The following is a 72,089-nucleotide window of genomic DNA, read 5'->3' on the forward strand; positions in this document are numbered from 1 at the left end:
GCACTAATCAAAAACATAAATTCACATAAAAATATCAAGGAGCAGCATCCACACGGACGTTGATGTAAGGACACCTGCATAATGTCCTTGGCGATGCTAAAGTTGAAGGTTTATGAGCTGCACACAAAAATGGAAATTGTCTGCCGTTGTTGGCACTGTTCATGCTCCCAGTTGTATTTTCATTTACACAGAGAAAGAAAATTATACACACTCTAACCATTAATACAAATTCTGATCTTCAAAAATGTAGTTTTTTTTTTTTAATTAGCCTCCTAAATTAATCTTGAAAATAAGTGGACTTTTCTTATATTTAAACGTCGATTGAAATTAATTCTTTAATTATAACAATAATGTCATAAAATTTTCTAGAAATAAAGATTGGTCGTTGAAATGTTAGTTAAAATGCAATGAAGTTTAGCTTTTTAGCTCAAATGTACCAGTTTTTACTTAAGGTTTTGTCCCGGTGCTTAAACACTATTAAAATGGTTATTTTTTAGACGTTTTTTTCTCAGTGTGATAGGTGTTGGGCGCAGACAGCTCGGCACTTAAGCAGACTGCTCAGAAATGGGCCTAACTGCCGGAGACACCAGACGACAGTTGACTCTTCGTCTGGCTGGTGAATCCTCGTGAGTATGTGCACATGTAATAAGCATAACAACACTAAATGGCTACTTATGCATGCAAAGGCAAAACACTCGGCCCAGTGACAAAAATTGAGTGCATACGAGCACTACTACTACTGCTTCAACTGCAAGGGCCCAAGTGCAGTTGTTTGAGCCAATTTCCCTGTTTTCCCAAGAAGACAGTCTCCCGTCGGATGGCGGTTTCATCACAGTACCGCTTTATGGCTCATTTCCTAAATGGTCTGCAGCAGCAGTTAGCTGCGGTTTCGGTTGCTCTTGGGGGACATGAACCAGGCCCATCTAGCACCGCATTAAACTAGTCTCTTAGCAAGTGCAAATAGCACAGCGGTAGTCAGACTTTAAAACCCAGGTTTTTTGTATAACTTTAATGCACTTTAATTCAAACGCTAAATGTGTATATTTTATAGTGGTGTTGGTTTTGACAACGATTCGATCAATTTATCAGTATATTTTAATAATAATAACAAGATTTACTTAGTAATATATATAATTATTTATATATAATGCTTTACCAATTTAGTTAAATAAAGTTACAATTAGCATAACATTTTATTCCACGCTCAAAAAGAGCAAAGTTGACCCGCAATCATCCGAATTGCCCCCGTCTGCTTATCTTGCAGCTGTAACTGTCTGACAGAGCAATTATAACCACATCTCGCCTTCTGTCCGGTCCCTTTGGCCGCGGTAATCGCTAAAGGAGATCTGCAACAGTTTTTGGCAGGACTCAGATTCCGACTGCAATGGCCATGAAATGGAGCTGGGTTACGGGTCGTTTAGTTCGGTCAATGCGTGTGTAATTCCAACCCATTTGCTCTGTGGTCTGACATCTATGCGATTATACGGCGGGGATTCGCAATTCAGGGAGTAGAAACTCCGAGACTTGGCTGTATGTGTCATCTGAGGCCATTCCATTGTGCAATTGACAGTCGGTCAGATGAGGGGCAATGCAGCCCGGGAGGCACTGAGCTCTGAAACGCGGCAAGTGCCGCTTTCCCATTTGCTCTGAATTGGTGTTCTTGTTTTCGATCGCGAACACACATGGCGCATTTCAATTCAATGCTGCTGACTGATGGCCCAAAGGAGGCGTGGCGTTCTTTGTGGCCAAATGATGCACGTGCCACATGACCCACTCTTGCAATTTCTCCAGCTTTGACTGAATGCTCCACATTGTTTGGGTGCCAAAGTGGCAACTGATACAAGCTGGAGCTGTCACGTTAGAGCTCTTCTCAAATACTCTGACCCATGAAAGTATAGTAAACATGTTCTAATATTTAAATGAAGATTTCTAGAAACTTAAAAAATGATTGAACATATTTTAAGGGAATGAATCTAAATAATTTTGTTTTAAATTGTATTGCTATACAAAAATAACAAACAAATGTTATTTATAAAAAAAAATTATAAATTATTGCAAAAAAAATCATACAGCTATAAAATAATAATTATAAAACTCTAAGAATTAACATGTCTCTTAAAGTAAAAAAAAAAACTTCTAAAAATGGGTTTTTGTACAAAAAGCTTGGGAAGTAATCGTAAAAAGATGGAACGTTATACATCGTTGAATTCGTCCTTAAATTTCCAATCGAATGACACTCTCAGCTGAATATATTTAATTTTTACAAATTTTGTAATTTACGGGCATGTAGCAAAATTTTTCAGAAAAAATTTCAAGCAGCTTAACTTTATTTAAATTCTAAGTCACTTAGAGTCAAAGACTTTAAACCTTTTATCCTATATTAACACCCCAAAATGTTGTGCAATGTCTTTGCATGCAAAGAATTGAGTAAAAAATGTGATTTGTTCTTCCTAGTAGAAATGAATGTTTTTCCTGTGAGTATTTGGTGGAATATCCTTCACTGTGCTGCGTAGCATACCGCTTTCTTTGAGCACTTTTCAGTCTCACCCCTGTGCAGTTATCTCATTTGAGCCCTTAACTTTCTGAATGCATCCTTTTGCCAGGCTGCTGCCCTTTTAGCATATTGCCAAGCACTTGGCTGCCTGCCCAAGTTACAAGTATCACTTGACACTGGCTGACCTCCCGCGACGCCCCCTTCCGACCCCAAACAACACCTTATCTTGCACAAAAACACACACATGACAGGTGCACGTCTTCTGGATTCGAGGAATGCTAAAATGAATTGCCGCTTTTGTTAAGATTTCTTGCATGCTCCTTGGAACTGCAGCTGCCGAGTGTTCGTCTTTGCCTTTGGCAGGAGTTCTTGTGTAACAAGTTTCACGTGCATGTCTCTCAACAATGTCGCCATTGCAGTTGCCACTGCCATCGCCATCGCCATCGTCGTTTTCGTTTCCGTTTCCGCTTGCGTCCTTGGCACCAGCGAACGCTCGGACGCGCTTCCATTGAGAATGCCATGCAAAAACATTAATGCTACCTTTCAACTGCTTCGCACTTGCTGCCTTTATCCGGCAGATAAATTGTTGCTCACACCCCGAGACATTTGGCTACAAATTTTTCCCATTTCTTCACAGCCAAGCATTTGTGCATCGCATTAACCCAGATAAGTGTGGTCGAGCGTTTTTATTTATTAATTCGGTTTGTTAAGGGTTATTTATTATGTCGAACTATAAAAAGAATAGAACAAAATTTATAGCAATCTGAGAATAAGGAATTTATAGATGGTAAAGACTTACTGTGCTAACATAAAAATAAAATGTTATTTTAGATTATTGCAAAATAATAAAGGTTTAATAGCGGCAATATAAAAAAGAAAAAATATTTATTTCAAATTAAAGGAGGATTTTTGAACATCATTTTTAGTGTCTGAACTAGAAATCCTAAAATGCATGATATATTTTTTTTGCTTAACATTTGTTTCTTTCTACATTTTTTTTCCTTTTTATACCCTTGCAGAGGGTATTATAATTTCAGTCAGAAGTTTGCAACGCAGTGAAGGAGACGTTTCCGACCCTATAAAGTATATATTCTTGATCAGCATCACTAGTAGAGTCGATCTAGCCATGTCCGTCTGTCCGTCCGTCTGTCCGTCTGTCCGTCCGTTTATATGCAAACTAGTCTTTCAGTTTTAAAGCTATCTGCATGAAACTTTTTCAAAAGTCGGAACGAGCCGGATCGGACGACTATAGCATATAGCTCCCATAGGAACAATCGGAAAAATAAATGAAAAAAAATTATAACTTTGCTGTTTTTTAATTTTTTGTTTAGTTCTTCGAGATATAGTAATGGTTTAATATTTCAGAATTACGGTTTTAATTTTATCAAAATCGGACGACTATAGCATATAGCTCCCATAGGAACAATCGGAAAAATAAATGAAAAAAAATTATAACTTTTCTGTTTTTTAATTTTTTGTTTAGTTCTTCGACAAATAGCAATGTTTAATTATTTCAGAATTATGGTATAAATTTTATCAAAATCGGACGTCTATAGCATATAGCTCCCATAGAAATAATAAAAATATATAAAATAACTATCTAATAATTGAGCTGCAAATCATCATAGTTTCAATGTTTTTTTTAGCACATACTCAAGTAAATCATAATTTAAATGTTTTCAAAAGTATTTAATTAATGCAATAGCTGCAAGGGTATATGAACTTCGGCTTGCCGAAGTTTGCTTTCCTTCTTGTTTTTTTTGTGATTGAAGCCTGATTTAAGTTTTCGCTCTAATGAAGTAGCTGAAAGTGCTGACTACGTTGAAGGCCAATCGAAGACCTGTCAATACCACTTTCCGCTCTTCGCCCCAATTGCGGTTTGGTATTTCCCTTTTTCTCAGCGAGTGCATTTTAAAAATAAATTTTGCCCAACGGTGCAATTTACTTGCTAACAAATTTATGTGCTCAACAATTGATTTTCCAGGGCAGCAACGGTAGGAACCGTTTTATACAGGTGAAATAAAAGGCGTCAAATTGGGGGGCGAGGCAGCCGCAAACGGTGCGGCACTTCATAAAATATGAAATTAGATTTGCAAGCAGCTCAAACCGGAGCTGCAGTCGGCAGTCGGTACTCCGTAGTCTGCAGTCCACGGTCCATCGCCCACCGTTATTTTTTGCTCCCTAGCATGTCCATGTATACATATATCCGGATGCTGGTGGCACAAAAAACGGCTTAATGCTCGCGCGCGGCCAAAGAATGAAGGAAATTGCTGGAAAGGAAGGAGCAAAAGCGGATGGCCAAGTGGAAGTGGATGTGGAATGGTCATGGCAGAGTCAACCAAGCGACCGACATTGACTTGAATGACTTGACATTCGATCAAAAAGTTCGACGGGAAACACCACGAACAGAGGCGGAATCAGCAGCCGCGACAAAGAAAAAAGACAACGAAAATTGCCTGGCTTGGGCAAGAAAGAATACTGAGTCACCATGAAGTCAATATACTTTTATTTGGTGTTGAAGAAAGAGGATGTTTTCCCATAAATATAAATATGGGTGCATAAGAATTTTAAGTGCTTAAGTCTGAGCATTTGCCTTTTGTTCATAAGTAATTTACTAAATTATTTTAGTATAATATCCATTTTGCTTATACAGCCCACTCATGTGTTTTGAGAAAGAACTGATAGTTCAGCATTATTTTACGTTGATTGATTATTACAAAAAATGGAAAAGTTGAACATTTTTCATTATAAAGATATTTCCTTAGAATTATATAAGTCACTTCAATAGTTTGGCTTTATTTTTCAGTTGGATTTTGAGTGTAAGCAGTTGGCAGAGTCGACAATGCCTGACACTTTGTTCGTGATTTGTAGCGCATTGAATCCCGTTAAAGGGGCGAAAGGGGTTTCCCATTCTGAGGGATATATATGCATGGGGGACGTTGGAAAATACAAAGCGCAACGCGCGGCTAATGCCGCTTAATAGTTTTTACATTTTTTGCCCTGGCCTTTGTTCGCTCGCTTGGCCAGAGACCCAGAGACATGCTGACTTAACTGGTTTGCCCCCAATCCTGTCGGGACCCCCTTGGCCACGTCCTTCTGAATTTTTTCCGAAACTCCTTCCACTGCTCAATGCTTTAAGACCCAGTGCCAGTGTTCAATAGCTGGAAAATGTAAATCCTATTGAGTTGGTCGCTGGGTTTTTATACTTTCATTTTTTCCTTCTTTTTGCCATTTTAGCCAGACTAAAAGGGGGTTAAATGCGAAGGCTAATGCAACAAAAGGGCGTGGTCAAATGTCTTCATCGGTTTGATATTCAATTTGATTTCATTTAAGCGACATCCGGGCATAAGCTTCCAGTCGTCCTTTGTCGAACTCATATTTATATGAGTGAGTAACGTTAAAAATTTATCGCCGGAATCAAGTGTCTGGCTTTTGCTATTCTCGTCTTTTCCCGTATCGACGATTTATACGATGATTGATGATTGCCGACGTATCTTGTATGCAATTTACCCGCTGATCACCCGACATAACCATAAATGAATAATAGTCGCAATCGAGGGGCGGATTAAGAAGTGCAGCACAGGTAGGAGAAAGTTATTTATTCCGCATTCGATCTGTCTGGATCATTGTCCAAGCTAATAAACATAAATTTTCAGCTTTTCCCTTCCATTTGTTATTGCCGCAACAAATGCCACAAATGTTGACATCTCAGTCAGCTGCAGGGGAATAAGTAAGATATACTTCTTGAAGGGTTTTTTGTATAAAAAAAAAGGTATAATATAGTTCTTTAAACCATTTACAATTTAGTAGAAAAATTAAGTTAGTCTATTGTAATTTGAATTAGTTTATTGGAGCTAGTGAAGTTCAATAACGCCTTGACTGCATTAATTATGTATTTTTCATAGCTTAAATATTAAACCATCAGAATTACGTATCGCTGCTTAGAGTTATTAATTTAAATACATTTTATACACATATTTTTCCCTCTGTAAACAACACACATACACAAGCTAAACGGAACAACTGAGGAAACAACTCGCCAGCTTGACAACAATCCATCAATATTTATGGCCTCAGGCAGGTTTCAAGGTGGCTGTCAAAATTTGCCTCAGACTATATATAGACGTGTATTCTATATATATACATTCTACCTCAAACCAGCAGCTGTGATTGTTGGTGGCTGTTGTGGCACTCTAATGATAATGACAACGGCAATAATAGTCAGAACAACAAGGACGCTCAAGGACAAGAAAGTTCTATCAACCTCCAGCCCTGTGCTGGAACTTTTGTCATTTACACTTTGCAGATTTATGTTTATCCGCTCGACGGGCTTTGGCATCTACACTTCTTTCCACCTCCCTTCGTCCCTTGGAAAATCCTTTGATTGATGTCCAGACTAAGCTAATTACGTGACTCAAAAAGTGCTCGAGAGCTGAGACGAACTTCAGCTGAGGTATTCAAAAACTTTTGCCCTGGCAAGTGGCGCGATTAATTGATTATATTCAAGGGTGTCAAACAAAGCACTGAACTCGAGGGTATAATAACAATAATAGCAAAAATAATAGTCTTGAGGTGCTGTCATCATAATGTTTATAACATTTCTCTCTTCTCTCGTCTGGCAGGCGTTGGCAGAGATTACGCATTAAATAAATCATCAGCCTACGGGGGCGCGTTGATGGTCCTAACACTTCACTTTGGCCCGGAGACCAAAGAACAAGCCCCGGAGTCGAGATTTATTGTAAATAAGCATGATTATCATAGCATCACGTATACGCCATGTTGAGCGCGGCGGCAGCAGACAAACAATTGAGATGCTGATGGCAAGGCCGGCATTTTAAGTATAATTAGCAGTGGGCAATCAGAGGTCTGAGTGGGGCATTATTTTCTTTTCTGTATGTACATTGTAGCTGCGCCCTTTGGATCAATATTATCTTCATGTTTTAAGTGCTCTATTTTACATGTTTTCTTTAGCACTTCATTGTCTTTAAAATGAGGTCTTAAATTCAGCTGTGAATGAATTTAAAGCTCTGTTGTCGTTCTAAAGCAAATGGCTATGAGTACCTTATAGTTAAGCTTTAAAAAAATTTTAATTATATATAGCTCATTAAATTTAAAAAACTGTACACAAAGTACACATTTGTATTATAAAAAGTCCTTTGGGTTAAGAAAATAAAATATATACTTTTCTTAATCACTCTTTAACAAGTGAGCGTTTATGTAAAATTTCAGTGGTAGTAAAAGGGCGTTCGGTATAAAAACATATACTAGACTTCCTCTTAAAATAATGCAGTCTATGTATCTCTGTATTGCATCGAAATATGCGGCATTGCGTTAACTCAAAATCACATTCAGACCCTGTCACAACTCGACTTGAGTGGAATCTGAGCCTAAGACTGCTGTCTGGCTGTCTTCTCTCGCTTCGCGTAACCTCAATGTGTTGCCAGAGCCCATCACATTCAGCATCATGTCCTTGGCATCCTGCGCCCTATTTCTGCACGACCACCACCAACCACCCACCGCCTTTTCGCCATTCCCTAACCATCCGAAACGGCAGCTTTGGTCGCATTACTGTGGCGCTTAAAAGGTTAAAACGTTTTTGACATTGAGCGTCGACGTCTGCAGCCAGCAAATCGTCTAATGAAAGCGACTTTCGCAAATGAAATAATTCCACTGCCTTTTTTTCGTGGTTGTTGTGCCTTTCGTTTTCCGTTTGTGTATGTGGGGGTAGTACCATTTTAATTGAGCCAGTTTGTTTAATTAAACATTGAAATTTGAAAATTATAAAGTCAAACATTTTAAACCGCTGAATTGGCGTTTAAATGGAATGAGAAAACAAGGTGAGATTTTCTGTCTCGAGTACCACCTCCATTTAATTTAACCTGGATTAAATGTTTGGCATTCTTAAAAGCGTTTAATGCCTATTTTTGTTACGTGCTTTAAAAATATCGATCGCTCGACTCTTTAAAATCGTTAGGAAAACGAGGCAGTTGGAAAATTTAAAAACAAGACTTGAAGTTCTGGTTATCTTAGCATGTCAATAATGCTGCCCTGCCTTAACAGACTATTAATTGTATATCATACCTTTTTGTTAAATTAACATTTAAATATATAAATAACGAATCGTGTAATACAAATCTTTTATCATAATATGCTTCTTTTGATAGTATTTTATATAATTTAAATACAATTTTTTTAAAGTAATTTTTATTTCACTGCGAGGAATTCGCAAATGTTTCGCAAGAGCTTGTCAGACGCAAATTACGCGAATTATAGGGCTCATTGCTAAGCAAATGACCTAGACAAGACCCAAACTGCTCGTTAGGTGACCTCCAGATAAACTTTGTGGTTGAAAAAGAGCTGCCAGCTGAAACAAACTCCTCTCAGACAGAGTTACCTGTTGCCAGAAAAAGAGAAAGCTGAAAGAACTTTAAGTCATTTACGATTCGTCTTGCTTTGCTTTGGTTTTTCCTCTTTTCACTTTTCGCTTTTCCTTTTCATTTCTCATCTGGGCAAACGACATTCATAATTTTTATTTACTTTCCTTCTCTCATTTTCGTTCTGCCCTTGTTTTTTTCCTTTGCATTTTTATGCTCTCTCCCTCGGCGACATGGCGCGTACCACATTTCGTATACTTAATGAGATTTTTCGCAGACATATTTGCAATTTGGTACGACCAGCGTGTAAAAGTTGAGACCGCAAAATATTCCGATCCTCCGCCAGCGTCTTCGGTTCAATTTAAAAGTTTCCCTTCAGTTAAACCCAGCAGCAACAAAAACTAATTACAATCTCAAGTTGTTTTTTCAACACTCGGAACTTAAAGCTAAATGTTGGCAGGGCGACGAAAAGAATCATATTAAAATGTGCAGCAGTGCAGAGTCGCGGAGCCAGTTTAATTTTAGTTTTCCCAACTATTTCTCGCTCGCTGCTTATTCTCATTCTCATTCTCATTCGTATTCTTATTGCTGTTTTGCCCGTATTTTCCACTTGGCACTTTGTGCAGCTTTTTCCACGCTGCAAATTGCACCTCTGTCATTATGGCCACTTGGCATCGTCCTCGCCGGAGCTTTGTTACTCCATTTGGCCACTTAGGAACGGCCCGGGACGGAGACTCTAATGACATTCTTTCCCCCAGCGAAATGCACTTGACAACACCTAAGACAATGTTCATTAGGGGCTAGGGCGCTCGTTGGGCACGAACCCAAGTCAACTTCAGCCAATTCGCAATTGGCTGGAGAAAGAGCAACAGCCATTATTCCAGATGGATCTCGGTGCGGAGATGGTCGGAACATCCTTCAAAATTTGCAGCTAATCTCTGCCTGCAGGCCAGCGAACATCTCCCGCCGGGCCAGTCCAATTGGAAACTCCCTGTTGGTGGCCTCTGCAATGGGAATCTGTGCCTACACATCGAAAAAATTTAACATATTCTTATTTAATAATATCGTTTATATATCCAAGACTTTTTTTATATATTTTATTTTAAAATGGAAAATTAGAAAAACTGTACAATAGCAATCATTTGTTATATAAATATTCTATTTAATTGTAATAATCTTATAAGAACCATTTTAAATAAACTTTTAGTTATGTTTGATATATTAACCAATTGTTTTTCTTTGTGCAATTCCCATTGAAATTTTGTTGCGTCATTATTCAAAATGTCAATGTCATTTCGTTTCCTAGTGCTCCCTCGCAGGCTCCTTGCTTGTTCGGTGGCACTGCAGACTCGTTTTTTGGTTGCTGAAGTCTCAACTCACTGCACTGACAGCTGATGATATTTGGAGGATAATGTAGGGGGCAAAGATGTCCTCCCGAGATGCCCTGGCGTTTGTCATGCTTAACTGCTGCTGCTTTTGAGGCCTTCTGACAGCCTTCGAGTTTAAAGTTTCACCAAAAGTTGCGAACAATGGTCACTGGGCCGAAAATTCCTGGGCCCGCCTTAAATCATATGCCCAGTGTTTGCTTTTCAGGACATTTCAGCCACTTGTGTGCCTTTTTGAATTTACTTGCTATTTGCCAAGAGGTCCGCAATGGCCATCAATTTATTTAACAAATGACAAACGCTTTGCAAATCAAACAACAATAACTAATAGACAGTTTGTTTGCCTTTCGTTCGCCAGTTTGTTTTTTGTTGTTCCAGTTATTTAGTACAAATGGGTCCGAGAGTCGCTTATCTTTGGACCCAGGCCCGAACAAAAGGGCATTGTGTGGGATCGGGGCTCATAATCAGACAGTCGCAGCAATGCACCATCGAAAATATGCACTTTATACATATATATACATATATATATATAATTCATATGCATTATAGCTAATAACCGATTTGCGTGCCCAACGCACATCAGCAAAGTCAGAGGTCGCATTAGGCCGACGGCAGTGCTGCCATTATCGCCCAGCCTTTGTGTGTTTGCTGGGGCACAATGCAATATATGATAAACATTTATTGTGTTTTTGGGTAGGGAAGTCCTTTCAGCAAACTAGTTGCATTAGTGTAAGTTTCCAAAGTATGTGTATAAAAATATACAAATTAAATTCATGGCTTTTCCTAGCTTTGATAATAAGTCGGTATTAATTTAATAATAAATCGTATTACCTAAAAGTCCGTTGTATTTTTCAGCAACAAATTTTACATTTCTAAATTTTGTTCTTTATTTTTTTTTATTTTGTGCGTTGTTTAACATACTAAGAATTAAATGATTAATTGCTTTAACTTTTTAAAAGCTCTCCTAGAACGAATCTATGTTTGGATAATTAATTTTCATAGTACAAGAACAAATGATTGATTAAATTCTGCAGTTTTCTTTATTTATTGAAGTTTAAATTTAATAAGAAGATCCAAATTTTCACTCCCACGAAACAAAATTTTAAACGGGGAAAAACGGAACTATTTTAACTATTAGCCAGAAAAACAACCATTATATTTCTCTCTTTCTCGCGATCAAAGCTTTTTTGCGGTCGATCGGCCAAAAGCCTAGCACAGACCCAAACCTGCCGCCAAACCGTTCTCAGCGTGCGAACCAAGTAGGAACAGTTTCGGGCGCAGAAGTCTGACCACTCCACTTACTATTTTGATCTTTTAGACGGGTCGTTTAGACGGCTTTAAAACGCTGCTTATAAAATTGACGTCGCTGCCGGCGCCGCAGTCGATATGGCCGATGCTATTTTCGAATTGGGCGATCTGTCAGCGCTACGAAGTTGGTTTTGCTGAGCTGATCAGTTGAATTCACGTCGTCGGCGAGTCGAGAAGCAAAACGCGGAAACGGTTGAGCAAATATAGCCGAGAACCTGAGCTGAGTGTTAAGTTACTTCAAGTGAAGATTTGCGCGGCGCTTTTTCATTCGGCCGACATAAATCAGAGCAATTTGCAGATCGTTTTGCGAGCGTTGTTGTGAATGAGCCAACTTAAGCGGCGATTATTGTGCGGTACAGCTTTCAAATCCATCTCAGTGTGGTAATTTTTTCTGTTGGCTAATTGTGCAAGTAAAACCAAAATTCAAAACAACAACCACGCTTCGTCTAGTCGGCAGTATCTGTGTGTGTTTCTGTGTTTCTGTGTGCCAGTGTACCTGTGTACCTGTGTCCGCTCAATCTTTGCTCAATCGCAATCTTTGGGCATTGCCAAAACTGGTTAACTAAAAGCAAACGTGTTCTTTACGTTTCTGTTGACTTTGCCAGCCGCAAAGTTAGTCAGCGAAGGCAAAACAAAATAAATAAAATTTACAACAAGGAAAATCGATAACAAATTGTTGCCACAGTTCCTGCAATCCGAGATTCTCTACTCGGAAAAAAACATCTGCAGCCAGTTGAAGAACTTCAAGGAGCACAGGTAACCGCAGGCCAATGGCCTCAACACTTTAACAGCCAAGATTCCGCGGGGATTTCCCCACTCAACCAGCTCAAGGATGCCCAGATAAATGCAGGGCTTCGCATTCCCAGCGGCAGAAACGAAGAAAAGAAGCAGCTTCGTCAACGACCTGCTCCAATTCGATTTATGCAGTCCAAGGTCAACCGCAACGGCTTTTAAATGCAAACTCAGCCGAAGTTGAATCTCCAAATGAATGCGAGTTGAGTTTCTGCTGCTGCTGCTACTGCTGTCGCGGCTTTTGTCTCACGTTTTTTGAACTTTTCAGTTGGGTTCGACTTTTGTTATACTTCGTCAGAGCGTCGAAGCGAACGAAAGATGTGGCGATTGATATAAAAAGTAGCACAGATTAATATCTCAACCAGTTCTCATTAACAGATAATATCAAATCCAATTTTAAATGTAATTATTTTTTACTTTATTATTTTTGGGGTATATGTTAAATCGGCTTAAAAGTTTGTTTATTTGAAAAGTATGTGCATATAAGAGTTATAAGTAATGGAGCAATCTTAAGTTATACATTATATGTCGTTTACTTAATTTTTTGGGGCTCGCTAGTAAAAGTCTAGATGAGTATCTTCTGCTTAAAAGTTGTGCATATCAGCTGTCCTTCGTCGAGAGACCCATAACTCTGTCTCTTTCACAGTCGTTTGTAATTATTTAATTTGCTACCTCTAACCGGGTACTTAACCTTTCCAAAATATGCCCACAACAAAAGAAGCAACAACCGAGGTGGCCGCGTTACTTGGCACAATTAAAACCGCAAAACTCAACTAGTTAGTTAGCTTTGACCTGCTCAACAAAACAAAAATGAAAAAAAAAATAACAAAAAACCAAAAGCATAAAAGTGTATATGCACCCACAATATTAAGCGTTTGAAGGGAGGGCTCTAAAAAAGAAGGCAATAAGTCCCGACTAATTTAAATACATATGATGGTTAAACTAATGAATAATTATGCAATTAATGTTGGTCAAGGCGTATGCTGTTGAGCCTGCTTATATTAATTAACTTACATGAGTTGCACAAAATTGGAAATAAAGTGACTGCCCTAATAAAGCATTAGAGATTATTACTTATTTTTATTTTTGCGATAAACACCATAAAGCAACACCACAAAGAAATATGTAAATCCGTGCAAAAGTTCTTAAGGATCTTGCAAGTCAGAATGAGTGACACAAAATCGATTTTCGTATTTTATTAAAAATCAACTTGGTCCATAACAACTCAATAAACAATGACTGGCCAATGACTTTGTTAGAGCATGAGTAATAAAATTCGCATTCGTCAGCTGCCAGTTCTATCAGCGGAAATTGAATAAAAGTTATTTTCTGGCCATCGGCGTGTTTTTTGGTCAAATTGAAATAATTCAGCTTAAATTGCTAATTGTTTTGGCCAAAAATTCTAATTAGTGCATCCGTGTTCAATTTGAAGCACTCGTTAGCTGCCAATTGCCAACAGCAATATATTGCATTTACCATTGCGGCACTTGGTTGGGGTTGTTTTTAAAGTGCAATTAACGCCAAGCTGATGCACAATTATTTATTTATACATTGTATATTTTTTGTTTTCCCTTTTTTGCACAGCTTTGACAACACTTTGCAGAGGGGAAGCAGACTTTTATTGAGTTTGTCAAGGCGTATTGCCGTTTGGGCCGTTTGTTACATTTGCATGCCATCCAACGGAAGCACATTGTAATGGCAATTGATTTACAAGCTATGCGAATCGATATAAGCCGAGTGGCAAAAAATTATACCCATATATGTGTGTCGGTATATAATTATTCAATTAAACGACCGCACAGCGAGCCAAAGGTAACCGCCAATAAAAATATTCATCCAAATACAAATAAATGTATATTCCTTTCCATTTATATGGCATTTTTTGTACGATTTTCCGGCGTGAGACATGGAGCCACGAATGCAATCAAAGTCGTACTTTATGGAACTGGCAAAAAAAAGTTTAAAATGACAGTCAAAAGACCGTGGCAAATTTAATTTATTTGTTTGATTTTATTTGCAAAAAGTGACAGATTCCTGAACATTATAATAAATGAGCAGAGCTAGAAAGAGTCAAAGAATGCGCGTAAAAAAAATATGTAAATATATTTAAAAAGTCAAATATAAATTGTGTTTCTGAGGAGATGTTATAATTACACAAAAAGGATATTCATTTTATATGACAATAAAAAACCACACTTAAAATAAGGTAAATATTTTTCATCCAATTCAATTGGTAATATTTTGTGTTTCTTGGCTATCTTTTCCCATTAATAAATTTCAATAAAATCAATTTGCACATTTCCAAGCCCACAAATCAGTCAAGCTTAATTATTGTAAATAGCATTTGAGCAAGGAAGTAAAATCAATTATGTAAATGACCGAAAAAAAGTTATGAAACATGTTGGGAAAATGACCGAATAACATAGACTTCGATGCGAAATCAATGAATTCGCCGATAAACATAAACAGTCAGCAGGGGCGAAAGTAGATTTTCCAACTCATCGCTTTTTTATGCCGCCAAAAATGTTCATGAGAATATGCAAAGTTTCTTTTCTTTTCTCTTCACTTGATATTTGCAACGTTTATTCGACTTCCTGACAGCCGACAAACACTAACAGTAATAAGCCACTTGTAAGGCAACAATAATGTAGATCTATGGGGCAAGATATAGGGGCCTCCTTTTGACACATTTGCATAATCTCAGGCAAATCTTTGGTAACAAGTAATCGAAAATAAATTTGCATAACAAATGCCAGCTTAGTGGGCCAGTGTCAGTGGGAATAATAATCTGGAAGACTTCGTAGTACAACAATCAATACAATATATAAATCGTAAAAATATGCCTATAGCAGACGAACTTCTGCACTGAGGCGCACTGAAATTTAATCAGAATTGAAATTGAAATTCCCCAGCAGCAAAACGAGACGAAAGGTCGCCACCGTTCGGATGTAGGTATTTTTTGCATACTTATTTGTATATAAGCAAATAGAACAAACAGCGGCCTCCAGGCTGTACAAAATAAAAGAAACAAAGACACCGCTCCGGTGCCGAGTAATTGCCAAATGTTTACGCACATATGTACAAGTAATATTTGCATATAAACAGGCATATGTAGCCGCTTTTCATTCCCGACATTGCAACGCTTTTTTGGGGCCTCCCCATTTGCATTTCATTTCAAAGCTTGTTTTTTCAGATATTCCTTTTTTTTCTGGGCAGAGGGAGTCGAAATCCTAGGGGCACACGGAATATGAAGTGCCAAACGATGGGCTGTGATTTCATTTGGCAAGCGGAATTCGGTTTTTATTTAAATGCAGACGAAAAATGTGATGACATGATTTTCAAGGGTTTACAGATCGCTGTCATTGGGAGGACTCTTTATGGATGGAATTGCAACACTTTAATTAATTTCCTTTTGTCTCTGGATTAATTGAAAACTGTACTGCCCGTTCATCTGTCCATCATCATGCCACCAGGCGACTCCTTAAGTCGCTGCCGACAGATTATTCCGGGTTAATGACTCTTTCAAGTGACACTTGAACGCTTCTCACTGCTTAAAGCCGCTTACAGACTGGCCTTTTTGGCCAGTGGTTTTGCGCCAACAAGTAAAACAAAATAAAGATAGAAGTGAACCAAGTAAAGCGGAATTCAGTTTGCGATTACTCACCCAGTAAAGTTGACTAAGCAACTAAGCTCTGCTGGGGAACTGAAAGCCGTCGCTTGAAATTGGATCACAGCCTTACTTTTCCATCTATTTTTCAATTTTGGCAGTGTTTGTTTTCGCCTGCAAGCGCTCAACTGTTAAACTGAATAAAATGCAATGCCAGCGCATTTTTAATTGTTATTGCCATTGTTGTTGGCTGGTTGGCCGTTGGTGCCGACTAAATTTAGTTGAATATACAGTTGAAAACGAGTGTGAACCTTGAAAATAAGCGTGGAAATCTGTACATAATTGTTTGGAAAATGTTTGCACAATTCACACATCAAACCGTAAACCGTAAACCGAAACCAAAGTCAGAGCAGCTCGCATGAGGTCGTCTGTTAATTATTGCAAAGCAGACTTTATAAACAAATACACATAAATTACTGAGGCCTGCAAAAATATCAAAATCCCGTTTGACCCTCTTGCAGGCGGCACATTCAATGGAATAAAAGTGAGAAATACAAAATGTCTGTCATCGGTATTTATTTATACATATAGCCATTTTTATGTACATTTGTACTCAAAATAATAGTAAAACAACGAAAATTATCAAAGGATTGTGTTTTGCTTTAAATAAAAAGATTTATAATTTTAAAATATCAAAATTGTAAGCTTTTAAAATAACATTATTTATAAATATTGAATAATTTGTTATAATCTGTGAAAAAATTTCAATATTTTTTACTTACTTAACAACGTTAACTTAAACTTTAACAAGTAGACACTAAGTATTTTTATTATTATTATTATTTATATATTTATATTTTTATTTTTTATTTTTATTATTTTATTATTTTTAGATATTATTTAAAAAAAATTAAATAATACTATATCTATTTAGAGATACCATTATTTTGAACCAAGCTGTGTGTATGAATATGGAGACGAAGCGATGTGTATAAAAATGCAATCAAATAAATTTGTATTTTTATTTTTATGGTACAACAAAATGGCTTTTGACTTCTGCATTTCATGTGCATTGCACTCGCCGTTTGCTGTCCTTTTATTTATTTCTTTATTTTACTCTTTCGGGACCTCGGAGACCTTTTGTCGTTTATATATATTTATTTTAGCCAATTAATTGTCGTTTCGGTTGAACAACTGTCTTACCCTTGTCCCTTGGGGGCAAGCCGTAAAAGGTCTTTAAAACGTTGGAGAGCCCATAATTTGCCCAGTGTCTGCATTTGCCATTCACGAATATGAATGAAAATTTCTGGCCCCGCCAGGAGAAAAGCAATAAAGGCCTTTAAATATTTACACACTCAGCCAGAAAAGAGCAAACAAGCGGGTGCGCAATCTTCTTCTCGTATGCAAATAAATGCTAAACAGTAAAGGGCCTTGAATCCTTTCGTTTTTTTTTTGGGCGAGTGTGTTTGCCAGGATTTTGACTTCAACTTTTGCCAGCTTACCACACGGCGTATACTTGATCGATTTACCAAAAGTTCACTGTGCACCGCATTTCCCGGTTTGTTTGTTTATGAGAACTGTGGGGCTGCGGGGCTGCGGGGCTGCGGGGCTGCGGGGCTAAGAAGTGATTGTCGGTGTCATCCAGATTTTCTCTAGTCCCTCTTACTTTGCCTTCGGCTGTGAGTTGCGTTTGTCGCACAAATAACAGCAACACTTTGTGTGCAGCTGCATCTGCAGATGCATCTGCCATGTTATTTGCCGTCTGACGATACCTAAACCTAGCCCCAGAGTCCCCATTCCCCGATATCCGTCCACAAAGCTACCCAGACGCAATGCACTTTATGTCTTGATGCTGTTGACGGCGGCGCCATCGTCTCGAGGGTCTGCCTCAAAAACTGCTTCCAAACACTGAGACAAATGGGGAATTACAAGTTAAGTTTTAATAAGCTAGGGTTTTTCAAGCATTTCAAAATTATGTATTTAATATTAGGAGATCTCTCATATTTTACATGGTTTGTATCATTATGCAACTACAAGATCTGAATGACAATGTATTTATTCGTGCCCTTAAGTTAAATAGTTCACACAAATAAAGTATTATACAAAACAAAATTATAATCACCAACACTCACGTCAGAGAAACTTGTTATATTTTAACAGTAATTAATTAGTAAGATTATTATTCTGGAATTTTTTTTGTGTGCACCAAGGCTGCCCTACATATTTCCCGCTCTTGCACTGATTGTCACCAGAACCAGCAGCACTGCACCATCATCATCATCTTCATTCTCGTAGTTCTGGTCGACATTCCCTTCACGCTAATCCTTGTCATGCTCCGACGACCTAGCGACTGCTTCGCTTGTTCCTTCCTGTTGTTATTGTCAAGTGCAAATGTGTCGGTGAAATATGCAAAGACATAAATATTTCAACGTGTTTGGAGGGCTGTGGGGGTGGGAAAAAGTGCTGGGAATGTGTGAAAATCACCGACTGAGGATCAAAATCACGATGCAATCCTTTGCCCTGACATTGAACATGGTACATTGTACATTGTACATTGTCTTATGCAATGGCCGTAACTGACCTTAGCCAATTTCCCGGGCATTGTGCACATACGATTCAATTGGTTGCTGGAAAATTTATTAACCCAGACAAAACTTGTTTCGCTGTAAATTCGCATTCGAATTCGCATGCTCAGGCTTCTAGATTTCCATGGAAATACCATAGTGTTTATATTTAATTTAATGGGTGTGTCAAAATTGCATACATTTTGCAATCATTTGCATTTCATATTAGCCCGAACCGCATGCGATGGATGCTGACGTACTTGCATTGAAAAAAAAAACAGATTTATTAAGTTGGAATAAGAAAAACGTTATCTATTTTAAGAAACCCTTTCTTGAGATGGACTAAAAACTATTGTATTTTTCTTTTGAAATTAAGGATGAGCCCAGCTCTTTTTTTAAGGTGAAAAAAGAATACTTTAGTATAAAATCCTAGTCAGTGGGATTAATAAGAGCAGTTTTTTATTTTTTATCCAATGATTCATTAATTTTTGTATGCATCGTTTTTAGTGTAATAATAGCCATCGAATTTCCTATTTGGGCAAACAACTTGCCATATTCATTGCCAAGTGCAGGCCTCAAGTGCCAAGTCGTAAGTCAAAGATACGGAAACTTTATAGTACTTGCGAAACGGCAGAGTATGGTACTGGGTATCGGAAACGTTGTCCGACGTTTGGCAACCGAAATGCAACCTTAGCTGACCCTCATTTCATGACAGATCTGTCATAGACGAGTTGATTAACAACACGGAATCCGGTTTTTTCGCACCAAACTGTGACTAAGCTAACAGCGGGAAGCGACTGTTGATCCATTGGGTCTCATTCGGTAGGCCCACCCCTATTTCATTATCCGATTATGACTTCATTGCTTGCCACTTTGGGGATGCACATTCCACGAGTGGCAATCGAGGTTCTCTATAAGTCTGGGGTCACTCTTGAGTCAAGAGAGGGCTGTTTGAAGTCCAGTTGTTTCAGGGTTGCATAAGCTGATTGCCGGCCAAATCATTGCACACGGTTGGTAATTGCCGGCAATTGCTGCTTTTCCTAGACTCAAAGTGCATTAATCAGGCATATTAGTGAAAGTTCACGTAAAAGGTTGCCGGCAATTAGAAAATACAACAATAATTTAATGTTAGCTCAACGTCATTGGCTACACCACAGAAACTATTAATTTGCTTTTTCCACTTGCTCTGTAATTAGAGAGCAATCAGTTCAGTTTTCGAGAGAACTATTTGTAGAGTTGCTAATGGAAGTATGTAGCAGTTGAGGTTGTTAGGCCGATTGCATTGAAATCGTATCACCGGCTAAGCTAGCAATTATTAAATAATTAAATTCAGACAAAAGACGACTACTGCTTCATCCAAGTTCGCGTAACCCCCTTCAAAATGTTGCACTCCATTCCGTTTGGCCCATGTTTTAATTGCAATCAGCGAACCATTCTGCCATTCTGGAGTTCAGTTGCATTGATTCGCTTGCCTGATCAGTTATTTGTCAAAGCTGATTTCGTGGCCGCTACCTCGTTTTTCGTATTGCGTGCTTCGTATTTCGCTGTTATTGCATAGCATTGAACGTTGCGATTTTGCCCAGGCAGCTGTAAACTAGAATTTTGAATTCACAAATTTCAATTAACAAGGCTAGCAAAATTCGCTGACTCATGGGCCAGAAGGAAATTTCCCAATACCCATCGCGCATGTTGGCTGCAAAAATACGCGACTGGCAAATCGTTCATGACTGGGCTGGTTACGTCTTTCCACCGACATTGTGACAGCATAATCGGGCCGGCAATGGATTGAGTATGCAGAAACTCGCCTCAGTGTATGCACATGTCTTATGCAATTTCCGAAAACTCACAAATGTATGCTACTCGAAATAGGGCAGGTCTGAACCGCCGGATGGGTTATTGCACACTTTTCCCCATCGATTTAATGAATGAATAAATCATTTTGAGCTAAAAAGAGTTCACTAATTGATAATTTCCAAGAAATTTGATTATATTTTTACATTAATTTTCTTAAAGCCAAGATGGTTTGGCTTTATATTACTCTCGTTTTGTTTATTAACATAAAATTAACATACAATGTAGCAAAATGTTTCAGTGTGTTTTCCACTTTTGCCCTGCTCGAGAATTTCCATCTGCGATAGGAGCAAGCATAATGCTTTTAATATGTAGTAGAACAAAGTCTTCTCACAGGAAAGCAGGCAACTAATGACTCGTAATAATTGCGGTTCATGTTCGGTAAGAAAAATAGGCTTCATTAAATACTAAAGCGCTTAGCAAAAGGACCCGCAACCCACGGCAGAATCCCCTACGATGAATGGAAACAACATCGGCAACACCAAACCAACGAGCATAACAAACGATCTATGAACATTATGGCCATTTCAACAAGCTTGAACATTTTGCGGTTCCACCCAGAAAATTGGTTGTTAGATTTCTGAATTGTATATTGTTTTCTGGTAAAATGAGGATGCAAAATTTAAACCGGCTAACAAATATTCCAGCATGTGTGTGCGCCAGTTTGCCTCGTGTCAGTTTAGGCTTGTATGCTACTGATTAAGTTGTGCGGTAGCCTTTCAATTTTTAGGAACTTGAAAATGATGTGAAAATTAAATTTCAAATGTAAACAATTCGTTATTAGGCGCTTGAGCCTGTTTGCCCGTGCAGCTTTCTCCGGCTGCGGCCGAGTACTCGAGGCGTATACACAATGTGGCCAAGGGAAATTATGCTAAACGGTTTATGGCCTTCAACCGAGCCGCACAGAAGAAGCCTCCTTTGACTTGCGCAAAATTATTTGCACATTTGCAGCTCACCGAATTATTTGCTAACTATTTGGGAAATTGTTTTACTCCTCCACGAGTGTGCGGCCATTACTAACACATGAGCGCTTTTTACGTCGCTGACCGGCGAAATTTTTGTTGGCAAATTTATTGAGCGTAAAATTTTGTGGAAATTCGCTTTTTTTTCCCCCAACATGTGCAAAACTAAAAACAAACATAAATATTTATTAGTCTGCAAAGAGTTGTCCCATCGGTTTGCATATACCATATATGTGTATGCAAATGACTATGCCAAGATCTGGGGCCTGTCATTGACCCATTTCCCGATGGCCCCAACCTCGTGGCAAAGCACACACTTAATGTGATGGAAGCTGAGGCCCAGCAATCAAATGATTCACTCAAGCTGATGGAAGTGCTACACAGTTTTTGAACAAAAATTTGATTTGCGTAGAGAATTTATTGGCACTGAAAATTTCAAATTTTAAAATATAAGAAGCAATTGAATTGAAACAAAGGTGATGATTTAATTATTTATAAAAATGTTCAATAAATTTTTGTGTTTTTAAATATTTAACTTTTTAATCTGTTTTAAAATACGTAATGGTGTTGATTGCTGATAGCTTAAACACTCGATTTGTCTGCATTACTTTAATCCAGAACGTATTTTTAGGCAACGGCTCAGTTAACTCTAAAACACTCCATAAATGCTACATAGATCGGGCCGTATATACAAATGACACACTGTGCGCACAAATAAAAACGCACTAAAGCAAATGCCCGGGGAAGATGTGACTCGCATTCTGTGGGGGTTAAACATTTCGGTTATTTACCTGCCTAAAAACAAATCCCCGTCTAGAGATACGTGTATCTATGGCTAGACAAGTGTCAGGCACCAGATAATCATTTCAGTTTACAACTTTTTCCCTGTTGTTGTTGTTTGCCTTGGCAAAAAAGTTTTTGGCATCCCCTCGACTCATTGTCGCGCCTGCTTTATGGGCGTAGCTATTGCCATTGAAGCCGTCGTGGCCGTTGTTCCTTTTTATTGCGGCGTTTATATTTGTTGGCAGGAAATAGCTTTCGTGTGCTCACATTCGATAGATACAATCGCAGCACGCAACAATTTGCACTTCTTTATGTTGCTGAACTTCAAACTTTGTTTGGGCTCCCCTCCCCACCGATCCGATCCGGTCCTTTATTTATATAAACATATTTTACCTTTCATGCATGTGCGCACCTGTTCCCCTGCCTTCGTTTTATCCGATGCTATGTGCGATTTTATTTATTTCCGTTCGCCTGCCAACTCTTACAAAAGCCCATAAAGATTTCCAAAATGCGAATACAAATCTGTGCAGGCACACGTATCTGGGAGATACGCTTTGGGCAAGGCCAAGTTTAAAGATTCGCCGGGCCGCAAAACCTTTTCCCTTCCCATTCCGGTTCGGATTTGGATTCTGCAGCTTTTATTACATTAAAGGATGCTCGTCCTGGGCTTGGGATTTTGCCACTAACACCTTATTTTCGTGCCTTGAAAAATGACTGCACCAAACTTTTATTGTTTGTTTGTAACTTTCAGGCAATCTTAGCTTGTAGGCCAGAGTGTAAAACTATAGCTCGAAGGATCACCTCGGCAATGCTATGAATTTGTAATAGCTGTGTAGTTCGGTTTTCACGCAAAACGAAATGTCATCTTCGCTGTGCAATAATCGTTAAAGTATATTTATATTCGGAATGTAGTTCATTAACAATAATTTTTTTTATCTTAACTTCCATAAAAATACACATAACACAAAAATACACAAATAATTAAACAGGTTATAGTAGTAATTTTACTAATAATTTAATAATTATTATCTAACCCCTTAAAACAATATTACATTACAACATTTCATATTTATCCGACTTTAATCTGATTTAAACAGAGCACATAACCAAAACCTTTTGGCATCTCAAATATTATTTGAGCTGCTTCAGTGTCACACAATGTATGTTAGATGAGTTGTTGTTATGTGTGTTCTTGGTTATACAGTTCTTTGATTAAATTTTGTTGGGCTGAAGCAAAAGTTTTAATTAGAGGTCAAGATTCCTTCGAAGTTCCTTTGGTCATTGGTCGTGTGCTGTGCATATTAATTTGGATTAAAAACAAGTTAATTAACATTGAAGTTTGTGTGCGGTTGACCGAACCACAGGGCGGATGAGCAATAAGCTCCATTGATGTGGATCCCGGAGCGAATCCACTTGCAGTTATGATCAGCTTAGCACTAAAGTTGCATCATCATCAGCCTCAAAGGGATGTTTGCTCCTACTCCGTCCGGCTACTTACATGTTTAAACAATATTTCTTAATTGAAGTGCCGGAGGGCAAACCCACTACCCACTAACATTAGCAGTGACAGCATATATAGCTCATGAGTCGGTTGCCACAAAACACCAGACCGTACCACCGTACCAGGGAATTGTCTGGCTCTTCCTCCCATTTTTTGGCTGCAAGCGGGAGAGCTGAGCAGAAATTAATTACATTGAAGTCATTTATCAAGAAAGTTTATTTCTTGCAGTCGGAGCTGGCCAAAAAAGCCAAAACTAAACCGAACCGAAACGAACTGAACTGAACTGAAATACAACAGAGTAGAACTGAAAGCCAGGCCAACTCAACCACATCCCGTCAGTTGTTGTTTCCGTTACTTAGTTGTTGTTATGCTTATTTTTATTTATTTGCCCTGGCCCTGCCTATTGTTACCGAGAAGTAAATCAATAAATGGCATCGGGCTTTCGGATTTTGTTTCTGTTTCGGTTTCTTTAACATTTTTTCCTCCCTATTGTTTTTCCGTTGAGCTGTGCAAAATAATTGCAAAAGTTTTGCCCAAGCTGGCAAATTGTTTGCTGCATTTTCGATTAGCAAAATGTCAATTTCGAATGAAAATGAAAATAAAAAGCAACTACCAAAGCACTTGGCCAAATTGTCGATAACTGGCAAATGCCACTACACAGGCGATTCGCTGGCTGGTTGCGATAGGATGGCAAATAGTGGATCCTGGCTATCGGGGCATCGGGTCTCTGGCGACAAGCGGAGCCATTTTCAAAATTTGATTTCGTTCGAGCCAAAATGGGCAATGGGCAAGCGGTCCAGCGACCAGCTACCAGCAGCTTCATCCGCACCAAAAATAGTGGATGGGTCAGGGGACGCATCTACATGACAGCAATATCCATCACGAGGCTAAAGCTCCATTCTGGCTTGACGATATACAAAAATTGGTTTAATCAACTGTGAAACAACTGCACCAACGACACTAGCTAAAATGGCCGGCAACAACAAGGGCAGCAATAGGGACAAATGTTGCAACTTTGCTAGGATATAGTGAGAGGAATGGGAAACGGCGACGGCTCCATTTGCAAACAAGATTATGGTCGAAGAAGGACTCTATTTACCCTATTCAAGATTCAACATATCTTTAAAGAATTAACAACTTGAAGTTATGTGGCCGATTTTTTTAAAGCACTGACAAGGGTTGAAAAATACACTTTTTGATGGAAAATATTAATTTTAATCGCTAGCTTGATTGGTTTATAAAACCAACATTTTAAGGATTTGTATTTAAATATTTTAAATTTTAAAAAAAGCTAACTGATTAGATAAAATGAGTTTATTTGTATCTTACTTAACTTTTATCTTAATGTGAAATGTATAAGTTTTTTTTTTTTTATTTTTTAAAGTTTGGTTAAAATTTGCGATAAAATCCAAAAAGCCTAAACAAGAAAGATCCAACGACATATTCAGCGTCTGCTGATGTCGCTGCGTGGGCAATGTCGGGCTATCACTATCGATATTCACTTTCCTTGTCAATGCACAACAGCCACACTAACAGCAGCAACAGCAGCAACACCAACGGGCGCAACAGCAACTCCAGTGACCAGGATCTGTGCCAATTTTAGTTTTACTTATACCAACTCCTCTACGTTGCAAGAACCAGAGAATAATATCGATTTATGGGCTATTTGCAGGACTGCCGCGATATGGACGCCGCTGCCGACGGAGTACCGCCAACGGCGCCAGCAGCGACGGCGACGACGGCCAACAGCGATCTGGACTTGGCGGCACGTCGGCGTCTCTTCATCTCACAGCCCTCGACTTTGGCGACGCGACGCCAGCAGGCGGTTTGTGTGCGGCGGGCCCACAAAATGTACGGCAGCAGCAAGAATCCCAACGTTGTCCTCGACGGCCTGAACATGACAGTGCCCAAAGGGTCCATGTGAGTATCTATCCGGTTGGATTAAGATACACGGCTTCTAGTCCTCTGGTACACTTATGCAGTTCTTGTGGCTGAAAAGTTGATACACATGTCAAAAGCGCTTTTTTATTGAATGTGTGTTTTAATAGAGCAATAATGTAGAACATACCAACATTTTACACTTTTACTTGTTTTAAAACCATACTTTAGCTCACCAGAAAGTCAAAAGAACCCTAAAGCTTATTTTACATTTGATTTAGGGCTGTCACAGAAATATCTCGCAATCAAACTCTATCTAAAACTTAAAAGTATTAAATTTTTTTGTAAACTAAATATAAATTTTAGACAAAGATATTTTTGCATGCTTTATAGCTTGGTTTAAAGAATATTCATTTAAAATTCCACAGTCCGGTCTTGATATTTTAATAAGTAAACATTTATTTTTGTATTTATAAGAAAACATGCTCTGTAGTTTTATTTTATTATATATATTATCAAGTTCAAAATTTTCATTTTCTAAACAAAATATATTCATTCTATAATTAGGCGCGAAGAACATGATTTGTGTAATGCCAGCATATGTAAATTTGCTGGTTCGCTTTCCAGAACTAAGCTCATTAGACCCCGCCCAATGATTAGAGCCCACGTGTGGGTTCAGAAAAACAAAAATCATATGCAGTTCCCCCCACACGCAAACACACAGAACAGAGATGACCAAAATCCAAAATCGAATATGCAAATGTGGGCATGTGGGGTATTGGAATTAGGATTGGGATTCCGGGGCGGAAGGGGAGGTAGCACTAACGAAATGCAAATGCAGTTTCCGAGAGATGGATTGAGCAGTTGCATTGCGGCTCTATTGTTTGAGTGCTGTGTGAATGGCCGCGAAATGTTAGTGACCGCAATTAGCACTCAACACCGAGCGGCAAATGAGGCAGCAAAGTGGTCAAGACGATGACGATGAGTCGCAGTCGACAGACTGAAAGTGGGTCAATGTCAGCGCTTGAAAAACTGCCAAATTAACAGCAGCAACAAAAAAGACTGCGACGTGAAGCCCGCAGCATCCATTGATATTAAAAAACCAGTTTTTGAGCCAAGACTGAAACCGTCTAAGCGATCTTCAGAGTTGCCACATTTGGTGTATATTGTACCTAAATATTTTATGCTATTTTTGTACCAACTAAAATTATTGTCTCTTAATTGTCTTGTTACTCTAACAAGAACTTTCTATTTCACTTAAAGCAATTTATGTAAATGATTTAAAAAAAAAAACTTTTTTCTTGATAACCATATTTAACTAAATCAACTAACTAAATTAGAAGTCACTTTTCTGTAACTTAGTCCCAAAGAAAAAAAAAGGGGATAATAAATGCTATAATTATTTGTTGATTTTTAATCATCTTTGTAAGGTTAATGACATTTTTTTTAAAGCGGTGGGCTAGTTAAAGCCAGCGACTATATATGTCACTGCTTATTTGAAAGATAAGTTTGAAAAAGTATAAGTACAGAATTATTTATTTAAGCAACAATTTGAACCTTTTACATTTACTCATCTATCCATAATTCTTATGAAGTAACATGTAGCCTGCCCAGGTAAAAAACATTTTCATCACTACCTGCCACAAAGCTGAACGGCAAAGAGGGGAAGGGCTATGGCCTGGCCATGATATAACCATCGCCTTGATGTGGGTGTTTGTTTTGGCCATTTAGCGAGATATTTCACACTGCCTGAGCGACGGACTGACTGACTGACTGTCACACTTGAAAATCTGTGAAAAAACAACAAAAACCACAAACAAAAGAGGCGCAGCTGGAAAAAAAACACAAAACTGAAACACCAAAATGAAAAAAGAAAAACTGTCAGCAGCGTGTTAGTGTGAACAAGAAGATTTAGCACAAAATATGTCGCCCGGTCTCTCACTCCGGACTATGAGGACTACGGCCTCAGGAATACAAAATCCGGACTCGGGATTACTTCTACTTCCTCACCCGACTCCCTAAGCTTTTTGCCCACGCTGTCAGTCGCCGCACACAAAAACCATGAGCCCTTTACACTGAAGAAATTTTTTTTATCAAATCATTTGTTAACAATTAATATTAATTATTTTTCGATAAATCTTGATTGTAATATATATATATTTTTTTTGCACCATATTTGTTTAGTTTAAAAAAATATTATTTCCTTAAAGTTTAAATACAGAAGGTTTTTGAGCTAAGAAATTCGAATTGTATAATCGTTGGAAATGTGTGCTAAAATAATCAGGAAAATAAATAATCGGCAAATAATTGAAACGAAATTAACTTTAACAAAATTAATTAACAAAATAAGTTTTATCCAATCAAAATATTAACTAAACTATTGTTTAGTAAACCCATATAAGTTTAATGTAGGTGTTTAAATCAAAAATCCTTAAATATTTTTCTCTGTATACATAAAATTGGGGAAAAATTCGAGATTTGTGTTTTTGTTGTCGCCCAAAACTTTGAGCCGCTTTTGTAGGCGCAGGCAACCTTCCCCTCCAATTTTTTTTGTTGTCCGTGGGCTGACTGACATTTGTTTTGTTGAGTTTTTTTTGTTGTCTGTGTGAACGGAAAGGGGAGGACTGGGTGGAAGGTGGGTTATGAGCCTGTAGCCATCATTCGGATGTCTGACTGCTCCGTGATAAATAATTGTGTTTTTCTTGCTTTATTTGCAATGAATTATAGTTATTTTTTCTACCCAAGCACCCAGAGCAGAAATCATATATACGTACGGATAGACACACAAGACAAGTGTAGACAACAATGAACACTTGAAGTGATGTTTGTGGTCTGGGCCAGAGTGTTTGCAAATAAATCACGCCATTGATGCATAAATAAAGCGCAGAAATTACGCGGTCTCTGCAGTGGCTGAATTTATGGCCATCGGAGTGTGTTTGATTTGGCGGATTGAAAAGTCGCGCATCGGTTGGATAAATTGAATTGCGAAAAATGGTTTTGCAAATGGCAGGCAAATAAAATCAAAATAGCCCAAAAAATTACCCGGCCCGCTCTTAAAGCTTCGAAACTAATTTAATTTCGTATATCAGTTAAGCGCGGAAGCTCTCTTCATTTATTAGTTTACTGTGAAGTCCCCTTTATTTCGGTACTTATTGCAATTCAAATTATCATTATTAATTAACAATTTCTTAGATGGCGTTCCAATGATCTGGTTGGGTAAAAATAAATTGTTCTTCACTGAAATGAATTATTTAATTTTTGACTGTTCCGAAATTAACTTAATTGGAAACAACAACTATTATCAGACATAATCAATCAGATAGGCCTTGTGGTTTTCCTGTCATTTCAATTGAACAGCTCAGTTCATTGGGCTGCTTAATTTGCTGATGATTTCATAATCCAGTTCCTCGACCATCCGTTTCGGCAGTCAATTACTTAAAGACAAAGTGGTTTTCTTAAAGGCTTCGCTGCCAACAAATTGATCAACTAATTGCCAACGTCTCGTGCGAGTAATTAAATGTTTTATTTCTCTGACCCCAAAAACGAAATGTCCCGCAAGACAGCAAATAAAACCGCAACACTTGGACATGTTCTTCAAACTTCCATTTCCAACCCACTGCAAACTTGTTGCTCTTGACCACAGGTTGAAGGTTTTCTTGGCCCTAACTGAGGACCATCTCGTCTCTTGCCTTGTGGTTAATGCCATTTCTGCATGCTTTATATTATTTGTTATCTAAACGGAAGGAAATTGAAGTCCCACCCTGGAAATTAATACACTTCATAAATGGAAATAGTTTTAAATGTATGTAAAATGTTAAACAAAACATTTTTAAGAAATAAATGTATTTTCTTTGTTAATTTATATAACTTACAATAGAGCACTTAATAATATTAAAAAAAATATTCTATTTACTTAAAGAACCCAAAAAAGAGTAAATTGTCATTTGTATAGAAGTTGCATTGTGACTCGTCCCAAAGTAGAGTTGCAGCATTTTTGGGCGGACAAACGCTATTGGGTTTTTCAGATGATGATGATGTGCCCGCCATCCTTTGCCAGGTAAAACGACCAGAACCATAACAATGACGGTCCGATGCCGCCATTATTTTGACATACGAGAACCTGAGCCTGGCGAAAAACAGAGACCAGACCGGTTTGGAACAATGGAGAACACGGCGATGTTTTGGGGCGGCGTTCCCTGCTCCCAGGACCCAAAGGCATTACAATGGTGAAGGCGCAGGAGAGGGGAAGGCTGTGGGAGGAGGAGGAAACATGGGCAACACGAAGAAACATAATGGCTGCTTACAATTTGTGAACGAGCATAATGCGAACATTACATCCGCGCCATTGTTCTTGGCCAGCAGCAGCAGGAGGGGTTGGGTCAACAGGCGCGGATGGACAAGGATGGAGAACGAGTTTGCTGGGTAGGCTGGGTGGCTCAAATTAAATTAAAGCTGTTTAGTTGTAATTGGTCGTTGAGAGGGGTCCAGACATTTGGCGGGCTGATTTTTGGCCCTCCTCTCGACTGGAAGTGACCCTTTTTCTGGGTCCTTGGCTGTGTTTCGCTCGGCTCTGGCTTTTTTGCACTTTATTGCACCTACCATGAAAATGGTGAATTAATGGACCATGAGTAACGCTAAATTGAGTTCAGGCACACATAATAAACTTGGCCAATGTCTGAGATTTTTAATCTCCGCCAGCCGCTTTTAATTGATTGTAAGTTGTTTTTGATTTATTCAATACAAGGTCAGGGCCAAGGCTGAGGTTAGGTGTTGACCATTTTGCGGGGCATTTAAATGGGGTTATAATAATTTTGTCATAAATAACGTGCAGCCATTAACTTACATTTTTATATCCGATTTTTCCGATATCATTTCCAGGCTTTAGAAGGGCTATAAATGAACTGCGTAATAAATACTGCATTTTAAGTCAACAAAAAGTGTGTTATTAATTACATAAACCGAATTTGAAAACAAATATGTCTAAAATCATACCGACAAAATTTTGCAAACTTTGCCTAATTAACGCTTGTTTAAATACAAATAGTAATTGATTTAGAAAATCAGAAGTACAATCGAAAAGGGATTTAAGGATTTGCCTTATTAAACAATGTGTAAATCAAACTTCTCTTGTATCTTTAGCCAACAACAATTATGAATTAATTGGGTAACTTACACACAATTTTACTGTGACTACTGCCATTTCACCTCAATATTGACCTCCAGTCATTATTACTTTAAGTTTATTTATTGCAGACTACGAACTTAACACTGCAATTGCCTTCATGTGAGTGTGCAGTATGTAATTTATCTCGACTCGAGTCGGTATTTATTTGAGGTCAATAGCAAAATCATTATATACTAATTACACTTCGATTTATGCATAAACAAATCTACATTTAATGCACCGGCTCTATAGTATTGACCATCATGACATGCGGTCATTAGGCCGCACAAAACCTGCCAATCAATAGTTTGTTTAGCCTTATATTGTTGATGACGGCGGGACGCCTTGTGAGCTTGCCCGGGAAATAATCGGGGCAGTATCTGGGGTAGTGCGTCAATCGAATTATTATTTCAGTGACGGCTACTGATGTGATTTGATTTCCCATTCCCTCCGTTACACACCTGCAACACCACAACACCCAGAGTAGAAGACATTAGTAAATTATTGAACGCTTTCAACGGCAACTCATACGCCCTGTTGGCCGGTCAATCGACCACCCGTTTACCTTTGCCAACTACAACGCTCCCAGTTGCTCTACGATTTGCGTGTGTGCCTACGATTATCCAGTACAAATATACCAGCACCTAAGATGCACTGGCAAAAATAATATAGAATATTAAATGCTCAAAACTAAAAGAGGAAACCCTTGGCTTTTATTAAAAGAAACAAAATATCTAGGTATATATCATGATATAATTTTAAAAATTAAAGATCTCTGCAAGTACATTCCATATTTAAGAATTTGCAATCAATAATTTAAAAAGTACAAAATTTATCTGCTTTATGCTTATGCTTAAAAAATGTTAGAATGAAAATAATCACATTTATATGAAATAGAAGAAAATTGCTGTGCTTAATTTGAAGTTCAAACGGCCAAGTCAATGTCAAATCGTTTAGCCTTACCTTTGCTTTGCCGGCAACCATATCACTATTGGTAATTTGTGCCTTGCCAAAGGTTTCGATGACATGTGCTCATTGTGATATTGTCAGGTCAAGAGAACCTAATGAATGGAAATTCCTGGCGTGTGGAGTGGCACTTGGGATAACTTAACTATTTAAATTATTAAACCCTTTTCCCTGGCAATCGCTAATCTTGACTGACAGCTCCAAACCAATTAGGCCATCGCTTAGTTCATAAAAAATATTCAAAAGCCAAACAAAAAGCCCAAAGAATGTGGCAAGGATTAGTCCCACCAGCCCAGACCACAACGATAGACTTATTTTCTATTAAAAAGCGGAAATTAAAATCTTTATGGCAAATGATTAACCAATAAGGAAGAACCAACAGAAAAGGGCCAATCTTAAGGAAATCAGATAAGAGAGTGAAATTATGTAGCGGTGGCGAACTGCACTTAAAAAAAAGAAAATATAAATGTTGTGTAACGTGTTATGCTTTGATCGACTGACAACAATCGCCTGTATTTCACAATAGAAATTTTAAAATATAACTGTCGGGTGAATAAGTCAAATGGAAATAGATATTTTGTATTTAAGGGAAGATTTACTTCTAATTTAAAAACATTATGATAGCCTCTTTTATATGTTTTACTTTTTATGCTACAAAACCATTAGGCTAACATAATTTGTTTTAAGCTATGGAATTGTAATTGAAAGAAACTAAAGAAACATAATTTTAAGTCATTAAAAGCCAATAAATTCCTACCATTTTTTATTTGGGTGTAAAGGCCAACTGCCGCGTCAACGCCGCTGAACTGTTTTGGCATATAATTACCGAAAGTGGCTGAAGGCTCAGCCATCCCGGCCACATCCCCGTCGCGCCGGAAGTTCAACAGCCGTTGCAATGGCCAGCTTATTAGTCAAATTAGGCATCCAACGGTGGGCGAGGACTGAGGGGAAGGACACGCCTCCGCGTCGAGAGTTGGTTTGTCCATTTCGAGGAGGCCAATTGAAGCGTCAAGTGAGTGACGGCAAGACGAAAAAGGCAGACAGGACTGGGCCAACGGGTCCGTAATGAAAATCGATTAAAAATGGCAGAGGGCTGTCCACTGTTCTCTTGCCCCAAGACTCCGGCGTAATGGCAAATTAATTGTAAAGTATGCGTCCATTTCGCTTTGGTTTTTGCCTTCGCCTAAGGACCCGAGGAGCTCTCTTCCTGCTCTGTGCTTCTTTTCCCACCACTGCCATGGCTTTTGGTCCGTTTGAAGGATTGAAAGCGGCATAAAACAATAATTAATTGATTGAAAGAGGACTGAAGTGCTGGTCGTGCCAGAAGGCAAAACGCCGTCGAACACCAGAGCCATCATCGAATTCCCCCTCGGTTAAGTGGCATAGAAATTTAGTTCTGCCCGGAGGTAAAATGTTAATTTTCAGAATATATTTCCCTGCCATGGAGTTCTGCAGCTACTTTGCGGTTTAAATGGTATTAAATAATAGCTTAAATGATGTCGCTTAATAAACTAAACTATAAAAAAATACTTTGCCTTTGCCAATTTTTTTGTTTCTATAAGAATATTGGCATTAACATAGGATTTATTTTTCAATTTTGTATCTTTTGTACAAGAACGTGAACTCTTTAAAAAAAAAATTTGGAGGCAAACAAAATGTTTAATTAATTGTGCCATGCATTTTAAATGCCTTATAAAGTCGTCTTAAGCTTCAATACTGTACAATAAGTTTAAATGCTCAAGACTTCAAAGCATTTTTAAAGATTATATTTAACAAGGGGGTAGTAATAACCCGTCTCAAAATTCCTTTTACCCATTTATGGTTACCCAAGTCGAATTGAAATCCAACGCTAGAACATCTTCCCGGCGGCTTTCGCCCCAATTTGGTTGGTTGGAAATTCAATTTGCATTGAGGCTGTGACAAGTGCAGGATAACCGAGAACATTCAGCAGCGTTTTAAGGCAGCGCCTCTGCAGCCCGCCTCTGTTCGAATTGAAATTCAAGCAGCAATTATCCAGAAATGAAACGAATTTCGGGTGGCGGGGGCAAAGGACTCAGACGTTCAGGACTCTGCGTATCCTGCCCAGGACGCGGCATTTGAGTGTTGGCCGCAATTAGGAGAATGCGACGAATTCAATTTGCTTAAGCCCAGTGGCCGCTGTTGCTGTTACTCTGGCAATGTTTAAATAATTGCATAATGCTCTTCAGTCTCAATCTGGAGATCTGATGCGCCCTCCCTGGCTTCTGTTTGCCCATCCATTCGCTGTCAGTGCTGTGATTTTGCGCTTAATTTGCTTAAGCTGCGCTTCATTCTTGGCTTTCCAGGCTCCCTCGACCTTTTTTTTTCCAGATTATTCATGTGCACCGAAAGGAATTTCGGTGGCTTAAGTCGTTTAATTTTGAAAAATAAATTTAGCTATAAAAGATGTTTTCTTTAATCAGGGATTTCTTTAACATGAATATTTTTACTGTCTTTTTCTGAATTTATAAGCCGAAAATTGCAATCTTATAAAACTATTCCATATGGTTTATAATTATTTGAAAAAACTGGAACTGCTGATACAAAAATCATAGCGTATATATCAACACCATCTTAAGAGATTTTAACAATACAAATATTTTTGTAGCACCAAAATGTTTGTGTTCAATTTGACCGAACAATATCAGTTCCAAAATTCTTAGCTTTTTTCCGTGTTGGCTGCGGTTGCAATTGGAATGGTCTGCCACTGTCAATGTTTACTCGTGTTAACGCTTTTCCTCTTTGCGGCCACGCACTTAAAATGCTGGTAATTTGCTGTGCACAGCAATATCAAAATGTCAGGCTTCCTTTCTTGTGAAACCGATGCATCCATCAGTCAGTCCTTCAGGCAGTCAGTCATTCAGTGAGTCTTTCATTGCGGCATAGTGTGCGCTGTTGAAAATTAACAATTACGCACCGCAAAAGTAGGCAGTGGAGGTTGTAGAAGTCCCGCGTTGCGGGTTATAAAAATAAACTATACCACAGGCATTACAGCGGAAACGGAAGTGCGCATTAAAATTGTGCTCCGCTGGCATGTGTGTGTGTGTGTGTGGACCCGCAATTAGCAACTTACACACGCACACGCAGTTATGTGTGTGAGTAATTAAAGCGGAGTGTGCGCATTTAATAAGTTAAGCGTTCCCTCACTAAAAATGACTCATATAAGAACAGTGCTCAACTAACCAAGATTACGAAATATTGAAATATGAAAACCATTTGTTTCCTTAATACTAATCTTAAGATAATAAATTTTAAGTGTATCATAGCATATTCATTGAAAATATTAATATAATTAAAATAAATCTATAAATAGTTCTAGCTGTAAAAACAAATATATTTAGCTTTTAAACGTCAATTGAGAATTATTTAAACCTGCGGAATTTAGAACTCCTAATCTTGCTGTATAGAACAAAATTATAATATATAAAATATTTAAAACCAGTAATTTAAAACCATTTTTCTCGGTGTAGAGCTCGGTCAAAGCTTCGCTGGTCAGACACACACATAGTGGCTGTCTGTTTTTTATGCCCTTTTTCCCCTTTAGGTCGGCTTCGTGTATAAATCAGGTTGTGCCATACCTTGTGTCCTCTGATAAGCAGGGGTTTATGCCAAAAGGATTACCGGACCCGAAAATTTACAACGAACAGGGTAAAATAAATATTTAAAGTATAATAGCGTGGCAAATAAAATAATGCAGGTGACACGTACTGTCGGGCAGGCTGGAACTTTAACTAGCTGGCTTCTTGCGATCGCACGAGTGTGTTCCCCTTTTATTTTCACCATTAGAATGCTTTCCCCCATATAACGGTGCATAACTGGCGGCGTTTTTGCTTTCTGGGTTGACCTTCCTTCAACACGGCGTATGCGCAACTTCCGGCAGAAATATTGCATAAATGCGAAACTACAGGAGCAATTAAATTACGTTGGCCAGCACCTTTATTTATATGCTGCATCGCCTCAGGCCAGACGCGAAAAAACGAACAATAACACAAATGGCACTGCCAAGTAGAAAATTTCCATTAAAATGGAATTATGTGCGTCAAAACTGAATTTGCATTATTTAGCGAATGCATTTTATTTGCTCATTGTTATGCACCCCTGACAAAATGGCTGCCACTGCAATCGCTAAATTGTTAATTACATGGAATCTACGTCGCCAAATTGCATGCGAATTTTCCAATTGGTTTCGCATCCACACGCACAGCTCAATGCGATAAATTTAAATAAATACCTACACACAAACTAAACTCGAATCCGTTTAGCTTGTCAATAGACCAGCACCGAAACGAGGCTTACGACATCAAAAAACAGTAATTGGCATATGTGTACAGATACAGGCGATGTTTGAAGCTGCACTGCGTGTTCGCTGCAATTTGTCTTTCAGCTGATTTTGTTGATTCACGCTCCATTATCATGATTTTATTTAGCTTGTAAACAAACGGCCAAACAAAAGTCCTACACTCTGATTTCGTTTTGTAAACTAAAAAGGAAGGAGAAATATCACATACTGTAATTAAGTGGGTTGAACTGATTAATTTTTAAAAATAGCCGGCCAGAATTAACAATAAAGTTAACTTGAAATATGTTTGGAGGTGACTATTTAATGTGTGTTTAATTAGATAATAAATTAAATTTTATTGATCAAAAAAAAGAAAATATATAAAAAAAAAATTTCATAAATTTATTGTTTTAATTTATTTTTTTATTGTCTAACATATTCAGGGGAAATTATGAATGTCTATGATAAGCCGACTTTTTATAAATGTTATTTACAGACTATGCATTCTTTTAAAGCGAATATATTATATCTGTGTTTGCAAAGTCGAAGCAATTTAAAGAACGAATTTAGGTAATTCCACCTTTATTTTGAGATAATAAAGTGGTTTATAAGCAAAGTCGAATCGAAAGTTACTAATTTAGCAGTTTAGATTTTTTCGCTTATTTGTTGACTTTCAAACGTGTTTGTTGCTTCCGGTTGACTAACGTATATTTGTTGTAATTTATGTGGACTCGCCTCTTAAAGCAAAATGAATCTTTGTCCTTGAATTTTTCATAAACTGCCAATTCAACGGAAAGTTAGTGGAAACACAAGCTCAAAGCTCACTTATACAGACAGAGACAGGGAAAAGTTGGTGGAAAAGTTCATTCGTCCAGAATTCTTCTAAAAAGCATCTTAATCAGCAGTAAATTCACAACTAATCAGTATCCCCATTGTTTAGACCTTCCTTCTTCTACATTTTCTCCTCTTGGGGCTCGCAATTGAAGTGCCGGATCACATATTTGTAAGCAGCGCATTAGCGAAGCTCGGACTTCGAACTCTGGAACTTATTGCAACATAATTACAACTTGCAAGTGCTGTGGTGCATAATAAGTTCGTACACAGGGGCGTATGAGCGATGCAGACAGGTCAATGTGAGGTACGGAAAAAATGATATATGAAAAAATAGGAAATGATTTAATCCAAATTTGAAGTTTTGTTCTCTTGTAATGAAATTTAGGAAAAATTACTGTATTATGTATGTTTTAATGTTTCTTGGAACAGAAAAGAAGCTGCACTATATAATTTATTTTATTTTTTAGATGTTAACTACCAATTAACAAAAAACTAGAGTAATTACATTAAAAAAACGCAAATATGCTGAATGCCTTAAGATTTATTGCAACACTTATTTTTTTATATATTTTCTTTATAACACATTCTTAGTGTTTTCCACTTCTTCAATCTGATCCCAATGCAAACACTATTTGTTTCTGGTCTCTGATGCAAACGAATTAAATTTTATTACATCCTTAACTATATTATCTCTTGCAATAATTGTGTTTGAATGCAAATTAAATTGCAAATATTTGTTATTTCTATGCTCATCTCTACTCGAGATTTTGTCCGTTGTCTGTGGCAGCGCATTCAACTTACTTTTAATTATGCTGGCCACATGGACACGGACATTGTTTGCGCTTTGCTTGGCTCTTGGCTTAATAAATTGCAATTGTTTGCAAGCCAAACTTTGCTCTCCCCTCGGTTGGCCCAGTTCAGTTGCTGCCCTGGCGTTGGCTGTGTGGATTTTGTAATTGGTTTGGTCTGCATTTGACAAAAGGAATGAAATAAAAGAGTCCGAGAAAAAGAAAAAAAATGGCATCAAGCGCAAGAAAGTTTAGCATTATAGCTAGCGACGGGCGGCAAACAAAGTTTTCGCAAACATTCAGTCGCAGGGAGACTACTTTTTTCGTGTGCGGTTAACGAAGCAAATAGAAAAATGTTCCAAATGTTGTCGAGCGGCCCCGAAACCAAAGTCAAATATTTGCCAAAAGTTCCATAAACCAAAAGGCCAGACAGTCAGAAGTTAGAACAAACTCTCTCTGATTTCGGCATTTAATAAGCAATTCTTGTTCCCGCAAGAAAAGTTGATTAAAATGCCAAAAGCCAGTGCAGAAAACCGAAACGAAAGAGAAACCATTTGAATATGCGAGAGCCTGCGAGGGCGGGGCGTGCTGGAAATTGTCTAAATTATAGGAAAATAACGATATGCTGGTCACTGATATGCAACAGACACGCTCCCAGACAGAGTAAACAAACAAACTGGACATGAGTGCATCCAGCCAGGGTGAAAGGTCTTCTCAGAAGCAGATAGCAAGCCGAATGCCCAGGATGCTGGACGACCGGAGGAGCCGGGGCCACATGTTATTGTTTGCATTTGTTTTCTCATGCCAGCGCACTCTTACTCGCACTCGCACTCTACACTTAAAAAATACGGCTGCTGCTTTTTTGAAAATTTATTTAGGATAGTTGTCTTATGTCAGAGAAGTAAACTAAATATTCAAAATTGCCCAGAGCACATTCAGTAACTTATTTTGCATGTGTACTGCCACTAACCGGGCTCACTTGAATAGCGAAAATATTTGGTAAGAAGAAGAAACAGCTTAAAAAAAGGAAATTGGAAGGAACAAAGAAGGCAAAACAAATGCTGAGTCGGCAACCGCAAGTAATGGGCCAAGTCTGGACGGGAGTCGAGGTAACAAATAATAACCGAGCACTTTCCTCTTCCGCTGGGCACTTCTTTTTGCCTTATTCCTGTCGGACTGGACATGGAATTGTTTAAATTATTTACACAAGCTGGAAAATTAAAATGGACAGCTGCTGTTTGGGGGGCGCAAAGCAGTACAGTGGAGGAGCAGTCATTGTTATGACTGTTGCAACTGCTTTGGTCAAGTGTTGTGTGTTGTGGCACGTACTGTACAAGGGTGTGGATTTTGCGGAGTGGACCGAACTGGAGTGGACTGGACTGGACCAGTAACTGCCCGAGCTGTAGTTCATAACTTTTCATTTCGGCCCCTCTGTGGCACTCCTTCACTTTGTCTTTTGGGGCTTATCCTTTGTGGCAGGCAAATTTTAATTATTACCAGGCAGGCAAGCAGGATAAAGGTCCGATGCCGAATCTGATACTCTGCCTGAGTCTGAGTTTTATGAGTTTGATTGCTTTGCGGGCCGCAGGCATTGCGTATGCGTTGTGCGTGCGTCTGTATCTAATTGAAAAAATCAAGCGTACGCCTTGTTGTGCCATTGTTTTTGACGAAGCAGAAGTTGGCAATCGGATGGCCATAACGCACAGCTGCTGCTACATAGTGCACAGTCCAACAAAGAAGGACGAACATCGTTGAAGAAGTTAATGAAATGAAGAGTAAACTGGGAAAAAACTGTATAACTATGCAAATGAAAAATCACGTTTTGCAATTTAGCATTTTTCTTTATTTGCCTTTTATAAAGAAAACACATGTTTTACATATTAAAGTAATCGAAGGTTTCAGATGGTGCATCCGGAAATTTCTCATGAAAAACTTCCTCAATAATATTATATTTGGCATAAATACCACCGCCTGGGGGTAGATTTGGTATATTCGCGGCCATTCTTTGCATAAGACGAATAAGAACTTCGAAGTCGGTTACTTCGTGCTTTTCAATGACCTGTCTCGTTAGTCTAGCAATGGTCTTGTCAAGATTTATTTCGGCCTTAACGGCATCCTTGCTGATTGTCGGAGCACCCGGCAAAAGTAAAAGGAGCAGTGTCATGTTATCCCTGCTGCCTTTGTGCAGGCAAATGTCCAGAACGCTGTTGACAATCATCGGCAGGTCGTCGGTCACGAAAAGACGCGAGGCAATGAACTCACACACTTCCGAGCTGTCCATCACGTCCCAAATGCCATCGCAGGCAACTATTATGAATTCATCACTCTCGCTACGCTGGCAAACTGTAATGTCTGGCTCTGGCGACACCAACTGATCGACAGGCGACTTAGAATTATCGTTTTTAAAATCAAAGTCCCCCAAGGCACGTGAAACTGCCAAGGTGCCGTTCACCCGTTTTACCATTACGTGTCCACCGGCATTTTGAATGCGTTCCATCTCCTTCGGATAATACGGCTTATGATCAGTGGTGCTGATCACAGCCTGTCCATTTCGCACCACTACAGCCCGCGAATCGCCGCAGTTGGCCAAATAGATCTTCTCTGGCGACACAAAAACACAGATGGCCGTCGATCCACCGGGCTTGTCCTGAAACAACTTCCTCATGTCCTCATCCAGCTGCAGAAAACCTTCTTTTATCCCAGCCTCAAATCGTAACATGGAAAAATCCTCGGTTTGCACTATAGAGTCCATTAGGTGCTCGGCACAATGCAGTGCTATTCGATTGCCAGCATGACCATCGAAAACACCAAAATACGACCATTCCCCAAAAGGTTCCTTTAGCCTGCAAACAGCCGCGTGGGCGTCTTCCATTTCTAGTCGCCAGCCTTGCATGGAACTCACGCAATAGCGAAGTCCATTTCCACTATCCTCATTTACTTGTTTACTGGTCTCAGGTTTCTCCAAAAAGCCACCCATTTTATGATTCAACCGACGACACTCTAAATTTGTAAGAGTGTATAATAAGTTTTTTGGAAGCTACCTGATTCAAGGATTGAAGTTATTAGCATGCCCTACTTACAACAGAAGTAAATTAAATATAATTAAAGAACATTTTTAATGACTAAAATCATTGGGAAGAATTCTTGATTTTTTCAAAAAATCGTGATATTGCAATAGTTGAATTTTAAATTCAGATTTTTATAGAGCCATCTTAGTTGGCTTATTTTTTGGCTTTAGTTCCACAAACAAATTCTTTATCAGAAACTTTTCAAATGGCATTTTTTCCCAGTGTAATCTCCTCTTGTTCTCTGAAGCATCGAACATTCGTTCGTCCTGGCGAGTGGAGTTTATAGCTTCGGCACATTTCATGAATCTTTGGCAAGGCTCAATTAATCGATGACAATTCAATTAGCATCGAGTCCATAAACCCACAAAAGATCCCCCATTCACTCTTGGCTCAGGCTTGAGGATGACTTCCACCTCGAGTACACGAAACTTTGGATTACAAGCATCCTTGGAAGCTGAACTACCAAATAATGGAACAGCTCGGTGTGGGAATTGAATGGCCATAAGAAAAGTTTACCGTTTAATTGGACAGGCAAATAGGCAGCGGGGATCGGAGATTGGTTCTGACTCGTTGAAAGTCTAAATGTCAGTTAGTTCGCTCCCCCGACACCGACACTGCGAGTAGTCGTCGGTCGCATTCTGCCAAACAATGAGCTAAATTTTCCATGGAAAACTACTAAGTAAGCTTGTTAATTAAATACGCATTACCGCCCCTGTAATTGCCTGTGACTCGCTGCTTAGCAACAACTACACTAGCTAATGAAATCGGGAAGGCAGAAGGTGCAGAATGGGGTGAAACTCTGGAGAGATTGGTTGGGGGAGGACACAGACTAATTGTTAAAGTCAAGTGCAAAGTTTCAGGGCCCCCTGTCCCAACTTCTCTCCCTGATTTTCCGGTGCACTCGTCAATGTGTCATGGCAAAAATGCGTACAAAGGTAATGCGATATGGTTGGGTGACGAAAATCTCATGAATTTCTAAAGCCCATTTTCAACTTACTTATGGAATTAGGTACTTCAAGAGTTCTTAATATTTTATCTTTAGTTACATTTATGTGTGATTTTGCATGATTATTTAAAGAGTGCTTCTTTGTTTAGTTTGGTTCAAAAGAAAATACAAGAATACATTTTAGCAAATTGGAATACCCTTTCGTCTTATTGTCTTTCTTGCAAACGGATTAGGACCACTCTCGTCAAAGGCTCGAACTCAACTCATCGGCTTCTCTTTGTCTGCAGACATGTTTAGTTTAAATTCAGAAAATCAATACTTATAAAACTGACATTAAATGCATTTTTAGTAAATGGTACTTCAAGTGTTCAATGTATAAAATGTAATATGAGTCAATATTAAATTGAAGGACGAACTGACGTGTAGACAAATCCGTTTTAAAATCAAATATGGACTTAATGATCCTTGCAAATCACGCGAATTGGTAACGACAGACGGCTATTAATTAGCGCATAATTCATTCCCACCGAAATGCATGCCACGCGACCTATTTGCACACACAATTCCACGTGCAAATCATCAATCACGACCAACCAGGAATGAGATGCGGAATGCATCAAGCTCAGACTAAATGCCGTCGCAGCAAAAAAGAAAAAAAGGTTAATGGGTTGAAATATCAACATCAACATCAACTCGGGTCGTCAACGTTAACGTTAACGTCGACGTCTGCATCGCTGCTTATTGTTTGCATTGTTTTCCTGCGGGCAAAAACCGAAACGAAGGTGGACAAAAACAGGGCTTACTAAGGGGCTAAAATATGCGCACGCCGCAGGTAAATGTTGGTAATTTGTGACTTGGAATGTTTTTCAGCGTCTGCTTTAGAGTCCCTGCAAAGTTTTACGGCAGCGACCTCTTCTAACACGACACTCGCCCATTTAACGCTTTATGGCATTGGATTTATGCTATGTGATATGCAAAGAGGCAGTTGCATGCAAATGCCAGCCAAAGCAGCGGAATTTGCCACAGGAAACTGAAATAAAACTGGGCGGGATTATTGAATTGCCTTGTGAATGCAACATAACACAGTGAAAATTCGCTAAAACATGGGTGAATTGAAATGACTTCAAATGAACACGTAATACGTGTATATATAAACTTATGTTTTCTTTATTTTTATAGCCAAGATAGAGCCTATTTAATTGTTTTTGTTATAATAAACTCGTTAAAAAGGAACTTTTTTATATGAATAATTTTGCCTTATTTATGTAGATCAAATTTTGTTTGTTTTATCTCAAAAGCAAAACTAAAAAAAAAGTGATTTTAAAATAAATCAAATTATTTTTCCTTTTAGTATCCCATTTACACAAGAATTTATGAAACGAGGCCCATTTTCGCTTTAATTTTCAAAGCTCATCTGGCCGAAGTTCATCTACTTTCAGTTAGTTTTATCTAAGCGCTTCAGTTTAGTGAAGAGTTTAATCATATCTGGCTGTATTGTCCCAGCCGAGGTTTGTTTTTGCAACTCGGGTGCCCTTAAGCTGGACCAGAGCAGAGCTGTGCGCTTTTATTTACCCCTTTGGCTTTTGCTTTGGCTTATACGAGTGTACCGCTCTCTTTCCCCGCCTGCAATCGACCTGCATGTTATTCATGGCTAAGCACACACCTGCACACCTGCACACCTGCACACCCGCACACCCCAACCTTAACCGACCTCACACCGCGACCCCCGTACCGCTCGACCCCTGACCTCTGCGCCATCCAACTGCCAACTGCCAGACCAACAATTTTCTAAACTCGCGCGCTGCGCACGTAATAAAAAATACGCCAGCCTGGGGGAAGGTTGTTAAGGGGAGTGCTTCTGTGGGGGGTGGTAAGTGGGCGGTGGGCGGTGGGCGGAGGCTGACTGGCGCGCTAAGCTGTGCTAAACATTCCCTAAATATATTTTGCAACAGCTCCTCCACACATGAGATAAGCGGCGCACATACCACAGCGACCTGAACCTGAACATGAAGATAGTGTAGGTGGTAGAAGGGGGTGGAAAACAGGGTGGAAAAGCGGTGGAAAACTGGATGTGGGGTTAGTTTGGCACTAAGAGAGCACACCGAGCAATGAAACTTTTTGCGCCTGAATATTTTTGCAAAACTATTCACAGTTGATTTTTCACCTGATGCTTTTCATCCTCCTTGTGTGCATGCGTGTGTGTGTGTGTTTACGTGTATTTGTATGGGTGAGTGCACCTGCCGTCAAGCCTTTGTGTGAGTGCTTAAAATATTTGTGCAGCATGCACACAGACGACTCCTTGCCCGAAAATATCCGACTATCTGGCCAGCAGTGTTCTGGCCTCCTTTTGGGCCCAACTTAAATGCAGCTGCCATGGCACCTGAATTTTTTCCATAGAATAGCCCCTTTTGCCGTCCGTATTTTAACGGATTTACTTGTAATTACCCTTCGTTATAAGCCAAAGAAACTTAACCAGAGGAATACCAAGATATTTTACTTTGGAAGAGAAATGGTCCGAATTTTAGCAACCAGTAAAAACAAAAAAGCGGTTCCAAAAAATGTTTTGTTTTAGTGAAGCTACGGGGTTTTCAATACTTTTTTTTTTTGTTTAATTTTTGACTCATAACGAATTAAGCAAATTCCTCCCCATCGACTTGTTTTTAAATAAGAAGTTTAACTTCATATTATTGAATACAGTATAATTAATCTCGATTAAAGTTTGTTTAAGTAACTGAATATACATTTTTAAAACATAATAATATCATTTATTTATATTTCAATATTGAATTCATTTAAAATTACCGCTTCATTATCGTATTAAGAAGCATATCTATTAAAGTAAGGTTTTATTTTACTTATTTTTTAAAAGCATTAAAAACCAATCAAACAAAACGGGTTGCACACCCAGTTTTAAAATTCGTTTGAATTTTGTTGGTTTTTATTTAAGCTGAACCGCACCTGCTTAAAATTTTCTGCTTGCATGTACGCCTTCGCGCTCGAATATATGTCTCATTATGAAAATGACTTTAAGTTCAACTAACCGTGTGCAATTGCAGATACGGGCTCCTGGGCGCCTCTGGATGCGGGAAAACAACGCTGCTCAGCTGCATCGTCGGACGACGTCGCCTCAATTCTGGCGAGATTTGGGTGCTCGGCGGACGACCCGGATCCCGTGGTTCCGGTGTGCCGGGACCCCGGATTGGCTATATGCCACAGGTGAGTTGGCCTCGGCCGAGCTGCGCCTGCCTTCCATTTTCATTCACCTGCCAGCCCCTGAATTTTTCATACGCTTTTTATTACCCCATCCCGGAGAAGACTAAATTAAATAAACGCAATAAAATGGTGAAAGCACAAAAGAAAACACATCCAGCAAAGTTTTAAATGCCTCACACAGAGAGGGAAAAAACTTAAACTTTTCACAATCCATAAGAATAACTCAACTCCTATGCTTTATTTCATTTTTTTTCATAAAAGGCGTGCTATCTTTCAATTGAATAGGTTTTCATTATTAATAGGCAACACAAATTTCTTACCTAAGCTGATTGTGATATGTCTCATATAGAAAAACTACGTTGTCCAAACTTATCATTTTTATTTTAACCTTTTTTATAGTTTATTTCGTAATTGCGTTTATATAAATAACTAAACCAATTCTAAAATTACTTATTAAACTATGTAGAAAATATGATTTTATAGTAAGAGCAACAGACACTTCTCAAGAATAGGGAATATTTTATGCAGATATAAACTTAAATTGCCATCAACCACTGACTTCAGCTTGGCACAGTTGGGTAATAAACCAACGTAGCCGGAAAGTGGCCAGGTTTTTGGTGGAAGTTTTGCCGGAACAGGGTATTGTGCCGGTGAAAACACATATAATTTACGTATTCCAATTTGGGTTTATTGCAGGAGATAGCCCTTTACGGCGAGTTCACGATGCGTGAGACCTTAATCTACTTCGGCATCATTTCGGCCATGCCCAAAAGCGACATCGAGGATCGCACCGAATTCCTGCTCAAATTGCTCAATTTGCCAAATGCCTCGAAATTTGTCAAGAATCTGAGTGGCGGCCAGCAACGAAGAGTAAGTTTGGCAGTGGCCCTGCTCCACGAACCGGAGCTTCTCATCCTGGATGAGCCGACGGTGGGCGTGGACCCGGTCTTGCGACAGAGGTGAGTCCTGACCCTAATGACAGCTACACTAAGCAAATACTTTTTGGCGCATAACAATTGCAGTAAATTTTTTAACAACAAAATTGCCTTTTGGTGTGCCGGACCACAGAAATCAGTAGAGTTTTGCAAGTACTTATAAAAGTGTAGAGTAAAGCAGGGATAAATGGATCGTTGACTTTCGGTATAAACCCATTAGACTTAAAAGACTCATTTAGAAGTTATTAGAAAAACCTTATGATTTCTGCGCCGTCCAACACTATCTTCAATCAATTGAAAAAAACAGGTTTTCCATAAAAATGTATTTTGCTGTGTTACAGAATTCACAAGGACTTATATATAACTAAAAAAAATATGTAGAAGTAAGCAACAATTTAACATAAGTCCTAAGGTCCGCTAGATTTATTCCAAAATAGAACCCTTTTTTTATCGCTACTTAAAACAGCTTTTCAATTCATTTCAAAACTTAGTGATTTCTGCAGTAACCTGCTTTGATACATTTTTCTCTGTGGATATGAATATGACAACTGATTAACTCTTCATCTTGTTGATTACAGCATCTGGGATCATTTGGTGGACATTACGAAAAATGGTCACACAACTGTGATAATCACCACGCATTACATCGACGAGTGTGCCCAGGCGCATATGGTAAGTGGAAGCAGGAATATTTCCGGGAAGTAATAGGCGGGTTGAGCGAGGGATTTTCGGGGTGTGCGGCGACGAAGTGTCAATGGCTCTTGGCGCCCACGCATTGTTCGTCCCCGGTGATTTATGGCCAGCCGGCACATCCATGTGTAATATGTGGCGTATGAGCAGTATTATGCTGCTACAGCCAAGGTGAAAGTTCAGCTATCAGCTCCGCCGAGCGCTGTCAACATGCGGTGCTAAGTGCTTCCGCCTGCCCCTGGCAAATTTGTATCCTGCGAGCTGCAGCAAATCCGTGTGCTGTCCGAAAACCAAAAAAAAAATAAAGGAATGGTCCAAGGAAGAGGAGTAGAATATTACTGGCGGCTGTCTCCTCTGTTGACCCATGGCCATGGCCACGATTTACGAGGCTTTTCCGAGCGAGACACATTGCAAAATTTACTTCAGATTTATTTATGCCAGCAGCGAAACAGATGAGATCTGTATAGGGAAATATAACTGCGCTAGTCATTTAATGCGTGCAGCAAACAATGAACTCTGGCGTTCTCAGACGTCGAAAAAATAAACGAATAAATCGTGACAAAGCTCGCAAACAAACGCCCATCACAATGGACAGTTGGATAGACAGATAGATACACGGCCAAAGCGACAGGCCGAGATACGGATACTTGGCAACACGCACAGGATATGCACACATAAAACAAACAGAATCCTTACTTAGGGACACACACGCAAGCTCAAGTGGAGTGTGAGATGGTTGAATATATCAATGACACCACTCTGAAAAAGATTGATGTGGAGAGCGGCGGAGAAAGTGTGAATTGGGCCGCAGATCGACACTTGAGACACTCTACAAGGAAGCCCGTTTAATGTGATTGATAGGGTGCCAGAAAATATTCATGGCAATGGTTAACTTTAAGGAGTATTTATTATTAGAAAATACTTTACAACGTTTATAATTTTTCGATTTTTGTTCCAGCTTTTGTTGGCGCATATGCCGTTCGTAACATAAATTTCACTTAGTAGTTGACAGAAAATATATACATAGACCAAAACCTTTTATTCCTACTCCTTTAAAATTTTGGGTTTAAAAAATATTTTCAAGAATCGAATTTCAAGAATCGAACATTAACGATTATTTTCATGAAATTAATGCTAAAACGTTTACTAATAATAACTTTCTGAAATTGTCAACATTATTTCAAAACAGGTTTATTTATTTTTTAATTCATTTGCATGATTTCTTTTAGCTTAATAAACAAGTATAGAAACCAATTGATTCTTAGGAAACTCTTAGGAGAAACCTTTTATCTCACCATTTCGCATTATTGATTGGGTGCCAGCTGTTATTAATCAACGTTATTTTAAGGGAATATTAAATATTTTACCGAATAAATTTATCACCGCTTTAAATGGCTCTTTTTATACATAATTCACATGACAGCCTTTTGGACTTGAATCGAGTAATACTGAAACAATCAGCCAGGTCTCTGGGCTTGAGCCCTCTAACCCCACTTGACCCCAAAGGACATTCAGGGTTTTAAACGGCTCACATGCTGTGCGGCTGCCAATTGACAACACGTTTTGGCCACCCTCAACCCTAACCGCCAAACCCTTTCGAAAACCATGCATCCCCACATGATCTGCTGGCTGGGAATCCGTTGTCACGCCGCCATGCCGCCAAAAGTCATTGCGGTAAAGAGTTATGGCCAATAAACAAAATCACTGGCTGGAATAGAAAACTCGCCTTTGTCTGCGGGCAATCGACATTCAGCGTTTGGCACTTGGGAATCGCACTGGGATTGGAATTGGGTGTCAAGCAAAACAATCGACTGAGTCGCTGCCGCAGTCCATAAAACAAGGCACAAGGATCGGAATCGAAACATCCTGGCCGAGTTAATCCAAGAGTCAGGCGTTGAAATGTGAATCTAATGCGAATTGTTAGACCAAATGTATGGTTTATGGGTTCTATAAAAAGCCAACTTGCGGAAGAAGTTCCCATCCGCGATGGTTCGTCGTTATATGCAAAGCCCATGGGATCACGAATGAGAAGTTGTTGTGTCTGTGTAACTTCTGGTGACAGTGCTTAATTGCTCATATTGAACACGTGTTGTCCTCGCAGCTGAGCTGAGTTGGAAAAGCAAGAGGAGCTTAGCTAACGCCTCAGCTGGCTGATAGTTTACTGGGAGAAAATCCTGAAGAATATCACTCTCCAATTTTATACAATTAAAAAAGTTACAGCTTTTAATGTTTTTTACGTCAAAAGTATTACGTTTTTAATAAGCCAAAAAAAGTAATAACCATCCGTTTCTAAAAAACGTTATCAACAAAATTAAATGTTTTCAAATTAATAAGTTTGAAAATATTTCAAAAATAATCACACCTTTTTGTTATGAAAAATGTACTATTTTTATGGTATAATTTTTATCTGTGTACGAGTTATATGGCCGGCAGCAAATTGCTTTTTCAGCTTTGTCACTTATTCGTGCCACGCTTTGGTTTCGACCAGCTCAAGTCGAAGCCGAAACAGAAGAGGACGAAACTTCAGTTTGGCCTGGCCTGAGGTAGTTATCTGCACATATTTTTCGCCAATTCTGCACGTCACGAGGAGTTAGCCGTAGAGTTTTTCTAGTAGACTTCCCTGTGTATTTTTCTTTTCCTCCTGTCTTTGCTTTGGACTCTATTTTCTGTTGAGTCAACAGAATTGCGTGTCCAAAATGGGATTCCCTTCGGCCAAAGGCGGCTAAAGTAGAGCTCAACGCTGCCCAGAAAGACACATAAATTTGCCGAAGCCTGATTCTGTGAGGCACTCCAATTGGCACCTACATGGCACTTGATCTATTCGCCGCCCCTCCCATTCAAAAGCCAGGGCATTAAAGTGATTGTTGCCTGCTGGCAATTTATAAACTGAAAATTCATGCGGCAATAAAAATTATATGCAGCATGGCGGCAAAAACAGCTATTAGTTTTTCTGATTCTACTGCAGCTGGATGAGGATGCACTCAAACAAAAGCAGGGGCATTAAACGTGATCGTAAAATGCATTTACGACTCTCCAGAGTGTTGTTAAAACTTTGCCATACTCAAATTCGGTTATTGTTATTTGTATGGTGCAGCGATTAAAAGATTTATTTTAATTGAAATATATTTATGGACATTGAAAATTGCACGTGTTTGATTGAAATTATTGTGAGCATATTCAGCATATGCCGTGTCTACAGCATAGTCTTTCCAAAAAACCAGAAACGTTAAAGCGATTATCAAATTTAATGTGCGAAAATTCTCGATTTAATAGACGCTTATTTATATCAAGAATTTGCGGTAGTGTCATGTTGAGATGCTTTTATTTTGATGGCAAAGTAGAAAAATAGACCACAAAAGGATTAGTTATTGTGGCAAATGCACCATTGTCCTGCATTTTAAATCATTTTGTGGACAGGGAGGAAAATTAACAGAAACTATAGCTTCTTACGATTTGCTTGTCTTTATTATAATCTGATTAACAAGAACAACATTTAAATGCTGTCATTGCAAGAAACATATAATGTTTTTTTTTCGTTTTCAAAAAAACAGCTGACTGACCAAATTCTGTATTTTTTTTTCTTGAAACAAAAAATATTACACCTGCGATGACAGTGGCACCCACATCAAAGTTGGCTCCGCATTATGACAAGCATTACCACCTGCACTGGATTCGGTATTATCCTTAGAACCACACCATCACCACCATCCAACAAACCTTTTTTCGCACCCAACTACCACCCACGAGGTCAACCAACTCGGCCCACACAACAGAATCTCAAATGGCTTCCAGTTCCTCGCTCTTAACAAAGTGCAGCGCTTCACTTTTTTTGACAGACATGGCTCCCTAAATTTAATGTCAGCGCTGCCTTTTTCTTTGGCTCAGGGGAAATTGTTGGCTCGACCGAAAAAAAAAAGGTAGAAAAAAGATAGTACCTAAAACAAAAAAAAAGAATAGAAAACCAGGACAAAAAGTAAGCGAGGGTAAAAAAAAAAGAATCGCGTATACGCCACATGGCCACACAGTGAAGACAGTGGGGCGGTTGTGTATCTCATACTGTCCCGAGTTGAACGTGCAGTACTTTCTGCTCTAATAAATGAAATCAGGGAGCGTAACATTATGTGATGGATATATTGTTACGAGTACTCTACCTCAGCATTTACTGCGAGCCCCGAAAATCCCTCCTGCACACGCCTTTAATAGTTTATATTGTTGCATTTCCTCTTGTATTTTAGCCGTTTTTGTGTTTTTATCCTTATTGTTTGTCGCGTAATTTTCCGCTTGTTGCCTTCGAGCAGTCAACGTGGAAAAAAGAACACAACCGAAATGCAAATGGACAGTTGAATAATTGCTAAAGCTGATGAGTGACAGGAGATACACAATAACCAAGAAAAAATAACATTACCAACTGAATTTACGTTGCCTGATGAAGTGTTGATGTGTTTCGACCACTTTGATTGCCACTTTAATGCCACGTTGCAAGTGGGGTGTTATTAAGCATTAAGCTGCAGAGTTGTGGCAAAATGCTCGTAAAATAAAAAACCATCGAGTTTGGGAATTTTATTTTATTAAATAAATATGAGTGAACAAGTCCTCTAGAGATTACCACTTCACTTCGTACGCGGAAAGAAAATTCACAAATGTTTTTAATATTTATATAAGCCTTACCTTTATTTTGTTTTTTTTTACATATTGACAAGTTAAATATTCTTATTTTAAAACTTTAACAAATTTTTATGCGAAATTCTTTCGACCAGAGCACTAACGAAATATCTTCGAGCATTCTTACGTTTCAGAATTCAGATCTTATGTAAATTTAGGATGAAAGTCCACGATTTATTTGGCTGGCTTTCACTGCATATATTCTAGAATATATTCTGACCTCGCCCACTCCCAGTAAATGCCACCTACGAACCCAGCCATAAATATCGTGTGCATTTTTCAATTTCCTCTGCGTGCCGAGGGAGCGAGGCAAACGGAAAATTATTTATGGCATGCAAAATTGCTGGCCATAATAATGCATATCACATAGTTGGCCAATAAAATTACAATTGGCTGCCTCGCCAGGAAGCCAGTAATTTAGTTTGCCACTGCAATTCAATTAAGACGTTAATTGGCTTTGAGAAGTCGAAAAGACAGTTGCCATTGAATTGGCCAAGCACAACAAGCTCTGGGGGAAATGGGCGATTTCCTTGTTGGCCGAAAATCAGGAGCCGAACGAAGCCAAATCAAGTGGCAAAAGTTTACTAACTAGCTAACTGTGTGTGTGGTTTATTTGGCATAGAATTTGCCTGTGCAGTCGGAAAAATACGGGGGTTGTGGATAAGGGGGCTGCAGGAACCCACTCATGTGCATGCCTAATGAAGCCATCTATTTCGTGTGGAATTGATGAACAAGCAGTGTCTCCCTCAACGACAGAATCCTGGAGCAGACGGCCAAACTTTTCTGTCTGCAGCAGGGCTAAAGGGATGACGGCTGGTCATGTACGGACACAGAAATCAATTAAGTTAATTTCCGCACGTTGCGTGAACAAGGGATTATGTCGGGCATTGGGAGTCGATAAAACTTCATCGACATCGACATCCACAACAACAGGAACAGGAACAGGATGTGCATGGAGGGCGCAAACTTTCACAAAGATTCTGGGACGCGGAGAAGAACAAGGACAAGGACGACTGGCAAGTCGCATCAAAGTCGAAAAGTTTAATTCGCTTGACGACACTTTGCCATAGCACGCTCCAAATCAATTGACTGACAAAACACGAATGTCACTCAAATCTATTTATACTTAATTTCGAGGACACACAAAAATCTTAGTCTCTCATTCCACGACAATTGTTTAAATCAGAGTACCGAAATGCTTTAAGATATTAAGGCTTACATAACTTCACTTGTAACAACATTCTAAGCGAGTTTTAAAAGAATATTAATAGGATTGGGGTTGTTAGGCGTCGTTTAATTGCTTGTAAAAAATCCATAAAACAATGGTGATTACTTTCAATATTTTTAGATTGGCCTACTGCGTGGTGGAAAAATGCTGGCAGAGGAATCTCCGGGCTATCTGCGACAGCAGTACAATGCTGATTCACTGGAGGATGTTTTCCTGAAGCTGTCCGTTTTGCAGAACATGGGAAAGCGCCGACGATCGTCGATCGCTCAGGAAATCGTGGAACAGGTGACGGTGCCGGCCATCTCCAATCCTGCTCTCGACATGTCGGATGAGCAGCACGCCGCCGAAATTTCCGGCGAGTTTGGCGATAACATTTCCATGTCCTCGGCTGCCCGAGATCCGATCACTACCACCGCCCCCGCAGCCCCGCCGCTGCCACCGCCCCAGGAGACGCCCACATCCTTTTGGTACAACCTTCATGTGATGCAGTCGCATCACCTGCACGCCCTCATCTGGAAGAACTTCTTGTGGATGATGCGTAACGTGGGGTACGTCGTTACGTTTAAAAGTCGAGCCCAGAAAACTCTTAGAAGAATTGTTTAGCATTGCTTAACTATTTGTTCAGTTAAGTCCCCAAGTCCAGTATATCACCACTTGAATAAATAGAGAGTTCTTAAGCTTCCGACTTTGATCTTCCATCAATAAGGGAATATACATTTTTTATTGATCATCGATTAATTTTTTTTTTTTATTGAAACGGTAGACATTTTTTAAGACTTTCAAAAATAAATAGATTGTTAAACAGATTATTTGAATATTAAACCACAAATATTTGGGGACAGTCGTAGCGCTTCTAGATCATAAAAATATAATAATTTCATTTTAATAATTTAAATATTTAAATTTTTTAAAAACAAAATCGAGTTTTTTGGTTAGCTTGGTAAGCCAAAAACAACATTTTTATCATGAAATCGATAAAAGTTGAAGCGCATTTTTACCTAAAACAATTCTTCTATTACTTTGGCTTACCAATAGTAACTAGTGCTCCCGAATGCTAACAAACTTTCGATGACTTTTCCGCAGGGTGATGCTGTTTATCGTGGGCCTGCCCGTGGTGCAGATACTGCTCTTCTGCTACGCCATCGGCCATGACCCGACTGGCCTCAAATTGGCCGTGGCGAATCACGAGATGTCGGGGGAAATGATTATGGAACAGTTCTGTCCAGTGCACACCGGATGCAATCAGACGATGCTGAGCTGCCGTTATCTCGATATGCTGGTCAAGAACAAGAGCATGGTTGTGGTGAGTGCAATGCAAATTACCTACTCGAGTTCACCGCCCCCGATTCCTGCCCCCTTTCACCATCCCTCGAGAGTAGAAGGACATGGGCAGAGGCATTGGCAATGCAGATGCAGTTGCAGATGCAGATTTAACTCCCAGCCCGGGGGTGCAATATCAGCTGTCACTGGCTTTTTGGTTAAATTGTGCAGTGCGAACTTTACAATAACCACTCATGTGGCTTATATTCAGGGCCCTCGATCCCACTACGTAGTACGTACGCCCTCTGCTGGCCGCCCCTGTAATTTATTTCAATTTGTGTGGACAGCCGAGTGGCTCCCCCTGTTGGCTCCAAGCGGAGGCTGCCGCCGGGTCTTCAATCTACTGCACACATCACTTCGCCCTGCCGCACTCCTAAATCACCTCCCCCCCATATACTTGCCATTGTCTTAGCCACATCTCCTGAATAGTGCTGCTAACTTGGCTATTTTGTGGTCAATTACAGATATTTCGGGAATCAAAGCTAAAAAGAAACAAAGCTTATAAGTATATAGGGGTTATGTTATTTAGTATGGCATTAGTACTTATACTTTAATACTGTCTGCAGTTTATTTTCAAGACACACTTCCTAAAACTAAACATTAAGTTAAATTATGGGTGTATACCAAATCAAGACGATTTTTTTAATATTTATTTTTATATTGAAGTATTAAAAATCAAATCATGAGTCCTACTTATAAAAACATAGTTGACAAATCTTCACAAAAAGTTATGAATTGATGACAAGTTGATATTTGTAGACTGAGAAATCAAGTTATTTTTGGTAAATTTATAAAATCATGTTGTGAACTATTTGTGTCAATTCAATCACATTTACTTTTTTTTTTTTTAATATCTTCATAAATTGGTGAGAGTACTTCCAAATTTATGAACAATTTAATAAAAAACTTGCTAATTTATTTATATTTATATGGACAACTTTTTGTCAAATACGCCAGATTGTTACTTAATCTATACAAATATTTTTTGTAATTAATTTGACTGCTGTTTCTAGACTAAATCTGGCAGCTCTGTTTCTGCTCTGCTCCTTATTCGATGCAAAATGAAGAGGAAGCTGCCATGGCCCCTGCCTCCGATTTTGCCGTTGCCCTTGGTGTTGGCGAACACAAATTACAGCTGCTTATCTTTGGCACAGCAACAACAGGCCGGGTCGACTGTCGGCCAGTTGGCCAGTCGGTCGAGATCATCAATAAATTTACTGCCCTGCCATGGGCGGCGATGGCCAGAAATAGTGGGCCAGAACAGAACAGTACGAAATTGAACGCCAGGAGAAGCGCCCAGGCCATGGCAAGCCGCTTGTGGCAATTTATTGCAAATTACGCTTCAAAAACAAAGTCGCTTTTGTTGCCTAATTTGAGTTTCGTTTCGGTTCGAGGGCTTGAGTCCAGGCTTACGATTTCATGCATTTTACATTAGACACTGTAATAAGCGTAATAACAGCAAAGTAGCGGCAGGAGTGGGGGTATTTTTACGATTAGTTTGCACAGCATTCATGCAAAATTGAAACTTATTAACTGGTTGGTTGTAAATTCCCGCCTCTAAAAAATACTATTATGGAAATTCAATTGGGCAATCAATTGCGTTCCGCTGAAAGACAATAAACCAAAATCAGCATTGAGATCTCAATGTCCCATCAAATTATCCCGGCAGCAGACCGTGACCTCCCAAACTTTTACGAAATTTTCAAATAACAATATAATAAAGACCGCAATAATAAGGCCAGCAACCGTCCGCATGCCTCAACTGGCAATTTGCGAAGAAAACTTTTTACCTTTGGAAATTGAAAAGCATCCCCCAACCGCCGGCTATCAGACTAAATTTGTATAACTTCGGTCAAAAAGGGAAAAATAAGGGAAAAATGAAAAAAAAAATTATACGCGGCCGTGTATCTTTGGGCCGCATCAAAGACCCAGAACGAAAGGAAAGAGAGGAGGCCAAGTTAATTTTGGTCAATGAACAGCATATCAACGTGCCATCAGCACTTGGCCATCTCACCTTCCCCAAATTCTTGTGAGGATAGAGCTTGAGGCATACCTCCGGGTGGGTCACAGAAATTTGAATTTTTCCGCGTATCGACGGCAAGGAATTTTTTGTTTTTCAATACCACTTTCCCGTACCACATAGAGAACTGGAGTTTGGGTGTGATGTTTTTTATCGAAAAGACTTGTTAATCGATTTCTAAAAATTCGTTAATAGGCTAATGTAATTAATCAAAACTACATAAGTTTTGGGAATTTTCGTATCACGTTAGTTATTTAGAAAAGTGTATAACAAAATTGTAACTTTAAGCAGACTACCATAGCAACAAATCGACATAGTTTTCATTATAAAACCAAAAACATATTCTGTGCTAGTTTTACGAATTCTTAGAAGCTTAAAAGAACTACTCTTTTAACAAGGATTTCTAGTTTGGAAAGATTTCTGAAATTAACTTTGTTCCCACAAATAAATACAATATTTACAAAAGTGGTCTACATTTGTATGATTTTAAATGTTCTAATATTTTTTTAACAAGTATCATGCGGTCACCCCTACAAAATTTGTTTTTTCGCGGCTCTTTGTGGTTACATATATATAAAACGTAGACCAAAAAAAAAGTTAAAAGAAAAAGTGTATATTTCTCGATGCCCCCTAGTTTTTTTCTGGCTTTTTTCCTTGTGGGTTTGTATTCAGTTGTACATTTTCTTCGTGTTCGTTCAGATCAAACGCATTTTGGTTACCCTTGTCTTAACGACCCAGAAATTGTCTTCTGTTTCGTGGGTCGCACATTTCAGCCCGCCACCACCACAATTTCCTAGGAGCAATGAATGGGACAGTAATAATTTTACAAACTTCCCCCACAGCTAAAAGGCCAAAAAAGGGATCTTAATTTATGGGAAATTGAAAAACATATTGTGGTCAGCCGATGTCGTTGACTGTTGTCGTTGCTTCTAATTAAAAGTTCATTAGGCATGACAATGTGGCTCATTAGTGTAAGGGCGGGGGCCACGTATTTCATGCTTTTTGGTGCAGCAAAAAATCTTCTTGACTTAACATGTTAATGTGAAGAATTTTTTTTTTATTTTTAATGACATTTTAAAAAATTGCTTTTTAAAAGACGCTTAGGTTATTTTCAATGGCTTAGATCCCTTTTTACTACGCTGATACTACTGATGGTACTTGATTAGCGCCAAGATTTTACTGGGAGAAAGTGCTTGAAGTGCTTCCTTTTCTTTTTTTCCAACAGCCAAGGATGGTTTTATGAGGCAAGTTAAGGCAAAGTCGAAACAAAAATTGCCAAGGTAGCTGGCGAAAGTTTTTCCACCAGCTCCTTTCGAGCTCATTTGCGTCGAGCTTCTGACCAAGTTGACTTCATTTGCGCATAGTTTGTGGCTCAAGTTTGTCATAAACAATGTTGAAGTTGGGGTTAAATAGTAGCATAAAAGTTGCCCAGGACTTGCAATTTGATTGTCTGTTAGCCATGGCTCTTCACATTATAATTTATTCCAAGTCCCAAGTGTAAAACTCGCCCGAATCTCTGCTTCAGGTGTTCTGCCAAGGGCTCAGCCCAGATCCAATCTGGGCAACATAGTTTCGGGCAACACATCCCTTTCTGGGCCATCAAATCGGATGAGGCCAATTAAACCACAAACTCGTATGCTGGGCTCCAAAACGGGGAATGTGAGTGTGGCATTAAGGGTGGCAATTGCGTAAATTTCACGCCTGTTTGGAGGCGTCTATCCCTATGCCATTTGCGTTTAAATAACTACAGATCGAAGCCGCAAAATTGCCCGAACTAAGCCCAAATACAAATGCCAATCCACGCAGCTAGGGTTTTGTGGTCAGGTCTTTCCCCCGGTTGAGATTCTTGTGGTTGTTGGGCGACATAAGTGACTGGCAAAAGTTTAGGCAAAGTTTTGCACGCCCCTCCAGTTCGAAGGCAACTTAATAAATGGGTGAGCACTTGCCGGAACTAGCTCAAGATCCCTGGATCTGCTCCGCTTTCTGGTGGCTGCTGCCAGTTCATTATTTATTTCGCGTCGAAATGAAATTGTTACAGATAACACAAACAACATATGGTTGACAACAAAAACAGGGGTCCGCAAAAAAGTAGGCAACGAAACGAAATGAAACGCAACGCAACGCAACGCCTCTCCTTTGTTGTTGATTTGTTTGCCTCGCTGAATTTATCGCCTGGCGCGAAGTACGCACATTAATTACGGGGAGTTACTTTTATTGTTGCTACAACAGAGCAGAACAGAACAGAACAGAACAGAACAGAACGCCCCACATGCAGCAAACAATGCGACAGGAAATGAAGCGGGACGCACAAAGAGACAGCTCACAAAGCTGCCAAGAAAGGAAGTGCCGTGGGCAGGCAGCCCGAGTCCTGACTACCGAGTCCTGAAATCGCGACATGGGTTTCTCAATAATTCAGCGGCTCCGATTTTAATTGCGCCACGAAAACAATACCCAGTCATTCGGCATCTGTCTGGCAGGTGCAATGACTTTTTAAGCTAATTGAGTGAGCATTTGATTGACTGTCGTCATTTAGCTACTCTGCCCACCCACAAACACACAAAGCATATATTTGTTTTTAGATGAACGATGGCCATCTCTATCAAGGGAAAGAGAGTGTCTGATTTTTGATATCCTTGAATTAACAAATAAATGTAAATGATCTTAAGTGAGAATTCCAAAATCATTTTTAAACGCAGAGCAAAGTCAATAGAAATGTATATTTAAAACCCGGAAATATTTAAAATTTAAATATACAAGCCAGGTTTCAGCCCAATTAACTTTGTATTAAATACAAATTTATCAAAAATTAAGAGCCAAAGAACATGAATCCAATTATTTAAATTTGTTGGTTGTTCGAAAATGTTATATACATCATTTCATTACATCGAATTTTTACAGAGATTTTCTTTTTTCCCAGGAATACATTTTATTAGAAATTTGAAACTGCTCGGCTTTGTAATCCTAAATTGTTTTTGCTATTGCAGAAATATGTGACTGACGACGAAATGGCCTACGAAGAGGTGAGGAAAGGTAAAGCCTGGGCTGCTCTAGTAATACAACCGAACTACACGGCTTCGCTAATGGAACGCGTTGAAGATGGACGTTATGCAGAGGATGGCACCATCGAATCCTCCGATCTGGCAGTGCGAATGGATTGGTCCAGTAAGTGCATATTTAATTTACATTCTGAATATGAATAACAACTATTATATTTCTAGATCAACAAATCTCACAGCTGCTTTACCGTGACCTCCAGTATACCTTCTTCAACTTTGTGGGCGACATGCTGGGCGACTGTGATCTGAACCCAAAACTAGGACGTGTCCCCGTGGACTTCAATCAGCCCATCTACGGCTACCGGAATCCCAACTTCACGGACTTTGCTGCCCCGGGCGTTATCCTGACCATTATCTTCTTCCTGGCCGTGGCTGTCACCTCCGGAGCGATGCTGATCGATCGGAATGAGGGCATGCTGGAGCGGTGTTTGGTAGCGGGGATCACGGGTCCGGAGATCCTGCTCTCCCAGGTGGTCACCCAGTTCACTGTGATGCTCAGCCAGACGATCTTCGTCCTGATCGTCAGCTTCTACTTCTTCGAACTGACCTTGGTGGGCGACATTTGGCTGGTGGTGGCCCTCTGCATCCTGAACGGACTGTGCGGCATGAGCTTCGGATTCGTTATATCCTGCGCTGTGGACACGGAGCGAACTGCCACCTATGTGGCGATGGGCTCCTTCCTGCCCATCGTCATGTTGTGCGGCATCATCTGGCCGATCGAGGGCATGTTCCCGCTGCTGCAGTTCTTCACAGCCTTTTTGCCGCTCACCAAGCCAACGGAATCGATGCGATCCATCCTGCAACGCGGCTGGGGCATCGACAATCCCGTTGTATACAATGGCTTTATTTCTATTTCCTCCTGGGTGCTGGTGTTCCTCATACTCACTATCCTCCTGCTCAAGTTCAAGAAGGGTTAGTCCCCTTTTGGGTTGATCCGACACAGAAAAAATGTTATGATAGTTTGGAAGCTTAAATATCACGTAAAAAGTCAAAATCAATAGAGGTGTTCGCTAGTCTTAAAGAACTTGGATATTTTATAGCTTATTTCTTAACAGGACAAGCGAATATCTGTTTTGTTTATGTAAAAGACTTCTAACAGTTTAGTTTAAATGGTACATGCAACTATACAGTTTTACAAAAATTAAAATAAATTAAACAGCCGGGTTTCTACAAACCAAATTTGATCTGTAAATATTGCCTCCAAATTCATAGTTTTTCCTGTGAGCGTTTCTTATGATTTTACTAGGTCTTAAGGGTAGACTTACGCTATATTAGCCAGTAATTAGTACTTAGTCCTAGCCCTCCTCCACTGGCAATAGGTTCCGGATCACCACTAGCACCTAGAAAGGAAATTGTTGTGCCTTGTAGAATAAGCGTTTCCATGTCATATTACTTTCATACTCATATCCCACAGACCAACATCAAAGCATTATATTTATGATGTAAGCTTTTTAACAAAATTCGAAAAGTTTGAATAAATTGATAGAATAACTTTGCCGAGATTTACCTAAGAAATTATTGCAGCAAGCTTTGCCTTCGGTAATTGTGATTTGTTCACATAGCACATAGCCCAGTGATTGCTCTGATTGCACTCGGTGAGTCGGTGAGCAAACTGGGCGAAATTCCGGACGAAGGACAGGCAAAGTTGCTGCATTGTCGAAGTTGGTGCCAAGTGGTCCTGTGGTCCTTTCAATCAGTCATTGGGTCTGCCAATATTTATTTACCAAGTATCTGCAATCAAAGACCTCAAAAAGAAAGGACCTGAGTCCAGCCCTTTACCCTGAACTTTATTCGAGGAATTCCCTGTCGGGAGATGGAATGCCGGGGGTGATGTCATGGTGACTCGTTTTCGACACATTTCACATTTTGTGGCAAAATCAATTAAACCGGAAATGCATGTCGACCATGACTGAGTGTATGGATTGGTGGGTGGTTCGTACACGTGCGACGACGGGTGGGCGGTATCCAGCATCCGCTTAACACGAAAACTCAACTTAACAAGCGAACAAAGTGCCCAGGAAGCAAATGGAAAGAGCTGCCTTCAACGTGCACTCAAAATAAATTCGAAAGCTAATGTGAACAGGAATCGATTTATAGCCTTTCTTTTCTTGGTTTTAATCTTCTGAGATATTATTCAAAGGTAAGTTCTTTACGTTATTTAATAATACTAAGCGAAATATGTTTTCTATATAATTAACTTATTGTTTAATTTATTTTTTCAAAGCGCATGTTGTTATAACATTTATCATCTCCTAATTAAACTAAATTTATTTTTTGCTTGTATCAAATCTGTTGTATATTGATATAACACATGAAATGTTTAATTGTTTTTATAATACATTTGAAGGAGTATTTTTTTTAGTGTGGGCAACTGACAATAAAAAAAAACAAAGACGCACACACAGGGCGACTTATGCTATTAGGTGTTACATATGCATATGTAGGTCAGCCAGCATGGGGCGTGGCTGAAACAACACTAACTGGATCCACATGTCGTCCAGTTTCCGTGACTGTCGCTCTGCCTTGGATTCAATTGCATCGATGCCAAGGTTCAGACCCGATTTGGCCAGTGGTCAGAGTCCACTATCCCCGCAAATCAGTCAGGAACTGCGCTTCTATTGGACTCTAGTACAGAATGGCGCTTGAGACGTGTGTACTTACAATTAGATACCCGTCAGAAATCGATAACATTTCAAAGCATCAGCCAGCAGGACATTTGAAGGAGCCACATTTGCCATTATCTTTCTGGCATTACGCTTTGGATTGGCGGCGTCTGGGATGCCTTGCCCATCATTGATTACTCGAGTGTAGCTGACGGCGGCACTCGAGCACACAAATTGGAAAATACAGCAGCCAAGGCGAAGCAAAAATCTCATTTTCATTTTCATTTACCCATCTCCTTGGCGCTTTTCGCTTTCCACATAATTGAAAGTTCAAAATTTTCGCCATGCCGCTGAATTAATTTTTCAACTTCATAATTTCACGTGCTCCACGAAGCTTTAATAACCATCCAGCCCGTTTTCCATTTGCCGTATTCATCGCCATCTTCATCCAGCAGCTGCCTCCGATGGCTTTCTTTGTTTGTGGCTGAGAGCAATCTGAGCCTTTTCCCGCCATCAAATGGAGACCCTCCGCCTCTCCAATGGCGTGTTAATTAATTGCTCAATTAATTTAATGTTCGGAATTCAGGGCTCTCCTCGCCGCCTCTGCAAAAGTCAATTGTCTGTTGGGTTCAGTGGCTTGAATTTTACAAGAAATGTCAACTTGGCAACTAAGACCTTCATCCTTTTTGCACGCCGCCCTTTCTGTTTATCCGGGGTCAACATAATCATGTAAATTAATGGCTCTTCGGGGCAGGTAAGCCGACGAGATTCTATCACACACTTGAGCCGCGGTGAAGGACTATCCGATCCAGTTGAATTATATTACCCTCTGTTTGCCTGGTCATTTTTGCATTATTGATGCTCAATAATTAACCATCGGCAGCCAAGATATCTTCAATTATTCAATTGTAATTAAAACAGTCTTACTTAAGGCACATTGCCTGCATCGCTCATATGCACTTTATTATTTTAATGATTGGCATTAATTATTTGCGGTGCATAATGTGCAATTTAATTGCCGGCGGAAAACAGCATCAGAATTGAGAAGCCGTTGAGGCGACCCGCTCCATTATCGCTCGGTTTGCTTTGTCTGGCAAATTGTGTAATGAAAATGTCAATCAATTTTCCCATGATTTGCCATTAAAGTGGGCGGTGTTTTCCGGACACATCTACACCTTAGCACACTCGCACACTCAATGCCAATTGCAAATTGAGTTCATCTGCTGGCGGCAAATATTGACATGACAGACACATTTTTATTTTATTTTATTTGCATTTTTATTTCACTCTTCACCCGCTGGCATTCGCTCTGGCTCATTTCTGGTTTATTTTTCGCCTTTTTCCATTTTCTCCCTTGGAGATGCTCTGCTTGTTTGACGGGGGAAAACTCCTTGGATCTCCGCTCTCGTGGTGTGCTTCATCTCCTGACAGTGGGATCGTTCTAGTACCATAGTCTGTTTAGGTGGCAAAAATGACATATTAATTTCCAAAGGGGAAACGAAATAATATAAATGGAGTTGTCGCTTCGAGCTTAAGCGTGTAAGCCGCCCCTTATTTTTTTCCTATGCTTTGCTTTTCTCGGTGGCACATTCATATGCAAATTGCCTGGCAAAATCTAAATAAATGTGATCGGGGAAATCAACACTTTGGGCTGGCATCCTAGGTAATTGTTTGCGCATTACATTACGTTACGCATACGCCGCGTATTAAGCCCTGACGATATTACAGGATATTTTTGGCGTTTTTGATGAAGCCGTTGGCTGTCAGCACGGCAGGAACCTCCATCAATCAGTCTTCGATTTTCCAACACATGCAGCGCCAAGAAAGAAAGGAAAGGACTTGAAAGGAAGAATATGACCGTCAGTCTGTCATTGAGTCAGTTAGTCAGCCAGCCGCTCTGTCCATACCTCAATTGAAAAGCACTTTGGAAAAGGATAATAACGATAAATTTTTTATTGTAATGTGTCTTGCAGTGTTTACATGCCGGCTGCGCCTTATGGCAGCTAGCGAGGTTTGCTCAAAGAGTTTACGTTTGACTGTTATTATTATGTTTAGAATTAATGCGTTTTTTGAGTTTCTATATATATTGAAAGGTAAATTTTATAATACAGATAAAAAATATTTTTAATTCAGTAAACTTAAATTAAACTTTACAAAAACTAATTCAAAAACTATTTGCATAAATTTTGTATAAAATGGAATCCTTTATGTCATAATAGCATTTTTACTATTTGTTTTTGGGAGATGTACTAATTGAAAATACTGATTTTATTATTTGATTAAAAGTAAATTCTTTTATTTAATTTAACTTTCAATATCTGCATTACATAAATTTAAACCCGAACCATTTCAAGGATCCATTTGTTGTGGTCCAAGCAACGAACTTTTTTTCTACGGCTGAGCTTAAAAGGAATGCCAAATTTAAGGTATTTTTAGCCTAATCATTGTTAACCATTATATATGATGCTATTATCTTGATTTCTTGTAGATGAAAGAATAACTTTGTATAGCAACCCTCGCTTAGCCATAACAACTGCCAAAATAGCGTGTATTGCCATTATTTTCCAAGCAGGGTCTGATGTCTTCGCCAATGCTTTCCCTAGTCCTCCGCCCTCGCTTCCCCCTTATCCCTATATGAGCACAATTTGCAGTCTCTGCCGCTTTCATGCTGTTGCGCGCGCTTACGGGCAACACTTAATCGGCTTCCGGGGATATTTGGGATTTGGGGCGGAAACCTATTTGTGTCAAGACGCAGCCAGTGTTTTCTGCTCTGCTTATCCACCTCCGCCTCCGCCTTCGCCCTCATTTCCCTGCATTTCCCTGTCTTTGTCGCCCCAGCTTTTCATTTTAGGCATTTTCCTTTGGCATGGCAGCATATTTAGTCTTTTGTTTCGCCACAATTTGAAGCTTGCTTTTTTACTTAGCCATACTTAAAATTTATAACAAAAGCGGCTCCATCTTAAAATGAACTACTTAGTTTTTTCCTTTTCTTCGGCGTCGGCTTGAGGCGAAAACATTACCACAATGAAGCCAATTCCGTCAACAGCCCGCGGGCTGTTGTGTACATAAATACAAATACACATTTCTTTTGGCTGCTGGGACAGTACGTGATAATGGCCAGGGAGCAAATGACACCGAGCCAAAAGTCAGAGATGAGGAATCCGGCAATGCCCCCCATAAATATGAGTATATACCCCCTGCCCTTTTCCACGCCCTTTCTGTACCGACTAATAAGAGCCGCCAGATGTTGTGCGGACCATTGAAAAATACTGAGCATTCAGGCACATAAGACGGCAAGGGGATTCCCTGGCGAAGCAGAATCCTGCCATATATGTACGGTGTGAGCAATGTGTCTGCCAATTCCCTGCTAATGGCTCTTTTGTGAGCCTTCCCACAACTTGGCTCAATGAAATGCCAGCGGCAGTTGTTCCATCCGTCGACTGGTCGCTCATTTTCAGTTATTTCCTTTTAAATATTTATGATTTTCGAAATGCCAGAGAGGCGCTCAGGAACTCGGAGTATTTATACACTCCCATTGAAACTGAAGTTGCTGGACTTTGGGATGGTAAACGATTTATTTGACCATAAAAATTGTTTATTCTTGTAGCCTCAAACTAAACACGTCATAGTTTGTAAATGACTTTAAGTCATTTTCATAATAAAATTAATTTCTCATCATTTATTGTAAACAATCACAGCTGTTATCTTTAGATATTCAAAGATTTGGTTTTAAATTTATTCCAGCATTACGATAATAGGATTTTTTATGTGCATAAACTAAAAAAAAAAGAAAACAATATAATGGAGGGATATATTGGCCGCATTATGTTGTTGAAATGCAAATGCAAAAGTTATTAATAATCCAGAACCCAACCGATTTTATATAAAAGTCAGATACTTGAAATTCATTATTCAATTTTCCTCTACTAAGATGAAATTAAAATTCTAAATTAAAATAATTCTTTTCCGTTTTGTGTAGTGTACTAATATTATTGATATTTGCGCTGCCATACTTTGACGTCAACATTGTGAGCCTTATTAACCGAAAATATGCCTTCATTAATATTGCTTAAAGCATCTTAGTCGCTATCTGCCGTCTATTGTAATCATCGTTTTTTTTTCAAAAGAAAAATATGCAAAAACCATGGAAACGTTTGCGGCGGCGTCTAAAAATCAATAAATGACACGTGCCTGGACCGAATCACGCATCCGCCATGTGGCACGTTGCGTTGCGACATGATGCCTGCCCCGAGGCTTGGCTCATTTATTAGCCGGCTCTCAAACACAGACCCATTTACGGACAGGCAACGATAAAAGCGAATAAAAATTAAATAAAAACGCATTGTGACCGATTTTAAGTGCGTATCCGACATATTGGTATAATCAAATGTGCATTGGGCATTATTTAAGCGATGCAGTGGGATGCAATAATTTATGCGATAACAAAGATATCACAAAAGGACCGAAACGAGCTCTATTTCAATTTACAGAACGGCGTATATTATGTAGAGGTTTAATCAAAGAATTAATTACATAAAAATATCCTGTCTCGACGCCATAAATTGTAGGCAGTTATATAGCATCGAAGAAACCATTTGCCAAGATCCCGCATACCCCATACATACCCTTACCATGTGGACAGCTTATCAAATTCTCCCCGCTTCACATGATTTTTTTATGTGCTTAATACCATTTTTAAATGCAATTTAATTGCCACCACTCGGCCGAAAAGGATGATGATGGAGCTCATCGATGCACATGACGCGCGTGCAAAGCACTTTTAAATTATCAACACAATTTTATTAATAAAAGCGCCAACAACAAGGACTTCAGCGTACGATGGCTGCAAGGGACGTGTGCCAGCCACTTACAAAACTTTTGATTATTAAAATGTAATCAAAAATTAACTTAATTAACGGTGCAGAAATGCGAACAACAATTTTTTATTGAAAGGAGCAGCAGTGGGAGAAAGCAAGGCAAACTGATAATAAAAATCAAAAGCAACGCATACGCATCGTGTGCCACGAGCATGGCAATGAAGAAACGTGAACGTGTGTCATGCATAAAAATTACATATTAAAAGATATTAGTGTGAAAATTGATATAAAAATCAATGAAGCAGCATCGGCAGCGGATCTGACAGCACGGCGACAATTTTAAAGGGTGACAGTCGACAGTCTTGTAAAGCGTCATGGCCGTGTTCTGTAAGTGTTGACATAATCATTAAATTTTATTGTCCTTTTATAGTTGGTGGTGGCTGTAGCTGTATCCGTAGCTGTTGTTCTCTCCTCCAGGCATCGTTCCACATACTTTGCACTTTAGTTTCCATGCTGCGAATTAACGAGCAGGTTGCCCTGCCTTCCTTCCACCCTCCCATATAAATTAGTAGCCCGTCCGCCCACAGGAACACACACGCATGACATTAAAGTGGCTTTGGCCAGGACATGTCTTGAGGCGCGTCCTGCTGGGCAATAAAACGTATTTTTACGAGTCCTCCCATTCGAGTGGCACACTTTGCATGCAAGCCAAGGCACTGAGATGCCCGGGCCAGCCCGTAAAGGGAGTCATATCAGCGACAAATAGCGCCACTAAATAGCCACGGATTATAATGATACAAAGGAGAGCCGTAGATCTGGGCAGACGGGGCTCGGTCAGGGCCATTAAAAGTATGCCAAACTAGCCGTGAACTAGGCACAGTCACAGCCAGAAAGTCATCAGCTATAAATGTTAGATTTTACGAGCCACTGAGACTTGCGACTGAGCGGCGTACGGTACACAAAACAAGCACTTAAATAAATATTCCAAAAACTGGATTTCCTTTATGGTCCTTACCAGTTTAAAGACAACCGAATAAATTTTTGTAAAAACACAAACTTAATGCTTAAAATATTTATTATTTTAAATTGGCAAAACTTCTTGCTAAATTAATTGTTTTTAAATTCGTAATTGATAACCAACCAAGTGATCCAAATTGAAACTCGAAGTTATATTTTTTTAATTTGGAAATTTAAATATCATAATCCCAGACGATAAATATGGTAATTGCAATATTATTGAATTGATAAAAAGCTTTTTGATTATAAGAGAAAATTTATAGTACTATAAATACATATTTTCCATAAGTTATTCTGGAACCCCAAATTGTAGATTAAATGAAAATTTTTCTCAGTGAGCAGCACAGATATACAGCGGCGGGTCCGAGCTCGGGGCATTGAAATAGTTTTTGGTCTGGCGAACATCAATGTCAATTGATTGCAACCCTTTCCAGGACCTGAGTGTCCTGCACCACTAAGTGTTTTGTGTGCAGACCCACCCAGCTATTTGAAAACCAGTGGAGCATGCCAGTTGGACGCTGATTTCTCCATCTGATTTCCTTTTTTCCAAGCGCCACGGGATGCTTAAATAATTGAGCAGTTAATCGCACCAAATTGCTCGAATAGAATTCCCTGCACTCTTAACTTTTTGCTTTTATTTTCGCAGCTGCTTTTATTTTTTTTACCCTGACCACGTGCATGATTATGTGGGCCGCCATTGATTGTATGCTCATTGAATTATGCAAATGTTGCATGACCTTACGACAAATTGTCAATGCAGATAAATGCAATGCAAATTGACAATGCAGAAACTTTCAGAACTTACGTGATAAAGTCTTGGGTCAGTGAACAAATATTCGCAGCCTTGAGGGGATTATTTCTCGATCTTAAAGTTTTATAATGTTTTTTCAATGTCACAAGTATTGTGATACTTTACATATTTATAACTCATTGTTTATAACTCATAGTTTATTTTATAGCTTAATAATATTATTTTTTCCAGGGAGCATAAATCTTTGATTGACTTTGAATGTTGCCCCTACTGTCAACACTGGATCTGGGCAATAATTCTCTTGTTTTCTCCCCTGTGGCTGCCATTGTTGCAACTGCAACATGCAACTAGCATACACAAATTGTAAAACCCCACCTGTCGTTTTCAGTTACGCATTCAGCAAAGCCAATCACGTTGTATGCGTTACACATCCAAAGCTCCACGAACCGAGTTCAGAAGCTACAACAATTCAATTGGAGCCAAAAATCCAGGGCGTATTTGTTTTTTCAATGATGCCTGATTATTGAAAATCTAAATTCCACGCGCTGATGATGCCAATGCTGATGATGATGACGTATACGAGGACGCACACACCAGGACGATGCAGCTGTGCATGATCCTGGTACGGTAAGACCCATTTCCCTTTACCGCCCTCGCTACCAGTTTGTGTTTGTTTTGGTCATAAAGCTGAGCTGAGCTCAGCGTTAAATGCGTGGGGATTTGTCGGGTGGATGGAAAAAGCGTCGCCGGCTGATTGGAAAATAGCTGCAGGTGATTGCTTGCCATTTTCATTTATGAGTGAAGCGAAATGAATCGAAAGCATAACGCAGCAGTTCTGCTCTTTTTCCCTCTTATTTGTATGTTGACACTAATATTGCTCAGAGCTCGGAATACTTAAGTATTAATGCTTTGACTAATCCATATTAATTTAAAAAAGCTGAAAGGTATTATTATTTATACTATTTTAAATTTCAATTTAAAATTGTTTATTAATCAATTTTCTTTAAATTAAATATGATTTTATTACATCCATAAATAATTTATTTATTTATTAAAATCAAAATTTAAATTAAAAACTATCATGTTTAACTTTACACTTTATATATAAAATTTATAAATACGTTATATTAATATTTTTCTTTACTTTTTAACTTTTAAATTTAAGTTAAGTGAAATAAATTCGTGGTCGGAATTGTGAAAAGGAACTTCTTAAGAAATTGAACATGTCCCTATATATTATCCACATTAGAGAAGAAATAATTTGTATCTCTTACTAAAAATTTAGGCTAAGTCGATCTGGCACTAAATATTTTTTTAATTACATGTGCATTTGATACATTTAAATTGGCTCCCTTTTGCATATATGTATTTTCTCTTGAGTTCATTAGATTTCTGCATGCAACTGCAAAGCTTTTGATATTATTCCGAGACAGCCGGCATGCGTGAATGTAATTTTCTCTGAAATATAATTCAAAATTCCCGTCACTCACGTTCTGTCGCCTCGGGCGCAGTAAGTACTCGCGAACAGCACGGAAGTTTCAAGCATTCATTAAACAGCTCGGATACAATTTATTACCAATTTAAATATACATTTTTAAGACAGTGGGGTGGGTTGTGCTTAAGAAAAAGTTTCGCAACTGGCTCATAAAAGTACATAAATGTCAGCAGGAATTGTCGCAAGCGTCGTCTTAATGTTGTCGTCGCTCGCTGAAACAGTTCCCAGGGCTGCAACTGCAGCTTCATATTGTACTTATGTGGTGGCCATGATGAACTGCGCGGGACAATGTTGGAATTTTTATTAACCATCAAAAATCCGCGCTTACTGTGGCCGGAAGCAGTGTTCTGCGGGCATCCCCAGGATCCCGAGATCCTAGGCAATAACGCCTGGCGTGAGGCACGCACATAGCCACAGATTATCTCATGCAACGCGCATTCCAAACACATACAACCACTACCAGTTGTCAGTTAGAACACTGAGCAAAAATAATGGGCTTGAAAAAGGAATATAATATTTTGTTTATATTTAAATATACATTTCATAAAAACATATACTAATTTTGCTTAACCACCTTTTTCCCACCTAGGTTTCCCAAAGTGCTAACGAATTTAAGCACCCATTTGTTTTGCTACAAAAGCTTAAAAAAAATAGTAATTGGAGTCAAATCAATAAAAATTAAATTTGAGGTATTCTAAGTTTTAATGTTAAATCAAGTGAACTCTTATAAATAAGTGTAAGTATAATATTCAATAAGGGTTTAGGGTTTAGAAATTATTTAAATGGCTGTCAACAAATATAATAGCCGACGTCGTTTATTGCAATAAATCTTTTAGATTCCAAATTTTTTTTACATACTCTTGCTCACCTTAATAGCTAGTCTTAAAATCCTATTGATTTTAGAGGCATCCACAGTTATAATTGTTAAATGCAATTGATAATTTTTTGAGAATGTTTAAAGTGCATGTTTTTAAAAGCCCTTCCTTTCTGTGTACAGCCTTCGACTCTGAGATCTCTCTTGAGCAATCAGCGTGCCCTGGTAGTCATCATAATGGCAGCAAAGCGGTAGCACACAGCTCCGTGGAGTGGGCGTGGCTGGGGGCATGGTCGGGTTGCAGGCACTTGTGGTCTTAATATAAAAATCACTTTGTGTGTTGTGTTTGCCTCGCGCGCTGCTTTGCATTTCTAAGCACGCCGAGCGCAGGCAACAATGTTGGTGCTGGGATAGTGAAAAGGGAAAGAGTGGAGTGCCCCCTGCTGTTTTTGTTCTGCGGAAACGGAAGTACAGTGGAGCCATATAGCACAGAGAACCTTGAGAATGGACCTGCATATGTTGCTGCACTTTAAGAGCTGGTCCTCTATTCCAAATAGATAGACACGACCAAAGGAGACGGCTGACTTCTACTTGGCCACTGACAATGCCAAGGGTCAACGAGGCGTATGAGTAATGTCATAAACAGCTGCCACCATCGCAATCACAGCAGCAGCAGAGCAAACCGAGCGACATTTTAAGCTCTCAGTGCAGTCAGGCGAAAATGTCGCCAGGCCACACAGACAATTCGCTGTCTCTTTCGCCTTTCATCTGGCTCTCTCTTTCTGCCCGCCAGCATGCATCTTACCAATCCTCTTTTGCCATTTGTTTTCAGCTGCCTGCCTGCGTTGATGGCTTAAATGGATAAAAGTTAAGTAGCTTTGAAGTTGGCCAGATTAGCGCGCATATCGCGTTCGCTTGAAAAGGAGCAGCGAAAGAAATAATGAAAGCACAAGAAGCTGGAGGAGCCCTAACCTCTTCATCCCCATGAGGATGGAATACCCTTTTCACATCCCGTCGAAAGAAAAATTTATAAGTGGTATTAAATTCTATACAAAACAGGCAATTAAAAAAAAAAAAAAGAAGACATGATTTTTAATGTACGTTTAAGCTTAACAGCAAGAGTCAAACTTGACATCTAAAAAATGTATACTTTTTTTAGATTAAGGCGCTTATAAGAAAGGTACTTAGAAATGTTCCAGTCTTGTATATACAAGACTTAACCTATTTGGATTTATTTTCATGCAAAGCTGTAATAAGTATTTCCAAAGTGAAAAATCTTAGTTAAGCCCGCCTAAAATATTGGCCATCTGTCTTAAGCAGTTGGTAAAAGCGGACTTTCGAATATAAGCCAAACAATAAAAGCACGCTCAGCGTTCAAGCAGCCAAACGCAGCCATATCTGCAGTTCAGTTAGTCAGTCGATTCCTTTTGTTTGCGGTTTCCACACAACAAAAGTCAAAAATTTGTTCGTTGTTAAATTTTCATGAGCTCTGAAAGTTTTCATAAGCTGACAGCATTCGACGACTGCAGCTCCAAAAACCAAACAATAAACAATATCAACGGGCTCAATTTCGCGTAGGGAGGCTGTAAAAACTAACTGAATTTTTAATTATTCGATATTTCCACTCAATAAAACGAACTACTTTCTGGGCAGAACCGGGGAGTTGTAAGTGGTAAGCTATCAAGGGGCATAAAATATTTTGAAAGGTTTTCAATTATTTATAAAAGGCAAAAACTAAGGCCCTTGGCTGGATGGGAACTTTTTGGCGACGTTCTTGCCGTATTCTTAATAAAGAAAGGAAATGAAAAACTTGGCTGTTTAAGCTTTTTGAAAGTAGTAGAAGAGCAAAATATGTAAGAAAAAGAAAGTATATTTTCTGCAAAGTTACATTTTAGGTATCTGAATC

The 72,089-nt window shown here is 39.1% G+C and overlaps 2 protein-coding genes across 2 annotated transcripts; one reads left to right on the top strand and one right to left on the bottom strand.

Annotated features, from left to right (window-relative positions):
• The first annotated feature begins 11,670 nt into the window (after window positions 1–11,670).
• LOC128266714 (ABC transporter G family member 20) lies at window positions 11,671–60,178 on the top strand. The gene is made up of 9 exons (XM_053003425.1): window positions 11,671–12,317; window positions 25,294–25,541; window positions 44,619–44,778; window positions 45,472–45,734; window positions 46,289–46,382; window positions 52,411–52,838; window positions 53,374–53,593; window positions 58,615–58,792; window positions 58,849–60,178. Exons 2-9 carry the CDS (start codon window positions 25,306–25,308, stop codon window positions 59,601–59,603), a joined length of 2,334 nt encoding a protein of 777 aa, XP_052859385.1. The 5' UTR covers window positions 11,671–12,317; window positions 25,294–25,305; the 3' UTR covers window positions 59,604–60,178.
• LOC128266721 (protein phosphatase 1B) lies at window positions 39,364–40,624 on the bottom strand. The gene has a single exon (XM_053003439.1). It carries the CDS (start codon window positions 40,523–40,525, stop codon window positions 39,422–39,424), a length of 1,104 nt encoding a protein of 367 aa, XP_052859399.1. The 5' UTR covers window positions 40,526–40,624; the 3' UTR covers window positions 39,364–39,421.
• Window positions 60,179–72,089: the final 11,911 nt, after the last annotated feature.

This window comes from Drosophila gunungcola, chromosome 3R (genome assembly GCF_025200985.1).
Source record: "Drosophila gunungcola strain Sukarami chromosome 3R, Dgunungcola_SK_2, whole genome shotgun sequence".
Lineage (NCBI taxonomy): Eukaryota > Metazoa > Arthropoda > Insecta > Diptera > Drosophilidae > Drosophila > Drosophila gunungcola.

Coding starts and splice junctions, on each gene's coding strand:
- LOC128266714 (XM_053003425.1), top strand. CDS start 25,306: ATGGACGCCGCTGCCGACGGAGTACCGCCAACGGCGCCAGCAGCGACG. Junction 44,779..45,471: donor GGATTGGCTATATGCCACAG/GTGAGTTGGCCT, acceptor GGTTTATTGCAG/GAGATAGCCCTTTACGGCGA. Junction 52,839..53,373: donor TGGATGATGCGTAACGTGGG/GTACGTCGTTAC, acceptor ACTTTTCCGCAG/GGTGATGCTGTTTATCGTGG.
- LOC128266721 (XM_053003439.1), bottom strand. CDS start 40,525: ATGGGTGGCTTTTTGGAGAAACCTGAGACCAGTAAACAAGTAAATGAG.